This window comes from Talpa europaea, assembly GCF_964194135.1.
Source record: "Talpa europaea genome assembly, chromosome: 11".
In the NCBI taxonomy this organism is placed as follows: Eukaryota; Metazoa; Chordata; class Mammalia; order Eulipotyphla; family Talpidae; genus Talpa; species Talpa europaea.
This window is the reverse complement of record NC_140078.1, coordinates 2,446,281-2,515,249: the sequence shown is the minus strand read 5'-3', so window position 1 is coordinate 2,515,249 and position 68,969 is coordinate 2,446,281. Positions and strand designations below refer to the sequence as shown.

The following is a 68,969-nucleotide window of genomic DNA, read 5'->3' as shown; positions in this document are numbered from 1 at the left end:
GGCTCCTGAGCTGGGAGGGGGGTGTCAGGGGCCTGGCAGAGGCAGGTTCCGGCCTCCGTCACAGTCCTTAGGGGGTCTGCCTTTTTAGCATGTGTCCTGGGGTCTGAGACCCACACTTGAGAAGTTCTGGGCCCAGAGCTTCTGTAGCCTCACACTAAGGAATGTTTTCAGGGTGCTGGGACCCTGGTGGGGCTCACGCGGTGGGGGCACAGAGGACACCCGGACGGCGTGCTGGACGCCCCGTGGTGGGTGCTTCGTGTGGAGCTCCGCCTGCTCCTCGGCCTTGGCGTGGGGCCTGTGCCCAGCCTCCCACCTCCGGGCCCTGGGTGAGGCCCTCCCCAGCTCCCGTGAGGTCCAGTGGGGGCCAGAGAGGGTGGTCAGAGGGCCTCCCTGGGGTGGGCTCCAGGGGAGGCAGGGGCAGCTGCAGACACAGGGAATGGCCTTGAGCGTTGGAGGCGCGGTAGGCGGCTAGGACAGGATGGTGGCGCGGGGGCCTGGCCACCACCTCTCACCCCCACAGCATGGGCTTGCTCTGGCTTCAGCCTCTTGCCCACGGCCGCTCTGTCTCCTCAAAGCCAGGTAAAGGTGCCCCCTCCTCCAAGCAGCCTCCCCTGACCACCCCCCAGTCCCAGCTCTCCAGCTCACAGCCGCTTCTTTCTCCTGGAATCTCACTCCGTGAGGCCGGGCCTGTGGGTCACTCAGCGCCGTGTGTGGGTCTAGAGCACACCTCAGACACGGGGGGCACACCTCAGACACCCTCACAGCTCGGGGGGCCAAAGTGGGATTTGAATCCAGGTCTGACTCTCTTCAAGGGGCACCTGTTCACATGAGGCAGAGCCCAGAGCAGGGGGCCGGGGAGTGGGCACTGCAGCCCCTGAACCAGGTCCTGGGGGCCCCCAGCCTGCTGGCCAACACAGCAGTGGTTGCTTGCAGGGGTATTTGCTGTGGAAATTGCTGGGGTGCTGCCTGGAAGGTCAGAGACTGGTGAGGGTGATGGTGTAGGAGCTATCTGAATGGGGCACCCTTGGGCAGTGGGCCAGGTGTGCCCCAGATTCCCCCCGAAATGTTTGCTGCTGGACCCCTGGGCTCCGCAGTGCCCGTCCTCTGCCCCCAGCCCTACCCAGACTGGGTGCCTCCAGCCCTGCGCGCTCCCAGGGGGCTTCCCTCCCGGCCCGCCCCGAGAGAGTGCATTCTCGGGGCTCAAACACCATCAAGCCCCCCAGTGCGAGGACGAAGCGTGGTCACGGTCCTCGGCCGTCTCCGCCCCCTGACTCAGCACTTTGTTATTCCAGAGACGGTGCCCTTACCCTTGCCGTGGCCGCGGCCGCGTGTCCTCCTCTGGACAGGCCATGCCGGTCACGTGGCAGGTGGCCTGTGTCTGCTGGGCGCGTCCTGCGTGACGTCTGCCCCCGTGGCGGGCATCTGACTCTTCCTCGTCATGGCTGAGTGATACTCCGCAGCCTGGACACACACGTCTGTTGGTCTGTCTGCCAGTCAGTGGGCACCGGGTTGTTTCTGCTCTGGGGCTGTTGTGACCAGGGCCCCGTCCCCTAGTTCCGCACCTCGTAGAGCTGTTCAGACCCGGCCACCTCCCGTCCCTTCATGCGGGATGGCGCACCTGGGAGGGCGTCGGCTCTTGAACCCGGCAGAGGTGCAGTGTCCTATGATTCCTCGTCAGCGACCCGGGCCGGGTGTAAATCCGCGTTGGAGTCTTTTGCACCCGGCGTCACCGTCCGCCTGGGCGGTGCTGTGTCCACTCAGACGGTCTCCCAAGGCGCGGAGGGAGGCGTGGGCTGTGGGGGCCTCCTTGTGGCCCGACTGCCCTCCGACACGCCGTGCTCGTCTCTGCACCTGCTGAGGGCCCGGGAGTGCCCTCCTGCGGCTTTCCCAGCAGCGTCTCCATGGAGTGGGGCAGGCAGGGGTCCTGGGCCGGTCTTAGAGGTGGAGGGGGATGTCGGGGTTCCAGGGCGTCTCCGTCCTGTGCAGCCCGCTCAGGCACAAGGGCAGGGGTGACACGATGCCCGTGGCCATGGGGTCAACCCCAAGCAGCCTGCTTGGGCCACGGCTCCGGCTGGAACCTGTGCGCTGTGGGGCCCAGAGAGGAGGGTGAGCTGCTAGCGCAAGGCTGCCCCGCAGCTGGTGGGCAGAGCAGGTACGTGCCGATGCCGTCTTCCTGAGCCTCAGTTTCCCTGTCTGGGATGGGTCTCCACAGCAGCGCGTGGGGTTGACCAGTGGAGGGTTCCTGGCGCCCAGGCTGACGCCTCCGTGTCGCTGTGGGGCTCGGGCTGGCTGCTCCCCTCCACACTCAGCGCTCCTGTCGGAAGCTGGGCTCACGCCTCAGGGGGTCGCTCAGACCCTGGGCACGTGGGCTGGCCTAAGGCCACATTGTCGTCCCCTCCCCGCCGCCATCTCAGTGCTGCTACCTGTCCCATCGTCCACTGTCACTCGCGGAGTTCCTGGCACCCCCGTGCTGTGGCTGGGGCCGCAGTCAAGGCCAGCAAGGAAGTCATGGCGTGTCCCCTGTTGGTTGGCGGGTGTTAGACTGGCAGGGCCAGCTTCAGCACCTGTCACCGGGGCTGTGGCTCAGGGACCCCTGCTCAGACGGGCCCAGGAGCTTGATTTCATGCTCTGCACCTTCTGCCTTACAATTCTTGTTTAACCATGGGCCCCCCGGGTGCCAGGGAGAATGAGACATTTAAGTGCTGGCGGGAAAGCAGGAGCCCGTGGTAGCTGGGCAGGGCACGGGCAGGGAGCGGGACCCGCCGGGGCACAGGTCCTGTGGCCGGAGCCCGTGCAGAGTGTGCCGGGAACCCCGCTTCTGTCGAGCCGATCTACGGCGGGAAGGGCAGGCCCGTGGGCACCACCCAGCGCACTGGGCTCCTCTGCTCCACCCCGGGCCTGCTCTGGTTCCCCAGCTCTGTTCTCTCTGACCCACCCTCTCTGCTTCGCCCCACAGGCTGACTCCCCACTACATCTACCCACAAGCCATCGTGCAGCCCAGCGTGGTGATCCCGGCCACCCCAGTCCCGTCACTGTCCTCGCCTTACATTGAGTACCCGCCGGCCAACCCGGCCTACGCCCAGTACCCGCCGGCCGCCTACGAGCCGTACCCGTACGCCGCCTCGCCCGCCAGCGCCGCCAGCTTCGTGGGCTACGGCTACCCGGCCGCCCTGCCCCAGGCCCTGCCCGCCGCGGCCCCCACGGGCGCCACCCTCGTGCAGTACCAGCCTCCTCAGCTGCAGCCCGACAGGATGCAGTGAGGCGTGGCCGCCGGGTGCAGGGCCCGGAGAGCCTCTCGCTCTAGGACTCGCCGCGTGGAGGGGCTGGGAGCCCGCGAGCCCCACAGCCGCGCCCCGCCGCCTCCACCACCAGCCTGCTCGGCGCCGTCCCCGCCCTGTCCCGGCCGCCCGGCAGAGGCTCTTGCAGCCCCCGACGCCCCCCGGTCCCGAGGTGCCTTAACTCCCCAGAACCCAGAGAGCGAGGAGGGGCCCTCGTTGCTGCCCGCGGCCGCGGGGCGCCCTCCGGCCCCCAGGCTCCCGGCACGGGGGCTGCCGGCCACCGCCCGGCCGTTTTCTTATCGTTAATGTTTTGCTACGAACACGATTTCAGAATTTCAGTCTATTTTTCCAGTGGAGACCCCCGCCGCCCCGAATCCAAAGCCTACTCTCGACTTCGAGAGACTCCCCTCTGCCGATGCCTGCGCCCCGGCCCCGGGCGCGGGGCGTGTTTCCAGGCGACAGGAGCCCCCAGCCCGGCGGGGCCGCGGGAGGGTGGGGTCAGAGTGCAGGATCGCGAGACCCCGCGTGCCCTCCTGCCCTTCCCCCCGCCGTGAGCACCCCAGCTGAGGGACCCGCCCTCCGCCTTTGGGGGCTCAGTGGAGGGGGCAGGCGAGGGGTCGGACAGGCCTCCGTGGGGCTCCCGGCGGGGCAGCAAGGGAGTGGGGGGCGGGCCCGGAGCGCTCGGGGAGCTGGGGGCTTCTTGCGGACCTACCTCAGGGAAACGGGAGGTCTCGGGGCCGACCGCCCGCACGCGCCTCGCCTCTCGCCGGCGCTCGGTGCCGAGTCAAGGCCCAGGAAACAAAGGTAGCTAATATTATAATAATATTTTTATTAGAAGGTTCTGATTATAAAAATAAAACTTGTTTTCTTTAAAGCGGTGGCTCTGTCTTTCTCTGCACGGGGGAATCCGCGCCCCTCGGCGGTCGTGGGGAGTCCCGCCCGGGCCAGGGCCCCGCTGTCACCCGCCCTCCTAGCTCCAGAGCTGGGGTTTGGATCCCCCCTCGTCGGGTGCCTAGAGAACCCGGTGACAGGGCAGACACGGCCCCCCTACCCCCCCACTGAGGCGGGAAGGACCGGGGCCCCACTCCTGCGTACTCGCCCAGCCCGGCAAGCACCGGGGTTTGCGGCTCCCCCACCGCCCTGTGGTCTAGGGGGCAGTGTGCTGAGAGAAAGGAGGACGCTCTGGAGGCTGCTGAGGCACAGCAGCAGGTGCCTGTGCCGGCCACCCTGGGGTGCTGCCGCCGGGTGGGCCCAGGTCTGCGTTGGCGGGGTCCCCGTCTGCGGCCGAGGGGTCCCAACCTCGGGTCTCCCCAGCCCCTTCCAGAACTCCGCTGGAGTCGGAGCTGGAGAGGGCATCGTCGCTCCTCCAGCTGCTCCTTCATTCCCTGCTTCCAAGAAGCGGGCCCCGGGTGCCTGGCAGGACCCGGGGTGGCCAGATCGAGCTGACAGACCAGGTTGGTAATCTGGTGGGGAGACGCAGCAAACACGCAAACAGGCGCTGCTCAGCGCTGAAGGAACCAGCCCGCGCAGGGGCCCTGGGGCAGCTGCGTGGAGCAAGGCCAGTGTGACTGGGGGCGCCTGGGAGGGAGTGCTAGGAGTTCAGGGCGGTGGTGGATGGGGTGAGGCGCCCGTGGAGTCCAGTCCTCGTGCACTCGCCCGACGGGCAGGCTGAGCACGGCCTGATTGTGAGGGTGAGGAGACCCTGACCCCGGAGGAGGGCGATGCGGCCCCAGGGGGATGCGGCCTTGCGAGATGGCAGGTACAGAGTTACACCCCTGCCCCCCTTTGGGCAGTCCGGGCCCTCCAGCCCAAGGGAAGGGTCGGTTCCGGGGTCAAGTCAGGTGAGATGGTGCCAGCACATTCTCCTGTCTTCCCAGGAAGCCCCGTCTGCCTTCGCCCGCCAGCTGGGTCTAGTTTGCAAACACTGGAGAGTCAGGGAGGCCAGTGTGAGGCTCCTGGCTCAGGAGACATTTGCTGCAGCCGATAAGGACTTGGGGGACCAGGCGGGGTGTGGGCGCTGCCAGGGTTATCTGGAGGCCGGCGTGTTTCCTGTCCCTATCAGCCAGTGGCAGCCTCTGGGACAGGCTGGGAGGCCTCAAAAACATCCTTGTGGGTCCCCGGACTGAGGCTCAGAACAGCAGCAGACCCAGGACCAGAGAACTTCTGAAGTGGCCGCCCTGAGCAGAGAGCAGGAGGCCGGGGACGGCATGCTGGCCTCTGCACAGACGCCCTGCCAGCGAGGGCACAGCGACCACCTGCCACCAGGGCAGTGCTGCCTGGCCAGGCGCGTGCCCAGATGGGGACTCTGAGAAGCAGGGCCCACTGCCCAGGCCCTGGGGGACAGCTGCCTGGAGGTGAAGGGCATGGCCTGATGTGGGCAGTCCTGCCCACCCCCCTGCAGGCCGCCCCCACTCCCCACCTCCCCGTGAAGGGGAACAAGGTGGCACCCGCATGCTGTCCCTTCACTGTGTCCTTATGGGGGGCGGGGCTACCCCAGTTCCTTCCTCCCCTGCCTGGGTCTCCTTTCTGACCCTGGTCCTTCTGCATCTTGCTCCCACACACCCAGGGAGTCAGGCACACGTGCACACACACATGTTTGTGCACACACACGTGAGCAGACCTCACACACACGCACAGATACACCATCAGCACGGGCCGGGCTGGTGGTGGTGCTGGGAGGTGAGATGGGGCCGGGCAGTTCCTGCAGAGAAGAAAGGAGGGGCGGGGCAGGTGGGCAGGAGGGTGGGGGTGCGTGACAGGGCCAGGCCCCCTGCCCCAGAAAGCTGCCACCTGCTGCTCCAGGCTTTTCCTTCTGGCTGTGGAGCTCGGTCAGCACCAGACTGAGCACCGGGAGCACCCCGGCTCCCTCTCCCTCGGGGAGACATAGGGGGCGAGTGTTCCCCAGTGGGATGGTGCTCCTGTTGCCTCGGTGATGCGGGGTCCCTACCCTTTGCGTCCTTGCCCCACGTTCCTGCTCCAGGCCCAGCTTCCTGGCATCACCTTCCAGGCTGCCTGCTGGTGGGGCTCCCAGCAGAGTCTGCTTGAGGGGCAGTGTGGGCCCCCCACAGGCCTGGCTGCCCCTGAAATCCCTGCAGGCACAGCCGATTTGCCTCCTCTGGGCATGGGGATGGGCAGTGAAGGCCCTCAGCGCGCAGCATCGTGCCTGGCAGCCAGGGTCCTCCGAGCTGCTGCCGTCTGAGCTGCCGGGAAGAGCCTGGGCACGGGCCGAGGCCGCGGGACCTGCAGGGATCGTGGCTGCCGTGCGTGGGGAAGCCCATCGGGAGGGGCTCTGGCAGCCCAGCTGCCTCCCTCACTCAAGCCTCTTTCCCATCCCACCTTCCAGGTGAGCAAACTGAGGCCTGAGAGGCAGGAAGGGCACTTCTGAGGCCACCCCAACGGGGATCTCAGCGTGGGGGAGTGTGGGGGCCACACAATGTCACCTCTGTGTCTCTGCCCACACCTGGGAGGCAGCTGGGGGCTCACCTAGCCACGGCCCTCGCTGAGCCTCAGCTCTTCCTCGCAGGGGTGAGTTTGATTCCCTCGCAGGGGTGAGGCTGATTCCCGGGTGGCACACGCAGGTCCTGCCTCCCCAGTGTCCACCCCTTTCCTCGGGTAACAGCCCCTGGATGTCCGTTGGGGAGCTGCCCTGCCCACCCTCGGGTCCCCCGGTTCTCCTGCTCCAGCAGTCAGCATGTCCACTCCACTGACTGTTCAGGGGGAGGCACGAGACCCAGTTGGGGCGAGGAGAGTCAGCTCTGGATCTGCTGGGACGCGGGGGCGCGGAAGCGGCCAAGGAAGCCATGCTGAGGACAGATAAACCCGGGCTGCTGGGGGTGGGGGGTGATTTGTGCTTGTGGAGAGAAGCAGCCAGCGCAAGGGAAAAGAGCTGAGACAGGGCCTGGGTGATGTAATCGGGGGCCCCTTGATCCAGCTTTGCCCGAAGCTAGCCTGGGACTTCGTCTCGAGAGCTGGTCCATTTCCCCTTCTGCTTGAGCTGGTTTAACTTGCATCCAAGACTCTGGACATCCACGAACTCCAGGGCCTGCGTTCCCTAGAATTATACCGAGTGTCCGTACATCAGAAAATTCAAAATAACAGTAGTTCTTGGCTCGTGGCAAGTTATTTTTTCCACATGAAATAAGCCCAAAGTGGGCGGCCCGGGGGCTGCTAGCTCCGGGCATGGGGAGCGCAGGCCCCTTCCAGCTTCCCATGGCGCCATCTTAGCGCGTGGCTTGTGTCGAGACCGGCTCGTGGGACAACATGGCTGCTGGAGCCCGCGGCCCCCCACCCGTCACCCAGGAGGCGGGCTGGGTCTGCTGCCTGCGCGCCCCTCACACACCGGATGCGGAGGCCCCCGGGCTCCCGACTCGGCGTCAGGGGTGGGCCTGGCGCGTCTCCCCCGTGGGCACGCTAAGGCCCGGGGAGCGGCCATCGCAGGGCCTGACGCCCAAAGTGCTCTGGGCTGGCTGTTCGGGGGTGGACGGGCCTGGGGCCGGGGCGCCTCCAGAGGGACAGGCGATGGGCGCGTGTGCGGGGCCGTCCTCCTCAGGAGCCCTTCCGGAAGGCCTGGTGGACGGCCCATCTCACAGGGGGTGGCTGAGCCGTGCGGTGGCCTGTTTGGAAGTGACTGACCCCGGCTCGACTCTGTTGTTGCCCCCGGCCATGTTGGTGTCCAGGAGCTGGAGGCGAAGGGCCTTGGCCAGGCTCTCCGGCCCGCACGCCTCCTCTGGGCAGGTGACCGGCCCGGCTGCCGTGGGGCCCGGTGCAGCTCAGCCCCCCGCTCTGCCGCTCCCGCACCACCGCCCGTCCTGGCCGAGTTGTGGCTCACTCCCGCAAGCGAGGTGACCGCTGCCCTGGGCGGAAGGAGGTGACCGGGGGGAGCGCTCGCCCAGGCCTGGTGCAGAGTGAGCGCCTGGAGCGCCTGGTCCCACTGCAGCTGGAAAGGGCCACCAACTGGTGGAAGGTGGGGGTGAGGACACCCCATTCCTGCGGAACCCGCCTGCCTGTGGCCTCTCGGGGTCCCGCCTGTGCAGCAAGGTCCCTGAGTCTCCAGTGAGACGAGAAGCCCCTCCCTGCTCCCTGGCACTGAGGCTGCTGCCCCTGCCCGCGTCGGGGCTCCTCTCTCCCTGGCTCGACACCTGCGGGAGGCCACTGCACCCACTTCACGACCCAAAAGCCAAGCCTGACATCAGGGAGCAGAGTCAGGATTTGGCCAGAGAACCCCGAATCTGGAGGCTGCCTGTTGCCCTGCTCTGGTCACCCCCACCCAGGGCTCCTCCCTATCCTCACCCCAAAGCCAGACAGGCATGCCCCCCTTGTCCCTGCCCTAGCTGCTGAGTCACACTGTTTGTCCCCAGAAATGTAAACACGAAACTGGGAGCCCCCGGGCCCTGGGTTGGGGACCATCCAGATACAGCGAGAAAAACAAGGCTGCTGCCGGGGCCGGTGTCTGCGTGGGCTGGGCACCTGGCCCTCCAGATACCTCCCGGCTCCTGTGGGGGCCGATAAGTGCCCGGCTGTGCTTATCAGCCCTGCCCCCCAGCCTCGTGCCCACGCCGGGGCACAGCAGCCTGGAGATCGGTGATGGGGCGACACCCCCTCCAGAGCCCGGCCCATCAGCCGGCTGGACCGATGCATCAGGCCAGGTGACTCGTGGGCCTCCCGCGGGACCCTGACCCCGGGGCAGGGGCACCTACAGATCCTTAGAGAGAAAGCCACTGTCTCGATTACAAAGGTGACGCTGTGGAGGTGGTGGCGGTGGGGGGAGCCCCGAGTAAAGGAGCTTGTTAAGATAATCCACGGCGTGTATGGAGGGGGGAGCGGCAGGGGAGGCTGGAAGGCGGCTCTGCTCTTCTCGAAACGCGGCTCTGTGCTGTGCGCCGCGGGGCCGAGCGGACGGAGGGCGAAGCCTGCGGCGGGGCTGCTGTCCCGCGCGCCCACGGCCGGCAGGGCGGAGCCGTGTCTGCTCCAGCAGCGTGCCGGCTGCCCGCTGAGGCCCGGGCTGGGCGGGGTCCAGCCGTCCTCGCCCCGCCTGGTCCCGCGTCCCCGTGACTGTTCATCTGTCGGGAAGGCCGCTCGAGGCCTGCTGCTCCCGGCATGGAGGCCTCTGGGGCTTGCCCTGGAACTTACCCCCCGGCCGCGTGAACTGGCCTGCCCCCCTCAGATGCCACCCTCCCCATGCCCGTGGCCGGCCGCCTCTTGGCTCCAAAGGCACCAGGTCTCTTGGCTCACGCGTCACCTGCTGCCCCCACCCCGAGATGCCATCCTGGGCCCCTTCTGCGCTGCTTCCCCGCCCGGCCTGACCCCGCTCGCTCGCCCTGGCTGCGCAGCTGTCTCCCTTGTTCTCGCTTCCTCAAGGGTCCCAGGGCCTGAGCATCACAGTGGGGGGGCTGCCTCCAGCCCCTCCCATCCCTCCTGCTTCTCCCCCTCCCCTGGCCTGCTGCCCCCTCCTCTTCCTGGGGCAGCCTGGGTTCTCCCGGCTGCATCCTCCCGACAACCCTGCCTGGTGCTGGGCTCCCCGACCCCTGCTCACCATGCCCGGGAGGCAGCACACCCAGGCAGCGGAGCTCTCTGGGCCAAGGGGAGAGGTGCGCCCCACGAGGCTGGAGCTGCCCTGGGGAGGGCAGGAGTGGGGGCCGGCCTGGGTGTAAGTGGATGAGAGGCGGGGGCTGCCCCCCACCTGAGTCTCTGGGAGAGAGAGGCACCCAGGAGGTGTGGAGCGGGGACCCCACTCCTCCTGGGACGTCCTCACCCCCTCCCAGGGCCTCGGAATTGGCTTTTGACCATATTTGCCTCAGAGCCCCGTGGTCCCCGATGGGGCTGCAGTATAAATATCGGCTTATTTACTCTGCTCCAGCCGAGCCTGCTTCTGGGCATGCCAGCTTCCCGGTCAGCCGGGGCACAAGTCTGGAATCCCCGCCCTGGGGCAGGAGACTGTGGGGCTTGGCTGGTGGGAATTTTTGGAGGTTCTGGGTCACCTTTGCTGGGGGTGTCTCAGGCTCCTCTGCCCAGGTCACCCTGCACCGTGCTCACCTCCAGAAGGCCAAGCAAGGGAAACTCTCTGTGAGGTCCGGCCCCTTCCCTGTGCCCAGAGTCCCCCTGAGGAATCAGCCCTTCCCTACGCCTGTCCTGGGTCTCAGGTGGGTCTGGATCCAGCTCTGTCCCCATGGGCAGGGTAGGCACGTGACCCAGACCTGGCCACTGACAGTCTTGCCTGCTCCTGCCTTAGTGATTGGGTCGGGAGTGAGGACGTGGCCCAGTTACAGCCAAGAAGATACAGTGGGCCTGATGCTGGGGGCAGAGAGGGAGAGGCAAGGGCCTTTTCAGCTGGGGGAGGGGGGTGGGAGCATGAAGCTGCCAGGATGACCCCATGGAAGGTGAGCATGAGTCTGGTTTAGAAGGCAGCAGAGCAGAGGAAGCAGAAAAAACAAATCCTGATGGCATGTTTTAAGTGCTGGATCCAGCCATTCCTGAAGCTAGATCTGTGGGAACCAGTCAATTATCTTCCCATTAAACCAATGTATTTGTTTTCTATCACGTTAGTACCAACTCTTCACACACTTAGAGTCTTGAAACAATTCTCTTCTATTATGTCAGTTCTGTAGGTCAGATAATGGAGCACGATCCAGCTGGCTCTTGAGCTCAGGGGTTCAAGGTGGGAATGCAGGTGTTGGCCAGGCTGTGTATCTTACTGGAACCTCTGAGAAAGAATCCACTCATTCAGGTTGCAGATTCAGGCTCTCGTGGCTGCAGGACTGCGGTCCTCATGCCTGGCAGGCTGTCAGTGGGGGCTCCTCGAGGCTGCCCACATTTCTTCTCGTGTTTTCCATGTGGCCTCTCCAGCAATAGTGGGTCAATTCCTCTCCCTCTTCAAATCCCCCCATTTTTCCCTTCTGTTGCCCCTTTTTTGGCCAGCTGTTTCTATGCTTTTAAGGGCTCATCATTAAATTGAACCCACCTGAATAATCCTAGATAATCTCCCTATATATAAGGTTCGTGTTTTTAATCACATCTGCAAATTACCTCCTGCGTGTGACTCAGAGTATTTTTGAGGTCTGGGCATCAGCACGTAGGTGCCTTGGAAGGATCATTATTCTGCTCACCATAGCAGTCTGACTTGGGTTTTCTGTCATTTACGAAGGATTTGCCCCTAAGCGACAGCCCATTGAGCCCCAAGGAGTCTGTTCCTCTGCAAATACTGAGCTTCTCCTCTGTGCTGGTCACTGGGGTGCAGCAGGGAAAGAGAGGAAGCTGAGAGGCTGGTGCCCTCACGGTAACTCCAGTTTAGAAACACAAGTCTCAGAATCACCAGGTGATGAACTCGTGAAGGACAGTGGGGAAGAGCCACGCGGGTTCAGGTGAGAGGTGGGGCCAGCAAAAGCCTCGCTAGAGAGGTCGTACCAGCAGGCAACAGTGGGGCGAGCTTCCAGAGGAAGCCACAGCACGTGCAAAGGCCCTGGGGTTGGACCCACTGGGCCAGATTGGAAACTGCAGGGAGGCAGGAGGGCAGGGGTGTGGTGGGGAGAGGGGGTGGAGGTTAGTGGGGTGGGTAGGAGTCCAGGTTGGGACAAATGCATTAACCTCCACGCCCACGTCCTGCTTGGCTTTGGAAGAGCAGCTTCCTGGGAGTTGGGAGCAAGGGGCTGACTGGGAGCACCCCGGCATCTCCTCCCCTCTCCATAGTGCTCCGCCCCCAACACACTTGCTTCTGTCGTCAGGAGCCCACGGCCTTCACGACTTCCTTTCTAACTTCCGCCTCGCCTCCCAGCAGAGCGTCTGACTCCTCCCTGAGGCCTCCACCTGCCACCCTGCGGGCGGCCTCTACCGCTTCCTCTCTGGCGGAGGGGACACGCCCTGTTCTTCGGTGGAGGCAGGTGGCCATGATGGTTGGCTCCGTGAGAAGGGAGATGGACAGACAGTCCCACCAAGCAGGGAGCCCCGTGGTCCCTGCCTCCTTTGCACCCCAGTCTAGTAGATTCCCCAGCTGCCGGCAGCTGCAGCCCAGCTACTGAGAGCGATAGCACCTGGTGCAGGGAACCGCCCATCTGCACTTCACTGCTCTGTGCCACATCGTGGGGCTTCAAGTGGAAAGTCCTGCCCACCCCGTCCCCTGCTCGCTTCTCTTCTCCTGAGGTGTCCTGCGCCTGCAGCTTCGGCACTGCATCTTGCCAATGTCTGTTTTCTCCCAAATCCAGCTCTGCCAGGCGCCCGCCTCTCTGCCTGAAATACACCTGAAGGCCCCTCACTGCGCCCACATGGAGCTCCATGTGGCAGCGTGGTCTGTGGTGTGCGGTGGACGCTGCTGTCCACATCCTGGGTTGAGGTGTTTCCAGTCTTTTGCTGTTCAGGCCACAGGTTTGAATCCCCTCAAACCAAGGTATACCTGCTGGGCACCTGGCGGGGTCTCCCACAAGCACCTACTATGTGCAGGCGCCACCTTGGTCCTCACTCAGCCCTGCCAGGAGGGCAGAACTATTGGGGTCCCCACGTTCTTGTTTCATGTCCCAAGTTCATGGCTATTTCTGGAGTGCGGGACGGGGCTTGCACAGGCTGCACCCCAGGGGTCACATTGGCACCTTCCCTGTTCTTTTCCTGCTCTGCTCTCCCTCCCTCGTGCCAGCCCCTCCATCTCTGGAGAAGCTGCCCCCCTCAGACCCTGCGAGCAGCAGGGGTGTCCCAGGAGGGGGCCCCATGCAGCAGCGCCAGCCCCTCCCTCCCTTCCAAGTGCTAAAAAGCTTCATTCTTTGCCCACTTACTTACTGAACCAAATACAGGCCCCAGTGGAGAAGACAGAACTCACAGGAGTCAGACAAATGACTCCTTGCCAGTCTGATGAGCGCCATGGTGATGCCTGAGTCCTCGGGGCCGCTGCCTCGGGGCCTTTGCACAGACCGCAGCCTTCTCCCCTGTCCCCCTCGGTGTCCACCGGCTCACCGCTGATCTCCCTCCGCTCAGAACCGCAGCCCCTCCCCGAACGCTCCCTCCCCGCCCTCTGTTATTCCCCACACGGAGCCTGGCACTTTGCACAACCCACACTTGCCTTGGGTTCCGCTTGTTGCCATGCAGCTGTAATTAGTCTGTCAGTGGCCTGTGCTGCCCATGGGTGCGTGTCCAGAAGAGCCAGCATTTTTGTCTGACCTGTCCCCTAATCTGTCCTCAGAGAGGGGCCTCACACACTGAGGCTGCTCCCTAATATTCGAATGAATGAATGAATGGCCTAATACAGACGGGCCGACTCAGCTACTTGGGGGCCAGGGAGGAGGAGGTCAGGGGAGGTTTTCCTGCCCTGGGGACCCAGGTTTTACAGGACTTGAAGGTTATGCAGTCTGGGCACTGCATTTAAGTACAAGGATTGACAGGACAGCTACATGCACAGAATTGGGGTGAGAGCCCTGAAGAAAGGGGTGATGACCCGGAGAGGCACTGCAGGCAGAGGGACAGCCCCAGGTGGCAGAGAGCGGGACACAGCCGTGGACGTCTTCGTGGCTGCAGCTCTGCTGTGGACCTGGACACCCAGGGGGTGCCAGCCAGGGAAGGACATGGTGTAACACGGGGGGTGGGAGGGACCCTGCTTTCTGCGGGATCCCAGGGAGGAAGCCGAGAGCTGACCTCTGGGTTCCAGCGGGGCCAGGCCCCTGCCAGCCGACACTTTCCTGCTCCTTCTTGGGCCAGGCGGGAGGCAGCCCCAGCCCCAGCCCTCCCCAGGGGCTGCTGGGAATGTGTCTCCTTTGCCTTGGGGTCCCTGTTCAACCCTCTCCCACCCTGTCCCTGGGGGAGGCACCCTCTGCCCTCCCTCCCTTGGCTCTGCTCAGAATAAAAGTCCCAGGGCCCAGGCTGGGGAACAGGGACCTGGCCTGAGGCCACTGCCAGGCATTTGCATCACAAATGAGGCTCCCTGGGGCGCTTGGACTCCAGCCAACCAGCCTGGTGCTGCCCTTGGTGACTTGAGGACATAAGCCAGCGTCCTGGCTGTGCACTTTGCCCCGCCCCGCGGCCTGACCCCCCCAGGGAGGATGCTGCCCCCAGCCAGCTTGGAGCCTGCCCGTGCCCACCGGCTGGGGAATCACGCTCCTGTGGCCGATAGACTCAGCGCTGGTCTGGGGGTCTCCTCAGTCAGGGAGCTCAGCACTCGACATGCTCTCGCGCTTCCCTCAAGAGCCCACTTCAGAGAGGGGAAAACCGAGGCACAGAGAAGGTGAGCGCCAGGCACGAGGCGGCTCAGCTCATCCTTGCAGGCCAGGGCTTGAACCTGGGCCATTCTACTCTGGACACTGCCCTTGAACCTGGAGGAGCCCGGAAAGGACATTTGTGCTCACCCTCCTGGGTGGGCAACCTCACCTTTTGTTATAGGACAGGGACCTCGGGACCACCCTGTTACACTTTCTCCCTGCAGGCTTGGGGGTGCGACACAAACGCTTCTGGAGCAAACAATAGAAGGAATCAGCACCTAAATGTGGTCAGCCGCATCCTGGATTTCCACTGCAGGCTCCCACCACGGCAGGGTGGGGTCATGTCCAGCTCAGGGCCCCCAGTGCCAAGGGTGTCGTCTGGCCCCCAGGGAAGGGGCTGGAAAGTTCTATGAGGTTCAGTCCGGACTTACCACAAGCCCTGAGCTAGCTGGGGCTGTGAGCCCGGCCTGGGGCATCCAGGATGCCCTGCAAGTGAGCCTGGCACAGAGGAGGCCTCTGGTTTCCCATTTCTTTCCAGCACCACGCCTGGGGGTCTTTCCCGCCCCAGGGCCTTTGCTTCGCTGCTGTCCTGCCTGGGCTCCCAGCAGGGGCTCTTCTAGGAGGCCCCCCGGGGCTGATTGGGGCTTCAGATCTTCTCTGTCCCCACCTACACCCAAGTCGGGGGCACCTTGCCTTGCTTTGTGCTTGTTTTCTCTGTCTCCTTTGGAAGAACGAGGGAGGTAGAGGAAGGAGCCCAGAGCACAAAATAGAAAGAGGAGACAGGGAGACGACAGAGACGCAAAAATAGAAGCAGACGTGAGATAAGCGGAGGCAGAGGCACCAGTGGAAACTGAAAGAGAAACAGAACCGGAGTCACAAGCACAGAGATGGAGACCGAGAGAAGGGACAGGGAGGTGAACACGAAGGAATGTTCTGGAAGGACCTGGGGGCCGGCTGCACAGCTCTGTGTGCATCCTTTAAGGGTGGGTTTTATGGGATGGGAGCGACCTCCGCAAACACGAGCAACGCCAAACCAACCACGGCCACAGACCACCGTTTCCAGTCTCCTGCCTGACGCCCTTCAAGCTCCCTGTGGAAACAGGGAAAGAGGAATCCCGCCCCCAAAGTGGCCATTCTAGGGAGCCGGGAGTCTAAGGCCACGTGGGTCCTGAGCAGAAAGAGGATGTTGGGGGACCGGAGAAATCAGAATGAAGTCTGTTGTCGCGTTGGGATAACGATGTCTTTGGTCATGTAAGATGTTACTGCGAGGCAAAGCTGGGTGAAAGGGGCCTGGGAAGGCAGCTATCTGTGTACCTTTCCCCAAGTCTAAAATTGTTACAAAATAAGAAGTTAAAACCAACAAACAGAGGAGAGAGAACGCTGAGGGCAGCCCTGGGCAGAGGGGCTGCCTGCAGGCCCAGCAAAAGCCCCAGCCAAGCTCCAGGCCCTGTGAAGCCCTGGCGGGGGGCTGGGCAGTTTGCTGGTCCAGCTAGTCTCTGCCTCTTGCTGCCAAAGAGGCTGCTGCTGCCCCGGGAAGGGTGACACTTCCAGCTGAGTTGCTCCCATGCCTGAGGCTGCAGACACTCGTGGTTCACTGAAGGGGCTCCCAGTGTCACCCCTGTACCCTGCAAGTATGCCCCTCTCCATGCCCGCCAGCAGACGCCTGCAGGGCAGGCAGGAAGGATAGGAGGGGGAAGGATCCAGAACTTGGCTTCCCTGTGAAAAGAGCAAAACGTCGACCCCACACCAGAGCTGGGGTCACTTCCTGTGGGCCCCAGAGCAGGACCTGCAGACCTGCTGTCTGTGCCCCTGGCCAGCCTCTGGGCTCCGGGAGGAACGTGCTGGACCCCAGCCCCGTGCCAGGCACAAAGCAGGTGCCTGTGCGTTCCCGAGGCCCTTGGCACAGGACACCAGTGAGAGGACAGAGTTTTCTGACCACGGCTTTCAAGCTTTTTAAAAGCATTAAAATCTACTTTTTAACAACGAAAAGACAGAAAACCTCAAAGAATCACTTGCATGAATCCTAAATCCATATCCCAGAATTAAACAGGACCCGAGACAGGATTTTTCATTTGTTGCTAACCTTTTTTTTTTCCTTTAAGAAGTAAAGTGTTACAGATAGAGCTAAGCAGGTGGTGACACCCCCCTAGCCCCACCCCAGCAGCCTCAGAGGGAGGGGATCCCAGCCCCCCCACGTGTCTGTGCAAAGCCAAGGTGCAAACCGCTCAGCGTGTCAGCCTGGCCCCGAGGTGCTTTCCACGCTGCAGCCCAGGAGGGCTGTTCCACCCTCCCCCCTACACCCCCCCCCACGTCCTGCGCCTCACGCCGCCGTCAGCACAGGTGCTGAGAGGGTTCGCCAGGTCTCGGCTCTCCCGTCTCCACCCTGAGCTTCTTACATCCCCCCCTTATGTCCTTGCACCCTTTGCCCGGCTTTCCCTGCAGCCTCCTCTCCCCAGAAGCCTCACTAGCTTTGATGAGCATTTCCCTCCTCGAGGGGCCTCTCTCGTCGCCAGCGTCTGTCCTCGTTGCTCCCGAGTCCTTCCCTCCAGTCGCTCCCTCCAGTCCTTCCCGCGGCCTCTGCCTGGGGGCCGAGCAGGGCTCCGGGGTGTGGACAGACCCTCCTGTGCACCCACCCCTGCTTGCGAGCGCGAGACTGGGCCGTGGCCTCCGTGGTGAGGGCCGCCGCAGCGCGCCCCACGGAGCAGAGAGGACTTGGGGTTGACGGCTCGTGTTTCTGGACGGATGCCCGGGAGTGGGGCCGCTGGGTCCTGCAGTGTTTCCGTTTACAGGTTTTTTTTTTTTTTTTTTTTAAGATTTATTTATTTATGCTACAAGAGCTGGGGTGTAAACCAGAGGTGGGAGAGACAGAGTGGGGAGCACAACAGGCAGATCCACGGAAACACACTGCTGAGGGGAGCAGCACAGGAGAGGTCTGCCGCGCCATGTGGGTTGCTTCCTGGCCAGGGATTGAACTCGTGCTGCAGAGGCTGCCAGTGGCTTGGTAGCGCTGTCTTCAATCCCTGCACCACCAGGGACGCCCCCCGATTTAGAGTTTTTTAAGGCAAATCCAGATCTTTTTCCAAAACCACCAGTTCACATCCCCCCCTCCGCTGTGAAAGGGCTCCTCCTTCTCGGCAACCTCGTCTTGTTAACTGTTGAACAAGAGCCCCCGCTTTTATTGTACGTGGCCAATCTCACAACATGGTCCCCCCTCCTATACCCCCCCCATGCCCTGTGTCAGGCTCTGTCCCAGGCTGCCAACGTGCGCCCACAGTCCTTGACATCACCCCATTCTGCAGATGGGGAAACTGAGGCTCAGTGGACTCCGACTTGGGCGGCCTCGTCCTGTCCCCTGGGCAGAATACCCACTTTGAAAACTGAATCTGGTTCAATCTGGTTCTTTCCTTTAAAACTACGGGCACGGGCCATGGGCGGCGACAAAGCCTCTTCTGAGCCCGCAGTCAGGAGGCAGACGCGTCCACATCCACGCCGCCTCTCCGCGGCTGAATTCATCTTGCTGCATTTCCTCTCCCGTGCTGGGACCGTCTCAGCCCCCTGGGCTGTAAAAACCTGAGGTTTAATCAGAGCGGCCACTTCCTCTTGCCCGAGAAGCCCCGGCCCCTCTCAACCAGCCTCCTATATTTAGATCCCGCCCGGGCCTGCGAGCTGGGGCTGGCGGGGTGGGGCCGGGCCTGCGGCGGCTTCCGCCCCAAGGAGGGGTTTCCAGCCTGTGTCCCAAGAGGCCCAGGAGCCCGTGGGGCGAGCAGGGGGTGCACGAGGCCAGGGCTTCCCCCGCAGCCTTTCCCATGCCTGCAGCCATGTGGGTGGGCAAGATCCACTTCCAGAACCCAAGAGAACACGACCCAAGTCACTGGCTGCTTGGTGAGTGCCACCCACCCAAGCGCCCCCCCGCGTCGGCCGCTGTTCTGGACTCTGGGTCCAGCGCGGACCAGGCTGGACAGGGCCCCTGCCCCACAAGGCCGAGCCAGAAACCACCTTGTCCACTAACAACACAACAGGGCAATGGAGGAAAGGCACAGAGGAGGCGTGGGAGGGAGGGTGGGCTCCGGGGGAGAGGGCAGGGGAGCCTCTAGGAGGAGGTGACCATGAGCAGAGGCTGGAATCATGGGGCCCCCATGAAAGGCCTGGGGGCGCAGAGGCTGGAATCACGGGGCCGTGGAAGGCCTGGGGGCGCAGAGGCTGGAATCACGGGGCCGTGGAAGGCCTGGGGGCGCAGAGGCTGGAATCATGGGGGCCCGTGGAAGGCCTGGGGGCGCAGAGGCTGGAATCACGGGGCCGTGGAAGGCCTGGGGGCGCAGAGGCTGGAATCACGGGCCCGTGGAAGGCCTGGGGGCGCAGAGGCTGGAATCATGGGGGCCAGTGGAAGGCCTGGGGGCGCAGAGGCTGGAATCATGGGAGCGGGCACTAGGGGGTGAGAGACATGCACACAGGAGGGTGGTGAGTTTTCTTTTTTTTCTTTCAAGTCAATGACCGTTTCCTGAGGGTTTGTATTTGCTATTTACACACGTAGTTTTGTGTTCTTACGTCACTGTTCACGGCTGTGCGAGGACTGGTTTCTCCCTCGGACTCGGTTCTCCCGGCACCGCGAATGGCCCCACGTCCCTGTGCGCTTCCCTCCCGTGAGACCCCCCCCCCCCCCGCAGGCTGCTCCGGGCTGTGGTCAGCGGCTGTCATGTCTTTTTCTTGACCCTTCGTGTGATTTCTCTAATTCTGCACGTAAGTGAGCCCGGCCGATATTTGCCTTTCTCCCTCTGACTGACCTCGGCAGCGTAGCCCCAGGGTGAAGGATCTTCCTGTCGAGAACCGAGAACCGGGACAGGGACCAGGTGGAGATGCAGCAGGGGCGGCGCCGTACCCCCCGCAGGCCTTCCGGAGCCCCGGGTAAGCGCAGAGACTTCAAGAACACTGGCTGGGGAGTCCAGAGACAGGTTCTCACTGCTCCTGGGTCTGAGCGGCCGGCTGAGCTGACGTGGAAAACCCCTCTTGGGGACCCCAGTTTCCTCTCTGTCACAGTAGGGGCAACAGTATCTTCTGTCCCCTGTGCTGGGTTGGTGAGATGCTGGGTGTGGGGCCCAGGACAGTTAGGAGGGACTTACCGGCCTGAGCACTTAGGATGATCCCTGGGAGCTGCAAGGTGGGTACAGGTGATGTCCAGGAGCCAAGCCAGGGTCCAGCCTTGGGCATCTCTAAGAGTGATGACCAGTGTCCCCAGGACTGCTCCAGGCCTGTCTTCAGCATTGACCCCATGTGGCGGCAAGATGCCAGGGTAGCAGCAGGGAAGTCTGGCCGAGCTGGGTTAAGGGTGACCTTAGAGAGAAAGGTGAGGGCTCGCGGGGCGTTCTGGGTCATGCGGCATGCGCCAGGGCTGGGCGAGGGGGAGCAAAGAGCTATGGTCTTCCCTGTATCATAACTTGGTGGACTGGTTTAGTCTCACTTTGGCAGAAAACTTCCTAGTACCCAGCGGCTCTGGGAGAGTGGGGGTGGAGGGCGGCTGGGGCAGCCTGTGGTGCTGGAGGGCCTGTCACTCTGTCTTTGCTCCTCTGGTCCCTCCGTCCTTCCTCCCCCAGGCTCGCAGCCTGTCTTCCTGGATTTCTCAGCTGGGGAAGCTCTGAAGACGCAGGCGGAGGGAAGGCAGCGGTGGGCGGTGCAGGCGGCGGTGGTCAACAGCAAAGTTTGCCTCACTTGCCCGCGTACCTTCTCCTAGAAGCCCTGGGTTTCCAGGATAGAGCTGGAGAGCAACTTCATGAACGTGAGTTAAGAAAAAAGAGCTGCTTTGAATGAAACCATGAAGCAAATGACCGATCAGATGGAGAAGACAGCGGTGGCCCCTGAAGAGCTGACGTTTGGCACCTGCAGATGAGGGCCCTCCTTGGCGCCTGGCAAGATGGCTCAGTGGCCTGGGTCTCACCCACCCCTCCCCTGCCGACCCGGCCTCAGTCCCTCGTAGCGGGGTGGCTGATTCCAGTTTCTGGGAACTTCCTCTGCTCTGCCTCCCTCCCTCCTGCCGAGTCAAGCCAGGAAGCATCCTTCCTGGTCCAGCACGAGCCCTGGCACAGCCTCCTCGGTCGGAGGGCATCCTGGGAGGAGTGCCAGCCCCGTGACTTCTCCTCCTTCACTGGCCCGCGCACCGCTTCTCCCCTGGCTGCTGTCAGCATCACTGAGGCTCTCCCAAGATGCCCAGCTGCACAGCCCTCCCCCCGTTCCAGGGGCAACACTGGCAGGGATGGGGTGCCCTGGCGCGTTGGAAGTGGGATCTTCCAGTGAGCAGCTGAGTGGAGCTTGGCCCGGAGCTCCCTTTTTCAGATGGGGTCACTGAGGCCCAGAAGACGCTCAGTCACAGAGCCTGTGACTCCAAAGAGGCCGGGCGCCTGCGTCTCCCCCTGGGGCGAAACCTCCCGCCTGGCTGTCCCCGGCCCGCTCCCGCGCGCCCTACCCTGGCCTGCTGCCCACCCGCTCTTTGTTCTCCGTTGCTGGTGCTGGAGCGCCTGGCGCTGCTTTGGCGCCGGCGGGAGGCTGAGGCGGGCCCTGCGCAGGTTGCTATTTGCTTTGCTCTCTACAGCCCCTTTCTGACCTGGGCGGAGGTGGGTGTGGGGCCAGGTGTGCAGGTGTAGAGGATTTGTCAAGGAAGAGCTACCTGTCCACTCCCCAAGTTCCTGGTGCAGCCTGGAGTCCTGGTGGGGCCACCTGGAGCTGAGGGGTTTCCCAGAAGCAGGACTTCCCATGCCAGAGCCCAGTAAGCCCCACGCCCACTGCAGGAGACCTGGGCGGGGCAGTGGTGGGGATAACAGGTGGAGGGGGATGGGACCTGCCACCCCGAGGCTACTGTCCTGCTGCCAGCAGGCCTCTGTACCAGGCCGGCCTTGACCTCAGGCAGAGGGAGTGGGAGCCCTGCCCGCCTGTGCTGACTGCGGGGTCTAGCCACTGCTCTCCCGGAGCCCCGGGGTCCTCGTTTGTACAATGGGGGAAGGATTCCACTCCCCAATCAGGACGCTGGGGCATCAAATTGTTAGGGGGGGAAAGTCTGTCCCAAAGCTAATTCCATACAGGCTTTGTGGACTCCACCCCCACCCCAGGCCCAAGCCAAAGACACTGGGAACTCCACATCCCATCCCCACCCAAGGGAAGGTGGCTGGGACCTGAGGGTGGGGTTCAGCAGCCAGGTGGATATAAAAGGCAGACACGTGGGCTTTGGGGATCCCCCATTTTGGCTCTCCGCCAGCTCGCAGCGTCCGGCCAGCTCTGAGAGTGACTTTGGGTTTCCAGGTCGTCGGATCGGGTAGGACACATTAAAGACTTTATTTCCCTATTTTCTCCCTGAGTTGTCCATTTTCCTTATTTCTTTTTCTCTTGTAAATAAACCTTTAATGAACCTTTTGTGTGTGTCTGTAGTGGAGTATTCATAAGTCCCTTTTAAGCGCGCGGGTGAGGACCCACAGCCAGGAACCCGTTTAATATCGGGGTTGCTCTATAACAAGATGAGAAAATGAACACACAGCACAGCGCCGAGTCCGGGCTCGCGACACAGACAGTGCGGGGACCATGTGACTAGTTCTCCACTTAAAACCCAGCTCCTGCCTTTCTCAGAATGAACCCCAGGCCCCAGGGACCTTTGACGCTCCCGTGCCCTGCCCCACTACCTGCAAATCCTGCTCCCCTCTGCTCTGGTCAAGCTGACCTTCTGGCTGGACTAGACCTGCCCAGGCCCCCTCCTGCCTCAGGACCTTTGCACATGCGGTGTCCTCTGCTTGGAGCCCCACCGTGTCCTTCACAGGGTTGGCTCCTCCTCATCTTTGGCCTTAGCTTAAGGGTGGCCTTGCTGCCCCAAGCCCCGGCGTGTTGCGTGTTAAGCTTTAAGTGGTTAAGTAGTGAGTGAATGAACATCTGCCTGTGGAGGCCCCACTGGGCTGGAGGGGGAGCCAGAAAATGCCTTTCCTTCTCTGAGCCCAGGGTGAGAGGAGCCGCTAGTTCCTTGGGGCTTTCTGGCATGAATGAAGTGGCAAAGATGGACAACCCTTGCACCCCCCGCCGAGCAGACTCGGACGGCTGCGATGTGGCCACGTGCGCTTGCCCGCGCCCGCCCACGCACAGGGCTGGGAAGCAAGGCCGGGGTGGTCCTGCCTGGTCACCCCCACGGGGCAGGTGCCAAGCCCAGGTCTTCTCCGGGCGGGGTTGCCCTGCATCCACCCTCCTCCCTCCTGCCGGGGTTGCGGCTGCCAGTGGTCCTAAGGCAGCAGCTGAAGCGTTACATGCCCTGGGCCCCTGGGGTACCCCCTTCCCCGGGCCCCTCCCCGCCCGGACTTCAGCACATTGTCAAGGCTGTCAAACAATTTCCCTGCCAGGTTTTTGCAAGAATCTGAGGCCTCACTGCCCGATGCCAAACACCCTCTTAAGACAATACCTCCGGGGCCTGCGGGCCCGTCCCGTCCCCAGCCGCCGCCTCTCCTCGGCCATATATAGGCAAAAGCCGGGGAATCCCTCTCTCATCACAGGCTGAGAGTGGAGGGGGCTGACACAGCCTCCTCCTGACCCCCATTTCTTGGGCCTCCCAATCTGCCACCCTCTGGCCCGGGGCGGTGGGAGGCGGCCAGGTGGGCAGGAGCCAGCTGCCCGTCCGGCGGGAGCGCCTGCTCAGGGCCTCCAGTGTCCCACCAGCCCAAGCCCGGGTGCCGGCTGGTGCAGGCTCTGACCAAATAAGGCCTGGCAGCAGGGCTTCTGCACAGGCTCGAGCTCAGGCAGGAGGCCGGGTGACAGCGGCCTGCCGGGCCACTGCTTCCTTCTCCTGGGCGGCCCTGCAAGACCCATCCCGCAGCTCTGAGGGCAGCCTCTCTGAGCACCCCTGTGGGAGGGGAGCCTCCATGGGAACCTTCAGGAAACGCTGTAAGAACCTCACAAGAAGGCGCAGTGGGGAGAGGCCCTTGGCACCCCAAACTTGGCCCTAGGGGCACTGTGCCCCCTCACCGCAGTGCATGCACACCAGCCCCCATGCCCAGGGAGGGTTTGCTGATGGGCGTTATCTGTGGTCACTGGACAGCCCCTTCCCAGTGCGGTGGGGTCAAGGGCAAGGCTGGCAAGGAGCTGGGTGAGAGGGCTGGGGCTCTGCAGCGAACTTGTCCTTTCAATCAATGAATCAGTAAAGACTTCAGGTCTAGACTGCACGCCAGAGACCTTGCTGGATCCTGAGAAACCAGCAGAACAAATGAGCTGAGGCAATTCCGTAGCTAGGAAGGTATTTTGTTTTGCAATTGCAGAAACCAGGGCTCAGAGAGGTTGTGTGAGTTACCAAAGGCCACACAGCTTTGGCCCGCAAGGATGCAGACTGGAGAGGAGATGGGCGGATGGGGTGTCTCCGGCGGCTGTCTCAGATTTTGGGGCCTGGCTTTCCATCCGTGCCTCTCCGAAGGGGGTTTGCCCCAGAAACACAGGCTCAGCCAAGTTCTTTGGACCCGGCCCAGGAATCTCTTGTTATTCTTCTCTGAAGATGGTGCCCCCACCTTGGGGGTGGAGATACCTCCCCAGCAGGGACCTGGCATCTCTGGCAGCCAGGGGAGGATATTTTTAAAACTCCCAGCTGGTTTTTATCGAGGCTGCTGATATGTACGCGCAGAAGCTTTGGGTGTGTTGTGCCAACATGCGGCGCAAACTGAACACAGGGGCAGGGGTGATGTTCACCAACAGGGAGGTGGCGGGGCTGCGGCCTGTGCTCTGTCCCTTCAGAGTCTGGTGAGAGCAGGGGGCGAGAGGGCCAGACCTGGCTGGGGCTCCTTGGGCGGGAGGATATGGGTATCGGGCATGTTCTCAAGAAGCTGCGGGTCGGAGCTGGGGGCCGAGTAGGACTCCAGCAGCTTTCTGCTGATATGCTCAGTTTTCCTCTTCTGGGAGGTGGCAAGACAGACAGCTTGAGAGCACAGATTTTGGAGTCCAGCAATCCTCAGTGTGAGCTCTGCCTGCCTTTAAGAGCTCTATGATGGCAGGGATGGCTGTAAGCTATGGCTGCGTAACAAATCAGCCCAGTTGCTTGGTTGCTTGAAACAATGCAATTCTGTGGGTTAATCTGAGCCCTCAGCTGGGTGGTCCTTCTGGTCTGTGGGGGACACATGTCTGTGCTTGGTGCTGGGGCCACTGGAGGCTCTCTCTGGGGAGCAGCGGACTCTCGTCCAGGTGGTGTGGACAACTGGCTAATATGTCCAATTCTCTGGCTCCTTCTCTTGATGGAGACAGAGTCTAAGAGAGCACAGAGCTAGTTGGAGGCCTGACTTGATTTGCCAAAACATCCTCCCACATTCTATTGGCAAAAGCAAGTTGTGGGAACAGCCCTGCTTCAGGAGACGGGGAGCTAGACATGACGTTTTGATGGGCGCAGCTGCACCGTCACTTGAAGGGTTTCAAATACAAAGAGGGATGGAGAATTTGAGCCTTCCTGCACCCCCCAATCAAATTAAAGGCACACTGGCAGCACCTATGTGGCTCCCCAGCTTCAGTTTGTAACATTGGGAGTGTGTGAACAATGTGGTTATGTGGGAGCTAAGTGGGGTGATGTATGGGCAGAGCAGCTCCCCGTGATGCTGGGCGACTCCTCCCTCAGAAGGGCTACTTCCTGCCCCCACCCCTCCAGATCTAAGACACACGCCAGCTGCTTTGTACAACCCCTGTCCAAAAGGAGAACCTGCCGTTGCAAGAAGCCCATCAGGGCCAGGAGCCTTATTGATAAATATTCCCCCCAACTCCTGGCTCCAGTGGCAGGCACAGAGAGTTCCCAGCTCAGCCTGACCGCGTTCACACAGACATTCTCTGAGGCCCCGGCAGGCCCCAGCTGGGTTTGAAGACTCACTTCCTCCCAGCTCAGCCTCCAGGTTCCTGTGTGACCCTGCACTGGGTTCTTTACTTCTCTGGGCCTCAGTCTTTCCACAGCAAGGCGGAGGGTGGCGGGCAGCATCTGTTGAGTGTTCTGACGTGCCCCTACCAAGGATTCTCAGCAGACTGGCAGAGGGGAAACAGGTTCGGAGAGGCGAAAAGCCAGCCAAGTTCACCAGCCAATAACCAGAGGCCGCAGGGTCTGGCCTGACCCCAGGCCTGACCCCAGGTCTGTCTGACCACGGAGCCGGCCCTCCTGGCTCCTTTGCTACCAGCTCCTGCCAACTTCGCCGTCACATGGGGGAATGCCGTTAGAGCCCCGCCTCCCAGGTGAGTGAGGAAACCGAGACCCAGGATGGCATGGGGTCCCCCAGAGCCTCCCCTCCAGCCACACTGGGCTCCTGCCTTCCCTGTGTTCACCCCCCTGCCTCAGGGTGCGTCCACATTCTGTTCCTTCCCCTCGCCCGCTTGGCTGGGTTGGTGCCTCCTTCCTGTGGGTCTCGTTGCTTCTTCAGGGAGGCTCCCCTCTCCCCCACTAGACTCTCCTCTTAGGGGCTCCCTGGCCTTGCTTTCTGTAGCCACTGTCCCCACAAATGTCGTGGTCTAAATCAGCGCCCAGGTATTGGTTCATGGTTTCCGTGGGTCAGAGGTGCCGGCGGCTGTGGCACCTGCTTCCTCAACAACCTGGGCTGCCCTTGTTGTGATCGGAGGGCGGAAAGCCAGGCCCAGGCCAGGCCCCAGAATCTCTGCTTTGGAATCTCTGGGGTGGGTGCGGGCAGCTCTGGAGAGGTCTCTTGGAGGTGCAAGCCGCCTGTGCAGCATCAGGGAGCCTGACCTCACGCAGAGGGCGGGAGGGGGGGAGGCCCCTCGGCTGACTGCAAAACCAAGGCCCAGCGGCGGTTGATGGCTCTTGACCTCCTCTCCTACAGGCCCCGATCTCGGGCTTCTTGATGCCACCCAGACAGCCAGCACCAGGCAGCAGCCCTGCACCGTCAAGTGGGGACAGTCACCTCTCCCCAGGGACACGCTGGCTGCGGAGAGGCGGGGAGTCTTGGGGGCCGGCAGAGGGAGAGCAGGCCCTCAAGGGGCACTGCATTGAACCCTCTGCTTGGGGGTCACCCCAGGGTGCCCGGGCCTAAGTTGCACTTGGCCTCAGTCAGTGCGTTGGCACGCTGCCTGGGAGCCTTCTCTGGGTGGGGGTGGGGAGGTGGGTTCTGAGCACAGCTGCTGAGGTCTGGGCACTCGCCTCTGGGGGCAGGTGACGAAACGCGGGGCGGCCAGGGTGAGATAAGGCAACAGGCGTGCAACGCGCTGTCGACACTGAGTTTCCCCGACACTTCCGTCGTGCCTGGCACTTGGGCACCAGGCTGAGGAGGGAGGAGGCGGGCACGCGGGGCCCGGGTGGACGCCAGCGGGTGCACCTTGACCACCTGTGAGACCTTCCAGACCCCCTCTCTGTCCTGGCGAGAGGCTGGGCCCCTTGGCAGTGCCCCCGCCTCTGATGTGTTTCTCCTGCCGGGAAGGGCCCAGAGGTGAGCTGGCAGGTGCCTGTGCCCCCAGGAGACCCGAGCCCGTGGCGCCCCCTGGCCCCCATGCCCTCCTCACAGCACCGCCTCTGCCCAACCCCCACCTCCCCCCCCCAGAGGGTTGCTTTTCTTTGGCCTCTTTGGCTCTTTACTGGGGCCTGAGCATGAGTTTCTGTTTCCTGCTGGCAGGGGCGGGGAGACCTGGGGATCATCAGGCAGGAAACGGAAAACAAGCAAACCTCCCAGGCAAACCCCCATAGGTGAAGCATCGGTCTGACTCAGGATGTCATCAGGCCAGCGGTCTGCCTGCCCCTGCGCTGGCTTGGCCACACCCTACTCGGGGCCACATACCCCACAGCCCCAGACAGGCCAGGGAGTGGAAGAGTGGCTGACCACCCCTCTCCAGGGCTCTGTGCGCTTGTTTCTGGAGTCACGCAGCCGACGCCTGCACTTGCTGGGGTCCATTCTGAGCCAGGGCGGGTGGACATTCATTTAACCCCCGACGGCTGGGGGAGCCCGGCACTCTGCTGGCGCCCCTGGGGAGCTAAGGAGCTCTAGGCGGGGAGGGGTCCGTCAGCACCTGCCCTCTGCCCGTGGGGCTGGCGCTGGCCTGGGACCACGGGCCTGACCTCCCGGTGCCTCTGGGGAGGAAGCCAGCTGAACTGGGCACCCCAAGAGGTGACGTCGCAGCCCCCGCCAAAGACCACAGGCAGCACTAGAGCTGCTGGAGAGGAGCCGGAACTCTGGAAACCACACTCTTATCTGCTCCCCACAATGCTGCAGCTCGGTGGCTCTCAAGGTCATAAAGTGGGGTGCTACTTCATCGGCTTGCTTGTTCAGTCATTCACTCACCGGCTCGCTCTCTAGGCTGTGTTAATGGAGGCTTCGCACGGGTCCGGGCGCCCACTTCCAGCGCCGGGCACCCAGGAGACCAGCGTGGAGGCCAGGGCCCAGGCGTGCGAGGGCGCCCGTCAGTTTGCAAGGCCGATGGAGTCACAGGCCTAACTCTTTATTGAAAAGAAATGAAATCACTCTGCGTGTTCTGGGGTTTGTCAGTTCAACCCTCCCGCCCCGGCAGGTGGCTCCTGGCTCTGGGGGTGAGTCTGCGCGGCCCAGATTCCGCGGGCCTTGCATTCCAGCCTGCGTGTCGTGAACCAAGCCCCCTGGGCCTGCACTGAGCCCCACAGCTACGGCCTCCACCCAGCGGTGCCTGTGTCATGGGGACACCAGACAGGCTGGCGCTGGTCTCCAGCGCAGCAGATGGTGGGTGCCAGGGCTCCTGGAGGAGCTGGGACAAGCACAGCAGCAACAGCAGCCTCAGCCCAGCAGCCACGGGCTCACCGGGCTGGGCCCTCTTGTGACCTCCCCTGACCTCCTGGCCACTCCGCGGGCCAGTGCTCTCTTAGATCCCTTTTGCAGAAGAGGAAACCAAGATCAGTGGGCGGTCAGATGGGCATGGTGTCCCTGCGGTGGCGCCTGAGTGTTCCTCACTCGCAGCCCCTGAAGGAGGGAAGTGGCAGGCCCAGCTCTGGCCCGTCCGCCCCGCCCTGGCCAGCACGTGCTCCCAAGCTCTGCTGGGAAGCCGGCATGGTTCACTGGTGCTGCAGGACAAACAGCCCCAAGTGTGGCGAATTAGACAGCACACATCTGTCCCCGCAGGTGTCCGTGGCCAGGAGGCGGCCTGATTACCTGGGCGCTCTGCTCAGCGTCTCGCCAGGCTGCGGCCAAGGTGGGCGGGCTGTGTTCTCATCTGGAGGCTCAGCAGGGAAAGCCCCATCTCCACACTCCCTCGAGCTGACGGACGGAGGGCCCGGGGCTGGCACTGCTGTCGTCTTCCCGAGGCCACTCTCAGGCTCTGACCCCGGCAGCCCCTCCTGCTTTCACTCTCGGACAGCGGAAGGCCCAGTTGACTTAAAACTCACCTAGTCAGGTCAGAGCCACCCAGGATCATCTCCAAGTCCACTTCTCTGTAACTGGCTTTTAGGGTGCTGGTCCAGCACATTCAGAGTCCTGCCCACATTCCAGAGAGGGGGAATTGCAGGGTGCCTGTTCCAGGGAGCAGGATTCTCCTCCCACAGGGGTGCTGGTTCTTCTGTGCTTTGAGGGAAGGCAAGAACATTCCCTGGGTGGACTCCTGGCCAAACTGCCTTAGAAAGAAAAATCGGTGAGAGGCACAGGCCCCTGTCCAAGGCCTGGCTCTGGCCAGCTTCGGGGTTTCTGCGCATCCCAGGACTGAGTGTGGGAGCCAAGTGTGGACGCTGCTCCCAAGCACCGAGTCCTGCAGCCAGAGCCAGACGGCGCGTTGCTCAGGGCCCCACGCGTGACACAGGGTCTGACGCACCTGCCCTGGGAAAAACAGTTGTTTACACTATGTGTCGTCATTTTACAACCTTGCTTCGTTTTTCACAACATAGGCTGTCTCCCTCAGGTGTGGGCACCATCGCTTTCCCAGCACCGGGGCCCCTGTGGTCCTCACAGAAGAGACGCCTCGTGTTTCTTTCTCCGTCTGGCTCGTTCACGTAGCGTCATCCCGCCCAGCTCCATCCATGTTGCCCCAATGGCATGGGTTTCTCTTTTTTGATCACCGAGTAGGATCCCACTGCGTGTCTATACCCCATCTTCTTGGTCCGCTCCTCTGTTCCGGGGCACTGAGGGGGTGTCATCTCTCGGCTGTTGTACAAATGAGGGACGCTTCGCAAGTGGACGCGTCTTCCTCGCACAGGGCCACCCTCTGCATCGTCCCACTAGTAGTAAATGTGCTGCTGAAGCCGACACAGGAAAAGCAATTTTTAAGTACCTGGAATGGTTGGGTCGGACTTCAGGCACAGCTGGATCCAGAGGCTCAAATGTGACCCTTGCGTTCCCGCCACCTCCGGCTCTGTCTTGCCCTCGAGTCAGCCCTGACCCTCCTCTTCCAAGAGCGAGTCAGATTCTTTCTTCCCAACAGGTTCACAGAATTTGTTAAGAGGGATCGACTCGGGCCTGTTTCCCAGTGGGTTGCTGAGGCCTGTAGGGCAGCATGAACTGTGGCCAGGACCGGGTCACACGTCCATCCACAGCCTTCAGGAGTGGGGCTGTCCCTACCCGGCCACAAGGATGTCATCGGGCAGGGGGTCCTATAAGGAAATCCCAAGAGCTGCTTCTAGGTGTGGGAGTGTATAGGGGAAGCAGGGGGTGGTGCAAAAAAAAAAAAAAAAAAAAAACCCAAACTGGGGTGATATAAACACCCTCCCTGCTCACCACCGGGAAGACAACAACAGCTAGGGGACCTCTGCAGTCAGTGTGCATGGCGGGGGTGGGGGTCCTTCTGGAGGTGCTGGGAGGGGTAAAGGGGGTGCAGTCATTTCTGGGGAGAGGGGGATTCCCAAGCCTGGGAAGGGCAGGGGTCTGGGCAGGAGACTAAGAGACTGTCTCCCTGGCACCTGCGGTCTCTGGGGTCCCAGCTGGAGCCACATCTCCCCATCCCCCCGCCCCCCCCCTGCCCAGCCAGAGAGTGCAGATCTGCCCCCTTCAGGGGCAAGGCGGCTCCAACAAAGAGCACCGCTGGGCATCCGGCATGGCCTGGCCAGCTGGCGCTGGGAATGTCCCATCTGGGGCAGAGGGCAGCCTGCCCAGCAGAACTTGCGAGACCCGGTGCCGGATGAAAACGCAGCTCAGAAACTATTGAGAACGTGAGGCAGGGCTTTAAAGCCCATTTCGTTTGACTTAGAAGAACAAAGTCAAGTGTTGCCTCCTCCTGTATCCAGGCAGCCCCTGCCTTCACTGGGGTGCGGTGGGAGCATCACGGCCTGTGCCAGGAGGAGGGAGGTGGACTTGGGGACCAAAGATGGAGGAACCTGAGTGATGGGCACCTGCCTCTGCCTTGGATCAGCTGTGACCTCGGTTGGGGGGGGGGTTCCTTGTGGACTCCCCTGGGGGTTATGGGTCGTGACAGGGCACAGAGGTCCCGGGACCTTGCCACGTTGGAGCAGCGTGGGGGTGCTGGTGGCTGGGTTCCGGAGCTGGCCCCATGTCTGCTGAGGTGTGGGGCCTGGCGAGCCTGGGGTGGGGGTGCTGGGATGGTGTCTGGCAACCCCTGGCCCCCAGAGCCCGTGCACCCTGAGTGGGCCGGGCCTCCCACAGCAGCCACCTGGGCCGCCGCTGCTCGGGGGTGGGGTGAGGAGTTACTCCTCCGCCCGTGCGCCCACTCGATTCCACCGCCCAGTGTGTGGGGATCCCCAGGCAGGAGCCTTCCCCGGTGCGAACCCCGAGGTCTGCAGGCTTTGGGACGCCCTCCCGGCTGCCACTGGCCAGAGCCCCCCGGCAGGTCCTGGGCAGGCCCCCTGTGGGCAGGACGCCGTTTCCTCACCGTGCTGTCCCCAGCCGGCTGCCTGGGCCCGCACAGCCCCTCTCCGAGGCTGCCGGGGACCGACTCTCCCCAGAGCCCCGCCCCCCCGTCCTCCCACTGCCCCTCCAGAGCGCGGCGTGGGCCACTCTGACGCACTCTGCCAACAGGGAGCCTCAGCCGCGCGGGGCCGGGCCGCCCCGAAGCGCCTGTGACAGGCCTCCTGAGAGTGTCCGCAGGCAGAGCGGCCCCGAGGGAGGCTGGCGCCGGGGCGGGTGGCCTGGGCAGTGACTCTGGGGGACTCCACGCTCGGCCCATGCTCTGCTGTCTGCAAATTCTCAGTGCTTTTGGGAGCGGGTCCGGGATGTCCCTTTTGCTCTGGACCCTGCCGCAGGCCCTGACGCCCGGCGGCCCCCGCGCTGTGGACGTGTTTCTGGCAAACACTCGGCCTGCCTGCCGCCTGGGGGGCGGTATCCCTCGGGGTGGGGGCTCAGGGCCCCCCTCCCTGCTGCCTTCAGACCCACCTCGGAGCTTTGCCCCCTCCTGCTCCGCCAGCTGCCCCTGCCATCTCGGCCCTCCTGGGCCAACGCCCAAGGAGCCCAAGCCGGGAGGGAGCCGGCCCCTCTCCTGGGGCATCCCCTTCAGCTGCACGACACCCCGGGAGATGGGAAAGACCGTGAGTTCCATTTACAGAAGGGACATTGAGGCGGGGGACAGATGGAGCCACTTGCCCGCAGCGGCTGGCATGACTGAGCCTGTCCTGAGCCAGGAGCAGGGCCCAGGGTGTCCCCCAAGGTCAGAGGAGGGAAGGGCGGGTCCTGGTCCACGTGACCCCACCTCGTCCCTTCCCCAGGGCTTGCTCTGCTGGAGATGCTGTAGGTCCCCAAAGCTTTTGAGGTTCATGGCTGTATCACTGGCTGGAGTCCCCCGGGTCATAGTGGGGACCACGAGTAGTCGGCACCAGGAGACCGCCTGGGTCACTGCATGCATCACCCCCAGGCCTCGCCTGGGCTGGCCCGGAGCCCCTGGGGACGTGAGGGACTAACCTTGCCAGGGTTCCCAGGCCTCACTCCGAGGGAGCTTTTTAAAGCCACTTCCTGGACTGGAAAGGAAGATGCCAAGTGCGTGCCTGGTGACGCGTGAGACCCAAGGGCCCCGGGCCTTGCCGTGGGACGAGTCGAGTGTGGCCCGGGAGACCTCACTGGGCACTCGAGGCCAGCGGGTTGGGGAGGCCCAGCGTCCTGTGCTTGTAGCTAGTGACCAGGTGTGCCATGTTGGGGGGTGGGGGGAGGCAGAGTCAGAGGGAGAGAAAGGGACAGGTATAGAGACAGAGAAAGAGGGGACAGGAGGGAGGGAAAGTTGGGGGGAGGGAGAGAGGCACCCCGGGGGGGGGGGTGTCTGTGTGGGGACGGTGGCGGCTCTAGATTTGCCATCAGGGTTCAAGGCTGAAATTCCAGCTCCCTCAGCACTGGCTGTGACTCAGGGCCTCAGTTTCCCTGCCTGGAAGCAGGGGCCCATGACAGTTCTCTCCAGGGGAGGGTGGTGTGAGGAAGCAGAGGGTCTGGTGCCCTGTGGGGCTCAGACCTTGTGGGTTTGATGTTGACACAGGACCAAGTGGGGGTTCTCTCGAAGGAGGCAGTTAAGGACAATTATCTGGCACTGGGGGATTCATTAAAGGAGCGCCCGACAGTGAGCAACACCACGCGCGCTTGGACCTGCGGGGCCTGGACTGGGCAGCGGGCCTGGGAGGCGCTTGCTCTGTGGCTGAGCGGCCGTCCGCGCGGGTCAGCTCCCGGGCTCCCAGCTCCCGCCGCCTCGGCCGTCCGTGGGCTTGGGGGAGACTTGCAAAGACAGCGCAGAGTTGCCAGGGGCCCCGACTCCCCGAGGTCCCCGAGTCACCTCCCTGCCCTAGCGGGGCTGTTTGTCCAGACCGGGAAACAGGCTCGGGACGGATCTCCTCAGGCTGACGACCAGGTTACCCCTGATGAGCCCAAGTAAGTGCAAAAGATGGCATGAGGAGGTCGCGCTTGTCACAGCCAGGCTGCCCCACGCCGCCCAGGTCCCCCCGAACGTGCTCAGGACACAAACCCCAGCTCGAAGGCTGCCGCCTCTCACGGGGCCCGCGCTAACTCCAGTGTGGCCCGCCGGGAGCTCAGGTTGTCATCCCTCAGCAGGCGCCCAGGAGACCCCCCTCTGCCGCCCGCCTGGGGTGGATGCGTCCCTCGTGCCCGGAGCTGTGACACCCGGTGCCAGCGCCGCAGGTTTTGAGGAAGCTCCTCGGGCAGCCCCAATCCCTCTTGCCCAATTTCCTGGCTGAAATCTGACCTCAGGCCCCTGCGGGCCTCTCCCTCCAAGCCTGACTTCCTGAGGCTGTGAGCCCCAGAGAGGTGACTGCAGGTTCTGGAGGGCTGGCGGGCTCAGCCATGTTGTCCTACGGGGTCATTTCTTCAGATCCCAGGAGCCCCAAGTGCGGGGCTTCCCTTGGGGGAGTATGCAGCTCCCACCAGCAGAGAAACTGGAGGGTGCAGGAGAATCTTTAGCATCTTTTGAGGATAATTCAGCGACCAGTGAGTCCTGGTGGGAGAGGCTGGGGGAGGAAAGCATTTGTTCTGGACCTGGGCGGCTGAGGCCCTGCACAGCGGGCACCAGCTGTTGCCCAGCAAGACTGTTCCCCACCTCTCCGAGCCTCGCTCTGCTCCTTGCCAGCCTGGGTGACCACACGGGGTGGCTGGAGGTAGAGGTGATAGCACTGGCCTCCTGGGGGACACTGCGCGTTGGTGCCCAGGCTAAGGGCTGTGCACCAGCTTCCACTACCAGGCTGCTTCCTGGAGCCGCTGGGGGCAAACCTGGGGGAAAATCCCCCAGGCCAGGCTCGGCCTCTCCTAGAGGAGTCTGGCTTTCCAATGAGGGAGTGGACCGGCTGGCAGCCCTGTGCCCATTCCGCCGCCGGCCTTGGCCCGCCAGCGGCCCTTTGGTCCTGCCACTCAGTGTACCAGGAACTGTGCTTTCTAAGGTTGTCATAACTAGGGGGCTCCTGGCATCTTGCAGATGGTAGAGAGCAGGGATGTGCCCCATGCTCCCCCCACCCCATGCAGGGCAGCCCCACAGTCAAGAATCATCCAGCCCTGAGAACCTGGCCAGGGAGCTAATCGAAGCTTTTTCTGGCTCCAAAGCAGGACGCTGAGGTTTAACCCCTGGCAGTTCCAGCGCCTGTACCTAGGGGTCTGTTGTGGGGAGGCGCTCACAGCACAGAGCCTCTGCTATACCCCAGTGCTGGGTTCACATCGGCTTGGCTGGCACACAGTAGGCCTGGCCAACACACAGTAGGCATTCAATAAATGCTGCTATGGATTTAATTGTGGTCTAAACTGTCATTGAGCATCCAAGAAGTACATGGTGGTCGTCACCCACGAAGTTCAAGACGCTGTGGGGTCCCACTGTCTGTCCCCCTGACCCAGTCCTCATGCTGGCTCGCAGGGTCCTCGCTTCCTGGCCCACACTCCAGGTCTCAGTGCCCAGCAGCTGCCCAGGTGGGTCTGCAGAGCCTGGGCTCATGGCCTAGGCAGCACCCCGAGATGGTCCATCTGGGGAGCTGATATGCTGTCTGTAAACCTCCACCCAGTGGCCACAGGATATGGGGTGAGGGAACCCACCTTCGGGGCCTGGGTGATTATGGACAAACTTATGCTAAAAAGTGATTCTTTGTTTATCTGAAATTCAAATTTAACTGGCTCCAGTGTTTTACCTGCATCCCAACTTCCTGGATCTCCTGCCTCTCCTCCCTGCCCCTCCTGCTTTGTTATTGTATGTAAAGGTTTTATTGAGGTGTAACATATACATACAGAAAAGGGCGTGGGTGCAGGAATTGTTACCACCTGTGAACACCCTGGCTGGGCAGCACCCAGATCTAGAAAGAGAACATGACCCCAGAAACTCCAGGGTCCCCCCAATGGTGACCTCGGCCATCCCACAGGCGTGTCCACAATGCCTCTTGGTCTGGCTTCTCTCTTTCCACGCTGTGGAGACGCACCCTGGTCCACTGGGTGCCTCATCTCTTCTGTGATCTAGAATATTCCATGTTCTGATGTGAAACCTTTGGTTTCTCCATCCCTGCTGTGGGTATTTGGATTGTTTCTGGCTTGCGATGGCTATAAATAAAGCTGCTGAGAACATTCTAGCGCATTACTGTCTTAAGGTTCATCCTGGTGCTCAACACCCCAGGAACCAGACCAGGCACCTCACGGTCACACGGGCCCTTTCCTTTCCCAGCTGCGAGGCGTCCCCGGGGCGGCCAGTCTGGTGCTCCCTGGGGGTGGAGGGGGCCAGGAGCAGGGCTCCTCCTGGGACAGCGCCCATGTGGGATTGACTTGGGGGCACAGACTTGGATTTGCATGCATCTGACTGGGGCCCGGCAACTGCCATGCAAATACCAGGGAACTGGGCTCTCAGGACCTGGGAGGGGCATAGCAGAGGGTGGGGGGCAGGGGCCTGTGGGCCACGGGGAGGCCGCTGGGCTCCCACCTGCACCGAGGTCCTACTGGTAGCCCCCCTCACCCCAGTACTGTCCAGACGCTCTCCAGACAGTAGCAGGGGAGCGTTCCTGGGGCTTCTTGAGGGCCTCCTGCCCCCCATGCTGGTGAAAGAGGATGAGAAAGGATCTCGGCTCCAGCAGGACCTGGCCCAGGGCCCCTCAACCTTTGCTCCCGGAGTCTTATGAAAATAGCCTGCTTCTAGCTACTCCGGGTGGTGGAAGGCCTCGGGGAGACGCTGCTCTGAGGAGGAAGAGGGAACCCAGAACAGCTCCCGGGGGAAGACCCAGCTGCAGACTGTATTTTCCAGCAAATGGGACCGTCTCTAAAAATGGCAAATTAGCAGCCACTGTGTACAGCGATGGGTGTTCCATGGAAATGCGGCCCCTCTCCCTCTTGCCTGCATCCAGGACCCTGGTCGCTGGGGTGGCCTGCCTGGCTCAGAGGCACTAGAGCCTGTGGCCCTGGGGTGATGTGACCGCTTGGGGGTCTGGTTGCTGGAGGCCGGTCGGCAAGCCCCTGGGTGGGAAGAGCAGCCGGAGACTCCCAAGAGAAAGCAGAGGTGCCGGGCGAGGCGTGCGTCACGCCATCTCCATCTCTGTCAAAAAGAATGTTAAGAGCAAACTCAAGGCCACCTTCACACCTACAGGGGGCGCTGTATCCCCACCCCGGCAGCACAGCTTGTTCTCTTGCAGGCTGGGCTGAGGGCGGCCCCTGCCCCAGGAAGAGCCTGGGTCTGGTCTTGGGGTCAGAGCCTCCAGACGCCGGCCGCTGTCTTCCTGAGGGACACGCTGGCAGTGGGCACTTCCCAGGGGTTCTGAGCTCTGCACACCCGCGCAGAGGCCTTGGTGTCCACACCTGGATCCCCGGGCTTCTTTCTCCTACCAGTGAGCCTCGGTCTCCCCAGCCGTAGCTGGGGATGGAGACCTGCTCACGGGTGGTTGTGGGGGAGATGGGGACCTGCATAAGGGCGGCTGTAGGGACCGAGGGGCTGCCCTGAAGGACCAGCTGACCCCAGGCCACGAGCTGCCTTGGGCCGCGCACTCGCCACCTTTCTCGCCTCGCCTTCCTCCTTTGCCCTCTGCCCTCATCCCTGCTCTCCAGCCAAGCAGCGTGACCGTGACCGTTGGCAGGCCTCACTTCAAGGTCAAGGAGCCGCATCAGGGCCTGGCTGAGTGTGAGGAACAGCAGCTCAGGGGGTGTGATCTCAGGGTGGGGGCCAGGGCTGAGGAGCCCAGGACCCTCCCCCCACAACATCTGCCAGACTAGCCCTACCTTGGCCTGACTAGAAACATCTTTGCATATGCAAAGGAGCCACTGGGCCTCCCTGAACCCTGAGGGGCGTCCAGGCCACCTGCTCTGGGAGGGGAGGCTGCAGCCCGGGGAGGTGGGGGGCTCTTCCAAAGGGCTGTTAGGGACCCCAGTCAAGGGCGGGGAAGGAGCCGCAAGGCTCTGGAGTGGTGGAAAAAGATGGGGCGGGACGGTTTTCCCCCTCCCTCCTCCCTCTGTTCCTGCCCTGCCCCTCCACTCTGACTCCGGGGCAACCGCAAGCTGGCCAGGTGCCCAGTGGGGCTTTGGAGCGGGTGGCATTCAGTGCTCCTGACCCGGAGTCTGACCTGCAGGTGGGGCAGAGCAGGTGACAGGGCTAACATTTCTGGGCTGACCTCACTCTCCATTTCCTCAACAAATGAGTCAGAGGCACGAGGCGCTGGGGCCCGGCCGCACTCCGGGCTTTCCTCTAGCTCCCAGGAGAGGCTCCCCTGGCCAGGGGCATTTGTCCAGGACCCTGATGCCAGTGGGCAGCAGCCCGCACCCCAGGAGCCTGCCTTCTGAGGGGCAGGCCTTGGGCCAGGCAGGTGCCCCCACACCAAGCAGCCCGCGGAGGTGGGATCATGAAGACTCTGGCTTGGGAGTGCTGAAGTGGAAACTTGGGCCTGCAGGGTAGGTCTTGGGAGCCACCCAAACCCCACCAACAGCTAGTGTCCTTCTCGGGTGGGTGAGGTCTGCCCAGAGGGAGGGCTCACAGGAGGTGGTGAAGGGGGAGGAGCATCTCATGGAGGGAGGCGGACCTGGCCGACCCAGCTCTTCTTTCAAAAGGCCACTCCAGGTGGAGGAACACCAGGATTTACCCCAGAGAATATTGGACAGGACCAGATGGGGGTCCATTCCCTTTCCCTGTACCTACCTTAACCCTCAAGTTCCAGCCCGGCTTGGAATCTCACTAGCTGAACCTGGCCTAGCTGCTCAGGCCACCGGGCCGCTTCATCTGGAGCTGTGTGGCTTTTCCATAAGCTCAGGGAGCCAGGGTGCTCTGTGAGGTGAGCCTCATGTCATTTCCACCCCAGGACCTTTGCACATGCTGTTTCTTTCCCTGGCATCCTGCTTTTGCGTGGTGCAACTCTCTTTTCGTTCAAATCTCAAACCTCTAGATAAACATGAAATTCTGCCTCCCCAAGCCTCCATCCTTGATTTACATTCTCCCACAGCACAGCACCAGCCATCTGGCCTGCCAGGCACTTGGCTTATTTTGTTACAGTGCTTCTGCCTTTAGACTGTAGCTCTAGCCAGGGAGCAAGGAGCCCACACTGAAAATACTCTCTGTCCCAGCGCTTAGAGTGCTCCTTTAACTCGGTAAATGCTTGCTTTATGGTTCAGTCAAGACATTTGATAAATGGCGTGCTGCTTGTGCATTGCTAGGAATGGGAGCACAGTTTGATCCAAGGTAATTGCTCCAGGTGCAGCTTGGACCCAAGATTTTAGAAAGTTCCCTAGGAAATTCTAATGCCCTGGCAAAGTTCAGAATCACCATGTTCAGGATCTTTGGAAACAGGAAGGATATTAACTCTCTTTTTAGCATATGGATTTATTTTTATTTTTACTTTAGCAAGTGTCACAAACCAAACTTCTCCTGGGGGGGGGGGGCAGGCCAGCCATGTAATTGGCAGAACTGAGAGTAAAGCAATAGGGAATGGTGGGGATTGCGGTAAACTTGGGACCCATGGCCCAACCTAAAGGCCCAGCCACATGCCACATTGAGTGCAGTGATTATTAATGTCCTAGGAGGCAGACCTGGTGGGTGAGCTTCAAATGGGTTGAGAGAAACAGGAAATATGAAATTAACCAGTTCAAAAACACCAGCTACTAATTCAGATTGAAGAAGCGGGGGGGGGGGGGGGGCAGTCACGCCATTGGTGGTAGGCAGCCTGGGACGGCCAGTTTGAAATCTTGCCTTCATGTCCAGGGCCTTTTTCTTCACTATGGAGGGAGACACTAACTTCCTCTTCTTAAGTGGTGTCAGCGCATCTGCTGTGGAAGGTCGAATAATGGCCCCAAAGGTGTCCCTATCGTAACCCCCTGGAAGAGGTCACCTCACAGGACAAGGGCGATGAAGTTTGAAAAGCAGCTGCTTGAGGATGATCCTGGGTTATTAGGGGGGCAGGTTGTCACATGGGTCCTTTAACTGTGGAAGCGGGAGGCAGGACAGTGTCCAGCCAGCAGGAAGATGAGACTGGCCTTTTTTGCCTTTGCAGACAGAAGCAGAGGCCACTAGCTAAGGGTCGTGGGCAGCCTTTAGAAGCTGGAGAGCACAGGATGATGGATCCTTCCCAGGACCTCCCTAAGGAGCAGGGCCCTGCCGATAGCTCTGCGGCTTCAGCTGGGGCTGGAGCCACGTGACCACGGCCATCTTTGCTCTGAGGCCTAGAGCCGGTAGGTGCCCACATCAGCAGCCAGCCCTGATGGTGGCTGGGACAGGTGTGTGCTTTGGGGTTGGGGGCGGGGCGCGGGTTGGAGCACCTGGGTTTCAGGCGCGCCCTGCTCAGGCTGGAATCCAGCCTCCACCCTGAGCGGTGAAGGATGAAGGATGAGGATGAAGCAAAGGGAGAAGCAATATCAGACCGCAGCGCAGCACTGTTTCCCACCTCGGGCGCCAGGACCACCAAGTGGGGCCGTATTTGGTTCTGTAGTGACGTGTCTCTTTTTTTTTTAAAGATTCATTTTATTTATTTATGCATACCAGAGCTGGGGTGCAGGCCAGAGATATGAGGTGAGATGATTCACCAGAGAGAGTGGGGAGCGGAACAGGCAGATCCACTGAAATCCACTGCTGAGGGGAGCAGCGGGGAGACAGGAGAGGTCTGCTGCGCCATGTGGGCAGCTCCCTGGCTGGGGATCGAACTCGTGCTGCAGTGGCTTGGATAGTTGCATAGTGCTGTGCTTAACCCCTTGCGCCACCAGGGAGGCCTGTTGAGCCTCTTTTCTTATCTATAAAATGGAAATATGAGCAGGTAGGGGCGCCTGCACACCTCCCTCCCGGGACTGTTGCAAGGACTCGATGCGGGTAATGTTACAGCTGTGTGCACAGTACTTGGCACAGAACAAATACTTCCGCATGTTTATCTTAACAATCCCAGGATTATTTATTATCATTTAGGAGGTTATCTATCTATCTAGCTACATCATTATGATTTATGACAAATGATATTGGTTTTCCATTTACTGTAGTGTTATAAAGTTTTGTTTTAAAATAGAAGCATCTGATTTCTTTTTAAAGATTTGTTTATTTATTTATGCAGACAAGAACTGGGGTGTATGCCAGAGGTGTGGGGGGTGAGAGGATTCACCAGAGACAGAGTGGGGACAGAACAGGCAGATCTACTGAAATCCACTGCTGAGGGGAGCATCGGGGAGACAGGAGAGGTCTGCTGCGCCCTGTGGGTCACTCCCTGGCCGGTGATCAAACTTAGGCCATGATATGCTGAGACTTAACCCCCAGGCAACCAGGGAGGCCCAGAAGTATCTGATTTTTAAGAGTGAGTGGAAAATAAATAAAATATCAGTGCTGATAGTACCCAGACATGGTCCAAATCCTGGGTGGTACTGAAGAGGGGGTAATGTGACCAGGGCGGGAGGGGCCTCAGACACCAGGCAGTCTGGGCAGGGTAGGGTGGGCCGGGCCGAGGGAGAAGAGGCTCTGTGGGGGAGGCCAAGGTGCTTTGTGGAGGACCCCTGCTTCCTCACCTTGCCTGCTCTGAGTGTGCAGACTCACCCCAGGCCCAGCCGGGTATTTTTAGCACACAGGCGTCCTGCACTGCTGTGCACACTCTGACCAAATTTAGAAATCTCAGAGGTCTCAGCAGTCCATACCCCTGGTAGCAGAGAGGAGTGAACAGGCCCCAGCCACCATTCTAGCTAAAGCAGAAGGGGGAGTGCAGGCAGAGAGAAAGAGCCGGGCAGAATCACGGTCTGGCCACGGTCTCCTACAAGAGCAAAGCACCCCAGCCCATGCTGTGTCTAAGGCTGCATGGCCCTGAGGCCACAGAGAGGCCAGGCCACAATATGGTGGGCGGGGGGCTTGGGAGGGGGTGAAGGCTGGGGCAGGAGCAGTTCCACTCCTGTCAAAGCTTTACATTAAATGTTTGACTTCAGTGTCCTGAAATTTGAAAACCTTGATCACCCAACATTTAAAAATTTCACAATGGAAAAGCCTCAAACTGAATACCAGATGGGATTTCCACTAAGCAAGGGCGTGTGCAGCTGTGTGGGGCGGGCCACAATGTATGTGACCACAGATGCCCTCCCTCCCGCTCCCCTCTTCCCCAAGGTCACCCAGATGTTCCTGGGACCTGCTCCAGGCCTGCTCCTGGGGGCGGAGTCCACGCCAGCCCAGCGAGGGGCGTGGCCAGGGCCAACAAATCACGGCTCCACGAGCCCTGGTTCTTCTGGGCTAGGTCTGGCTGCTGGCAGGGCCTTGCTGTGAACTGTCCACCACCCCCTGCTCAGGCGTCTGTCATACAAACTGGCTATTCAGTGGAAACGCTGCATGACGATGCACCTGTGCGTCCCCAGACGTCCTGGCAGATCCAGCCTGGAAGATGGACAAGCGGTACACAGAGCCCTCACCCCGCCCCCCAAGGCGGCTGAAAAGGAGGCAGGGTCTGCTCTGCTGTTACGTAAGAGGAGACTAGAAGCATCTTCAGCAACACAACACAATTTTCTCTCCCTCGGTTCCCCCAGTATCTAGCAAGGGCATTCAGCTAATATGTGTTGATTGACTTGAGGAAATCAGGCTTTGCCCAAGGTCACCGGGTAGGGTGACCTGAGCTCAGCTTGTGTTCCTCCAGACCCACCTTACTTATCTTGCAATCAGTTCTTGCGCAGTGCTCCCCGCTGGGGCAGCTGTGCAGGAGTGCCCTGCAGCCTGCAGCGGAGTTTGCCCTCCTGGTGGCCCAGGGTTAAGGGCACTGTTTTGAGCACACATTTTGACAGCTTGCAGCTTTGCAAGATGGTTTTAGCAAGGGCACGGGCAGACCACTTGATGACATGGACTTCCAAGTTCAGGAAAGGATGCCTTTCAAAAATACAGAAAGCAAAAATTAAAATGATGACTAGACGTAGCCACAATTATAAAGTCCTCGCCACTTTTCTCTAAGTCATCGAAAAGAATAAATGGACAGAAAATCAGTAGGCTTTGAGAATGGGGAGTTTATAACATCAAATGCTTATGACAGAAAATAAGAAAGGTCTAAAGGGAAGTATCGAAGCTTCTACTTTTAAGAAATTAGAAAAAGAACTGCAAATACCAACTGAAGGAATGAAATTATAAAGAGCAGAAATCAATGAAATTATAATCAGAAATTGAGAGGCTTAATGAAGCCAAAAGTTGGATATTTGAAAAGATCAACAAATTTGATAAGCTTTTTGCCAGAATGACTGTGACAAAAAAAAGACAAAAATGAGCAGAGTTAGGAGTGAGAGCAGAAACGCTTCCCTGGATGCTACAGATGTGAAATGGATATAAAGGAACATTACTAACAACTTTAGGCCTCAGTCTCTGACTTATGCCCAAATATGCACAAATCTGAACAACATGACTTATCAAACCCACTCAAGAAGGAGTGGAAACCTGATTACTCTCACGGCTATCGCAGAAACGCATTCACAGTTAAAATCTTCCTAATCCAGAAAACACCAGACTGGCTGACTTCGCTGGCAAATGCAACCAATTCAAGGAAGAAATAACCCTAATTCCATGCAAACTCTTGAGAAGATCGAGGAGGAGGTAACACTTGGCAACTGATTTTTATGAGGCTAGCAATACCCCAACACCAAAGATAGTACAAGGAAATAAAACTACGGGGCCTGGTGGTGCAAGGAGTTAAGACGCAACCTATGAAGCTGTCCGCAGTCACTGCAGCATGAGTTTGATCCCCGGCCAGAGAACTACCTACAGGGCAAAGCAGACCTCTCCTGTCTCCCCGCTGCTCCCCTCAGCAGTGGATTTCAGTGGATCTGCCTGTTCTGTTCCCCACTCTGTCTCTGGTGAATCCTCTCACCCCCCACACCTCTGGCCTGTATCCCAGTTCTTATATGCATAAAAAATCTTAAAAAAAAAAAGAAAACTACAAACCAGAATCGCCTGTGAGAGTAAATGAAAGGCTCCTCAAGAAAGTATTATAAAATAACATAAAATAATATTATAACATAAATTTATATAATATAAATTAAATATTCAGTATATTATATATTATATATAATTATATATTAATTACATAAATCATATAAATTTATACAATATAAATGAAATATTCAGTACAAACATTTAATATAATATAAATTCATAGACTATAAATTATTTAACATATTATATAATATATATTAACTTATAACATAAAATTATATAACATAAGATTATTCAAATCCAGCAATATATGAAAAGGCCAATGAGATTTATCTTGGAACCACAAGGCTGGTCCAACACCGGAAGATGAGTCAGCATAATTCACCATCGCCACGGAGGACAGAAAAAGCACGTGATCATCTTAAGGTGAAAAAGTATCTGACAGATTTTGACATCCGTTTATGATGAATTCTCAGCAAACAAGTCAAAGAAAGAAAATCCAGTGTAAGGCAGCGACACAAAACCTGCAGCTCACATCACTCTTAGAGGCAAAAGACTCGATTCTCTTCCCCTAAGTGGGGAGCGAGGTGGAGATGCCCTTGCGTGGCGCCGCGGCGTTACCCCGGCGTCCAGGCCAGCGCAGCGTGGAAAGGACCTAAAACTGGACAGGCTGGAGAGGGAACTCAGGTGTCTCTGCAGATGGCCTGATTGTCTATACAGAGAACACGGAGGACTCTATGAGCAAACCACCAGAATTCACAACACGGGAGTCGGGCAGGGCTGTGGGATAAAGGCAGACATACACAGCAATCCTAGCAGCAATGAACCACGGGAAACTGAAATTTGACAAATAGTGCAATGGACGATAGCACCCCCCAAAAGCCCAGGGAATGCTTTGGTATAAATGCAACACCTGTGTAAGATCTGTAGCCTGAAAACCACAAAGCAATGAAGGAAGACATCTAAGAAGGCCTGGGTAGTGGGAGACAGACAGCGTGTGTGTGGACTGGAGGATGCAATGTTGGTAAAATGATCAATTCTTCTCAGCCTACAGCTTCCCTCCTCCCAACCCCAGCAACCGTTTTTGTACAAATCAACAAGTATTTGAAAACTTACAAGCAAAAACAAGAGATAAAAGGATAATCAAACCAATTTGGAAAAGAGCAATGTTGGCGCTGTGGTCTGAAGTGCCATTTTGTTATTAGGGCAGGGAGAGGGGGCCCCCCAGAACCCCCAAACCTGCCCACTCTAAATAGGTTCTTCCAGACGCTGCATCAAGACAGAACATATTCCAGTGTGTGAGCCCTTCGGTGGCAAGGGACTGTAACACAATTAGTGTGCAATGCAGAAAAGGGGAAGAATAGTTTCCAAATAAGCACCCAAAGTCACCCCTCCCCTTGTGGTAAATGTCCAGGCGGACAGGGCTGGCCCAAAGCAGGACTATGAAGGCTCAAATGCCTCCCCACCGCCCCCAAATCTAAGTCACCTTCTGGGGGGACCCACAGGAAAGGGGCAGAAGGAGCCAGTCTGGGACAGAAGGAGCAAAATCAAGACAAAAGCTGCCATGGTCACCTCCCCCCGGGTCTCTCACCCACGTCTGTTCCAACCAGTCCAGGACCAGGATGCCGGCGCAGCTTCTTCACGGTCTCTCTGCTCCCTGTGCCTCCTCCAGGGCTCCTCTGGCTCCATCCTCTGCCTCCTTCTCCATCTCCTCTCCAGCTTCTCCTCCCTGCTCAGCTCCACCCTCCCTTGGGTGGGGCAGGGGACCTGGCACCTCCCCTTTCCCTGGGGGCCTCCCCATTTCAATTTCCCCAGGGGAGGCTCACTCTGAAGCTACAAGAGTCAAGATGGTGCGGATGGCGCTGAGCTCGGGGCAGGGCTGCCAGTGTGGCCAGTTCACCCCCAACGCCACTGCCAGGCACAGAGGGAAGCTCTTGATTACACGGCGTGGGGCCAGCCCCCCCAACTTTCGAACTCGCGCCTCGAAGGTTGACTTGAAATGAATCACACACTAAACGCACAACACAAAGGGATCAAACCTGCAGAAGGAAACCTGGGAAAAAGCTTAGTGACCTGGAGTCACGCAAAGGCGTCTTCAAGAGACACGCAAAAGTGAGTCAGCCAAAAAGGGGTCAGTTAGACTTCAGCAAAGGTGTTTCAAGTCTGCTGTTTGGAAAACACTCAAAGAACGAGAAGACAATACGGTGGGCAAACACCTGCCGGTGGTGCCTGATGTGAACTTGTGTCTGGTTTGATAAGCATCTTCCACCCAGTTTGATAAAGGGTGAAAAGATCTGACCACATTCATGAAGGAAGATAGTCAGAGGGCAAACGAGCTCACGATTTTCAAACTCACTAATTCTTATCAAAATGCAAATGCAAACCACAGCGGCTAACCCCACGCAGGCGCCTTGGGGAAGCCCCCGCTGCTCAGGCCACGGCTGGTGGCCTGGACCTGGCTCCAAGGCCATCCTCCTTCGGCCTTTAGTTTGGGTGCCTCAGAAGGACTCGACGTGTCGGATCTAAGGTGGGTCACACATCTGGGAGCACATTGCCTTGGGGATCAGATTCTAAAATCCAGGCCCACAGATAGAAACGGAGTGAGGCCAGTGACCATGGTCATTATGAGGGAGGAGGCTCAGCTTCAAGGTGGTGCTGGTGACCTGTGGGGTCCAGGGCTGGTCCTGGGACACCAGTGCCAGGCTCGCCGACAAGTGTCCATTTAAAGTGGACATTGGGGCCTCCCTGGTGGCACAGGGGTTAAAGACACAGTGCTATCAAGCTATCGCCAGCTTCTGTGGCACGAGTTCCATCCTGCCCAGGGAGCTACCCACCGGGCACAGCAGACCTCTCCTGTCCCCCCGCTGCTCCCCTCAGCAGTGGGTTTCAGTGGATCCGCCTGTTCTGCTCCCCACTCTGTCTCTGGTGACTCCTCTCACCCCTGCACCTCAGGCCTGCACCCCAGCTCTTGTGTGCATAAATAAATCTTTAAAGTGGATATTGACTCTCCCAGGAGGCAGTTGTGTTTATTTTAGTCTTTTCCTCTTTTTTAATTAGCACTTTGTGTCACTCCATCACCATGACACCCTCCCGCAGCTGATCATTCAATTAGCTGCTGAGACAAATGCGGGCCAAGGTGGGAGCACCTGCAGGAGTCACAGGTGGGTCCTGGGCGCAGAGACAGTCTGTCTGTGCCGCCATTTCTTACCTTACGACAGTCCAGTCAGGTTCCCTCCACAGACACACGCCTTTGCAGCTGCACCTACATGGCAGCTGAAGCACGGCCAACAGCAAGGTGTGTACACCTGCCATGCCCAGGCGGTCGGCGGTGGGTGGTCATCCATTCAACCCTCACCTGGAGCTGGAGGGAAGGCAAACACAACCACTGTCCACACATGAGGATGCCGAGCTGGACTAGGGACCAATGGCCACATCCCTAAAGGGGTCATTTTACCCCCTAACCTGCCCCAGCTTGGAAACACACAGTGTTTATAACGTGGATGACCAGGAGTCACCCCTGTGGGGCACCCCTGTGGCTGCCTACAAAGGCACGTAAATCCTAGACCAGGAGGGAACCTGGCTGTGCCTGTGGAATAAAACTCTTTCTGTTTATACACTGTTTTATGGACACCGTGGATGTTTTCATCCTGTCGAAACCCCTGAGGCCCTTGTGAATCATTTTGTCAGGATTCCCAGAAAACTTCAATGCTGCAAACATGTCACTTATTTTTAGGGGGAAAAGCTGTTTGTAGGGTTCAAAATGCAGGACGGTTTTGTCACCCTCAGACAAGTCCTTGCTCAAGGGTGCAGGTGGCTCTGAACTGAGACTCTTCCTCGAAAGAGGTAAAACTCAGCTCTCTCTTGGTACGGGGGGGGGGGGGGGGGGAGAGGCCCAGCAGTCCCTCCCCGCCTGGCCCGCCCCGTCCGGGGTCCCTTTATTGATGAGACAGATCAGCCTAAGCTGGCAACCTGCTAGCTCCGCCTCAGCATCAGCCTGTCACCAGCGACCTTTGCACCCAGCACTGCAGTGAGACTCGGCCCCGCACAGTGACAGGCACTTGCTGCTCCCACTCATCGACCCGTGAGGAAACTCTCACCAGGACAACTATTTGCAGCCTTTGGGTCTGGTTCCCTGGGATGCGTGCGGCCCGGTGGCGCAGGGAAGAGTTTACTGTCCTGCAGTTTTTTCTCAACGAGAGCCGCGTCTCCGCTCCCACCTAACGGGGATCGTCTGCAACTGCTCAGAAAATGAGCTCGTGCGTCTCACGCTTGTGTAAAAGTGGACGGCAAGTAAGAGTCGTGGCTGTGGCTGGGAGACGGGCGCCCCACTTGCCAGCAGTCGCACCGCCCGGCCTCCGCCAGCCGCACAGCAGAGCCCTCGGCCAGGTCTGGGCTGGTCACAAATCACCCTGGCAGAGCAAGATGTGGTCAAATGATGCTGTCATTTAACACCCTCCCCAAACAGGGAAGCTCGATTGAATTATTTCCTGCTGGGTCTGAAAGCTATTTTAAGCTGCAGCATTTCCAAGGGAGCGCCCTCACCTGGCACCCCAGACTCCTTACTTAGCAACCTCGGGCGCCAGAAGAGAATTTAATACAACAAATTGCCAAGGTTGTGTTCCACCCCGTTCTGACTGCAGCCTCCCATAGCGGATGGTGTCCCCTGCAAGAGCCGAGAGGAGGGAAGGGCCGCCCTCTTGTGGGGAATGCTGTCCTTGCTCCATGCCTGGGAAGTTTCTCCTTTTGGGGGGTGCTCAGTAGGCGTCTGTCGTAAATTTCACCGTGCCAGGCGTCTCCTCCGGGATTCACACACGCACAACCCTGCAAACTGGGTATGGCTGTTGATGAATTTTAAGTGGTTTGTATTTACAAACCTATTTCTTCTCTTTTCAAATTGAAAAAGTTTAATGGTAGTAAAATTTACTGCAAACCGACCATCTTCACCTGCCCCCTTTCAAACGCATGGCTCAGTGGGATTCAGGGTAATCCCGTGCTGTGCAACCAGGCTCTAGAACTTGCGCAACTTGTACAAATTTTTACCCGTGCCCATTAAACCCTGGCTCCTAATCCCCGCCCCTCTGCCCCTGGGGAACCCCGTCACGGTCCGACTCCGTGAACAGGGCACCCCAGGGACCTCCTCTAAGCGGGGTCACACGGTATCTGTCTCCTGGGGACAGGTTTACCTCACTTGGTGCCACGTGCTCTAGATTCCTCTGTTTGGACACGGAGCTGAGCCAGCATTTCCTTCCTTTTCAAGGCTGAGTAGTATTCCAGTGTGGGCACCCTGCTGTGCGGTGCTAGACCCACCCAGGGATGGACATCTGGGCAGCGTCCAGCTCGGGGCTACTGTGAGCCGTGCCGCTATGGACGTGGGTGTGCAAGGACCTTTCGTTTGGACTCGCGTTCAAACTGCGGGCTCCTAGGGGGACTGTGGTTTTAATCTTTGGAAAGAGCTGCCACACTGCTTCCTGCAGTGCTGCCCCGGTCACGTGCCCAGGGTCCAGGCACAGCCCACACTCACACACGACCAAGCAGCCATTTCAAATCATTTCATTTTATTGAATTGTGCAAAAACATCTTTAAACAGCAAATAAGAAACTATTATAAAGACTCGAAACAGTCACAGCAGTAGCAGCCACCAGACACAGAATGTAAATCTTCTTACGTGAATTCAATTAATTGCTGGAATCAAGATGGTGGGAAATTAATCCATGTGATCACTTTCTACGGGGCTTTTGGAGTTGAAATATTTTAAACAATGGATTAGTATCTTAAGAATCAATTCATTTAACTGGACAAGGGGAATTCCTTCACAAAGTAATAAACACGTATCAGCTCATCACAAGGTTCACCTAAATATCTTATCACTGTGACTGGTCAATTATGCCGCAATAAAACTGAATAGAGAATTTGAACTAAAGACCTGACAGTGGTTTTAAAATATGGGGAGAAAAGTTCACAGCAAAAGCAGTTGCTGAGTTCAGAGAAGGAAACTATGACTTGTGGTAAAAACGGATACTGGTGGATTTTAAGGACCAAAAAGGTGTTTCACAAGCTTGAAGGTGGAGAAATCGCCTCAATGGGCAAAAGAGGAATAATTACTAATTGCAGGGGGTTATGAAAAGGAACAAATTCTTCACAAGTGGTTTCTCATCAGAATTTTGTTTCTCCTCTCACTGTTGATTATTTGAAAAAAATACAAAGGAGATTTACCAAAATAAAAGGGCCGGGAACTGCTACACCAATCAGCAGGAAGGGGACGTAGTGGGATGGGGGTGGGGTCAGAGAGCGCAAAACCTGCAAGTGAACCCCACTCTGGCACCAAAGTAAAATAGGTTAGTCACTATTTTCCAGTCTAATCGAGAGATCGTAATTTTCTACTAAGATAGTTTTATAAACCTTAGATCTCTTTTGTTGAATTTTGAACTAATTAAAAATACTATGGTAGCTTTAATGTTAGGAAAATTCATTTGAATAGAAAAGGGTATAAAATTAGTCTTTTATGTTTAAAATCCTAATATGGGAAATATGCTGGATATGTCTGACTCAAAATAACATTTTCCAGCCTTGAGTGTGTGCACTCAAGTGTAGACCCTGTCTACACTGCTGGAGGAGTAACTACCACCCCAGAATCACCGCTCGCTCACTGCGGGCTACTTGCCAGTGTCGAGGGAGTGAATCACGGGTCTGGGGGATCACCCTCGAAGCAAGCCATGGCCCTTGTATAAAACACCTGCAGTGTTTTTCAAAACATCTATGCAAAACAGGCGAACCCCTCCAGGTACCCTCCCCAACGCTGCAAAACCACGAACTGAATCGTTATCAAGTAGAGGCCGGAGCGGCACCGCACGGGAGCCGCCTTCCCTCACTTGTCCATCGCGTGGAACAGCAGCTCGCAGCTCAGGTCTCCCGGGGCCTTGTCTCCGGCGGCGGGTTCCCCAAAGTAGACGGGAGCCGAACGAGCGGGGTACGGCTCTTCCTTGCTGGAGGGGGCCTCTGCAGCGGCAGCGTCTGGGGGAAAGTGCCAGGTCAGCCAAGTCACCCTCAGGCCCGGAGACAAGAACCCCCAAAGTGCAGCCAGGCGGGACCAACGGCCGGGCCGTGCGTTCCCAAAACAAGGTCTTTGCACGGGGCCAGGGCCGCCAGGGCCGCCGGAGCCCCAGCCTCTGCTCGCGGCTCTGAGTCAGGCTTTCTCCACCTCAGCTCTACATTTAGGGCCCGACATGCCTGCAGGGGGTTGGTCCTGGCTGTGGGGTGGTTAATGAGCACTTCCCTGGCCTCCACCCAGCAGCATGGGCCGAGAAACATCCCCAGATGGGCCTCCTGTGCCGGGGCAGAGTCAGCCTGGCGCGAGGAGAGCCTGTGGGCCCATCTAGTGCCGAGAGGCCCCCGTGTCTCCTGCCGCTGCGGTCGGTCCTTGCCCTGCAGCCCGTCCACAGCGCCTCCACGGGGCCAGGCCGTGCCTGGCAGGGCGAGAACCTCTGGGCACAGGGCGTCGGCACCGCTGCCCCGCCACGGGGCGGGCAGGGGGTCAGGTGTGCGCACGGATGTGGCTGTGGGCTCGGCCGAACCCCTGCAGAGAGCAGGCTGGCTGTGGATGAGGAGACCAGGCGGGGTGCTGTGGTCACTGAGGGGCAGCCAGAGTGGCCAGGAGACGTGCCGGGAACAGGGGCGAGTCAGGGAGGCGCGGCTGGCACCGTGCAGGGACAGGGCGAGCCTCCCGAGACCTGGCGCTGTTGGGTGGGAGGCCAGGCAGGGGCGCGGAGGGGCGGGCGGAGAGGATGCACTGGGGAACAGTGGTGGGTGGGGAGTCACGCAGGGGGTTCTGTGTCTCTCCAAACATTTGGGGACTTTCCAAGCTGGTGGGGAGGTCAGGCTGAGGAGGGGAAGTCGGCGCTGGAGAGGGAGGGAGGGAGGGAGCACGGAGCCACCACAGAGCCTCAGCCCAGAGGCGGGGCAGCTCTTCCCAGGACATGCGTGCCCGCCCCCTCCCCCGCCTGAGAAAACTCTGGGAAACGGCACTTTATGACAGCGCGGGTACAAGGACGCCTCCGGTCCGGCCTGGACGCAGGACCTGCACGCAGGATGCTCCCGCCCGCTCACCTCGCCCTCGGCCCACCTGCGCCCTGGCCTCGCGGAGGGGCCGGGCAGCTGGGGACGGCGGGGCTGCAGCCAGGAGTGGACGACACAGTGCTCACAGGAGTCTGCAGAGACCACCTGCTTCCCCACCTGCCACCCTCCTGCGCACAGGGGAGGAAGGCCCACAGCACAGGGGCCCTCGCAGGACAAGAGCCTGGGGGAGCAGGGAGCAGAGGGCTCGCTTTGTCACCAGGACCCACGCAGTGGGGGGTGTGGGCCCCAGCAGAGGGCTCAGGTCCACCTTCCCACTTCCCTCACTGCAGTTCTGGGGGCAGAGCCACTCCGCAATCCACCGAGCAAAATGAAGTTGAAACCGCCCAAAGCCACAGCCAAAACCAGCACCGGACGGGGCTACAATCCCCTCCTGGGTCCGGTGTGTCTCCCCCACAGCAGTGCTCGGCGCCGGGGACGATCAGTCACCAGAAGACCCGGCTGGCAGCACAGGCCACGCGTGGGGGCAGGTACCGTATTTCGCCGCGGTGCCTCTCGGGGGGACCGGCTTGCTCTTCCGCGCGCTCTGTCCTCGTCCGGAAGGAGCAGGCTTCTCCTGCCGCGGCCCACACTTCTTGGCGTGTCTCAGCATGTTGTTCTGCGGGAGGAAGGCACAGAGCGCACGCGTGTGAGCACCGCGGACGCGCCGTCACGGGGCAGACGGCGCAGCAGAGGCCGCGCAGGAAGGGGCCGTCCTGTGCGTCAGGTCTGGCCCAAAGCGAGCTTGCTTTAGAGGTCTCCCTAGGACGCACGTCAAGAGGACATTTGTTTTTCCAGAACGCTCTCCAAAGCGAGGCCTGGTGCTACCTGGAATTCACGGTATCACTGATTTTGTGGAAAACAAGAACCCGCCACGGCGATTTCATGGCCTGCCAGCTTTTCTCTGGAACCCACCCTGGATGCGGTTAACCATCTGCCAGCAGCTCAGGGCAGTCGGGCATCCCCCGCCAGGGCTCTGTGGGAACCAAACTGAGGTGAACACCTAGGACTGGGGCCACAAGGCTGTACTTAGCTGGTGAGAACCTGCCAGACTGTCGTCCCCAGGGCTGTGCCCTGCCCCCAGCAGGGGAGGGGAGCCCTGGGATCCCCCACCCTCTCCGGCCTCGAGCTGCCAGCCAGGCTGGACGTGTGTGGCTTTTCTACTTGCATTTCCCCGACGGTGCCCACAAGGGCACCCTTTCCACACTCATCTGCCCCCCATCTCCTCTTGGGTGAGGCGTCGCCAGGGCCTGCTGCCCACCTCAGGGGTGGCCTGTTTCCTTGGGCCTGAGTTTGAAGAGCTCCCTGTGGGCTCTGCACCCCAGCCTTAAGCAGAAGGGACAGCCACATGCATTTCCTCCAGGCCGGTGACCTCTTTCATTCCCCTGACGCCTTCTGCAGAGCGCAAGTTTTTCACCTCCATGCAGCCCATCATACTGTTTCTTTGCTGGGTTGTGTCTTGGGTTTACTGGAAAGGGCTTCCACCCCCGCGTGCACTGGCCTTGCTGTTGCTCCAGTTGCCTTCTCTCCCCACTGAGCTCCCCGAACCTCTTCTCGTACTTGCTGTACGTCCTGCTCTGGCACCCCGCCCCCGCCCCGGGGTTCTGAGGCTGGCAGGTCTGTCAGGCTCTGCCTCCACCTTCAGGGAGCCGTCAGTCTCCCCCTCCCTGGGGCACAGGGGCTCTGACAAGGCCCTTTAGGATAGCGAGTGTCCCTGGACTCATTCGGACACCCCCACTCCCCTGGGGAAACCCCTAGACTTTCCAGCTCCGACAGCTCCAGTCTGCTGTCTGTCTCCGAGTCTGCCTGCTGTCGGCATGTCACGTAAATGGAATCACGTCGTCTGCGGCCTCTTCCAAGGGTCCACCCGCGGGAGCACATACACTGTCCCTTCTCACGGCCGAGCGACGTTCTGCCGTCTGGACGAAGCGTGTTGTACTTGTCCCTGAGCAGAGGGACGCCTGGGTGGTTTCCTCCCGGGGCCACGGTGAGTAATTCTGCTGCGAGCGTGTGTGTTCAGTCTTCGTGAGGCCACGTTTGCATTCTTCTTTGGAGAAGCCCAGAAGCGGGCTCTGGGTTATACGGCAGCTCTAAATTTAACTTTCTGAGGAGCTGTCAGACTCTTCCAAGATGGCTTCAGGATCCGAAAATGTCCCAGCACTGCACAAGGGCTCCGGTTTCTCCACATCTCCTTGGTCTGTCTCAGATTCCGGACGGCCTAAAGGCAGGCCCAGGGGGTTTGCATTTCCCTAGTGACTGATGATGCCAGCCCGGCTTCACGGCCCACTGGCTGCGTGCAAGGGCGGGCGTGTTAGCCATCTACAGAGCTGTTTTTATTGACGAAGTACCTTTGTTTTACATGCTTATTAATTTTCACAGCACAGGATTTCTCCCCTCAGGTGTGGTCACCGCAGCTCTCCCACCATAGTTCATGATGCCCTGTCCCCCTGTCCCCCCGGAGGCCTCAGCTCTACGGCCAGCTCTCAGGGGCTGGTTTTAGAGTTTATCTCTGTCTGACCCTTTGCTTGGATTCTCTTTATTCCACATGGAAGATTCCAGACAGAAGTGACCCCACCAGTGTTTCTCTTTCTCCTTGTGGCTCACTTCACGTAGCTCTACCCATGTTGCCGCAAACGGCATGAGAAGTCTGCTCAGACCCGCCTGTTGTGGGCCTGTCTTGTTCCTGCTGAGGTGTAAGCCTCCTTTACATTCCAGGTGCAAGTCCAACTGGGCTTTCTTGAAGGGAAACAAATTTTGACACTCCCAACTTCCTGCTGAGGGGACCCACCCCTTCTTCTCTGCTATCTTGTCTCTCATACGAAAGGGCAGTGTCTTCACAGTGCAAACTCTCCATGCAGCTTTAACTTGCTTTGAATGAACTTTCTGCACCATTTTTGTCTGAAATTCTGAGCTAACAGCTTCAGCATTGTAGAATTACCCCACACCACCACCCAGGAAAGCAGACAACTCTCCTGTCTTCTTTAAAAGATGAAAGATAAGGGGCCTCCCTGGTGGAAGCTGTCCACAGCCACTGTAGCACAAGTTCGATCCCCAGCCAGGGAGCTACCCACAGGGAACAGCAGACCTCTCCGGTCTCCCTGCTGCTCCCCTCAGCAGTGTATCTCAGTTGATCTGCCTGTTCTGCTCTCCACTCTCTCTGTGAATCCTCTCACGCCCCCACACCTCTGGCCTGCACCCCAGTTCTTGTATGCATAAATAAATAAATCTTTAAAAAAGAAAATAAAGAACCGCTACAAACCATTTCAGAGTCTGCGCTGTGCCATACTGAAGTCTTGTGCCTGGGGACAGTTTTTAAATGTTTACTAAAAGCAAGACTCCTTTGTCTGTAGATTTTGGGAGTTTGAAAAAATCCTAAAACTACAGGCAAGACTGTGTTGGCAGAATCGTCTTCTTTACAGAAGGGGAGGCCGCGCTTTTAAGATTTTTTCAAGAATTTTGTGACTCCAAAAACCTAGCAGCACCACTTTCCTGAGGCTGACAGACGCTACCTCAAGTCCTGGCCAGTGTCCACCAGCAGCGTAAGCCCTGAGTGTGAGGCTGCACCGGGGGTACGGGGGCCCCGCCAAGGAGCGTCTGTGGTGGAGGCAGCTTACCCAGCGGGAGAAGCCTTTGCCGCACGTGGGACATTCATAGACAGGCGGGATGAAGTCTGCATCGTGGTACTTCTTGAAGTGCACGTTCAGAAGCTGCTTCTGCCGGAAACACTTGTTGCAGGCCAGGCAGACGAAGGGCTTCTCCCCGGTGTGGGTGCGGACGTGGATAGTCATGTGGCGCTCCTGGGCGGGAGGGAAGAGACGCCTGTTTAAAGGACTTTCTCAGCATCAGACGTTATTGACTGGACGACACCTTCTTCTTTCTCAAAGATGAGTGTGCTATCAACACAAACCCGCAGCCCATACCCTGCACGGTGGGTCGGTGGAGGGATAAAGATGAAATAGGGGCCTCCCTGGGGGCGCAAGGAGTTAAGGTGCAGCACTATGAAGCTATCTGCAGCCTCTGCAGCTCGAGTTCGAGCCAGTGGCCCACATGGCGCAGCAGACCTCTCCTGTCTCTCCGCTGCCCCCTCAGCGGTGTATTTCAGTGGATCCGCCTGTTCTGTTCCCCACTCTGTCTCTGGTGAATCCTCTCGCTCCCCGCGACCTCTAGCCTGTACCCCAGCTCTTGTATGCATAAATCAATCTTGAAAAAAAAGAAATAAAATAAATGGTACTTAAAGACCAATAAAAAATCGACTCTGCCGAACTCCACCAAAAAATAAATAAAACCCACAGCAAACCCATTCTCAACACGGCACCACCACATGGAGGAAGAGTCTGCCCGTTGGTGAAATGCCGTCTACACGGCCAGCAAGCGACTCAGTTCTCAGACCGACTCCCAGCTGATCTTCCCAAAATGCTTGTGTTTGGAGACTGACTTCTAAAATTATTAGCAGTGACCGGACTTCACAAACAGCAAACTGCAAACCTAAAAAGCCTAACGTTAGTGTAACCTTGCCAGGTTCTTGGGGTTGGAGGCTGCCGCCCCCGCCAAACCTTTTCTCCTTATACTTCCTGAGGGTATCGAAACACGTCTTAATGCTGATTTCAAGGCATGGCGGGTGAAGTTATTCTTCTTTGCAAAGAAATAACCAGAACTTGCAACTAAAATCTACATGGGTCAATAATTTGGAGAACTAGGACAAAAACATGCACCCACTGAGCGAACATGGTTATGTATTCGAAGCTGTGCCTCTCTGAGCTGAGCACACAGCCCCCAACCGTTCCCTCAGGAACCCCCACCTGGCCCCACTGCTGTGAGTCAAGTTCCAGCCGGCTCTCCAGACCCCCAGGGCCCCAGCCGTGCTCTGGCCTCATCTCCAGCCTCAGGTACCTTCCTCTGTTCTCTGCTCCCCCACACTTGGGGCTTGACCCGCCCTGGAACCTCCCACCCACTTCTTAACCACCTTGAGCACACAGCTCCTAACTTTAATAAACTTGCGCCTGGGGCTGCAGCAGCATATGTTAATGCTCCAAATCTCCTGGAAACACTCACGCGCCTTTATTCAAAGCACGCATGACTTGGAGCCACACTTGAAACATCGTGAGCCTGTGTTTCTGCCTTTGGTATGAGCACCAAAGACCCACACGGGTCAGCTCCTGGGCTTTCAGCCTGAGGCCCTGTTAATGTTCTCAGACCGGGGACTCCAGGGAGCTTTTGTTTAGGTGGGTGATAGCTACTCGCACTGACTGCACCGAAATCAAAACTGAGAAATTCAATATGAAAATGTGAAATTCAGTATGAAAATGCTTATCGATTCACTTAAAAATAACAGCAAACAGCTCAAGTTAACCTATTTCTGTAAACATGCATTTTCAAAACAGAATAAACAACACCTGGCTGAGCAGGAAAGGTTGCCCATTGCTACAGGCTGTACTAATCGGAATAGACTCACTACAAAGGGGGCTCTTGTGGATCTAAAATTCTAATTTCATGGCCACTCTGTATTTTTATTTGAGAAAGTCCACAACTTGGTTCAAAGAACACAGCTGGACTCTCATCTCTGCTTCATGCTGTTCTGGTTGAAATACCTGAAACAAATCCAGCTCCCAGAGATGTGGTTAGAAAAGGGAGCAGGATTTCAACAGCTTTTTCAAATAACTGGAGACCCCCCTCTCTGGCACTACACTGAAACTCAACAAGTGATCATTTCTTAAAAGTTGATTAAAATGCAGTCTTGAAACCACATCAGTGACCCCTGGCTATACCAACACCTGGACAGCTTTTACCCGACGTGATTTTGTATAACAATGGATTGGAAAATACCTCTTTATGGAGTCATGGGCGCGTCTAAGTACTGGCACATTTAATTATACAAAATTAAATGGCTTTCGCAAAATCACACCCATCTCACCAAAAAAAACCTGGAAGTGTTAGCAAGCTGTTATGCTCGCATTGGTAGATGTGGCCTCCCGAGATCCTAATTCTAATTTCCTCTTGGAAGCTGAAATCGTACCCTAGGCAATAAGCTTCCCTCGAAGGAGACTTCTGGGAAGACCCCTCACCCCGGAGAGGAGGAGCAGCTTGTCACTTGCTCTTTCAAGTAAAAAGGGGGGGTTCGTGTAAGTGTGGCTATTTGAGCTGGTAACTCAGGCCCCGGGGCTTTCCTGCAGAACCACTGCCTCCACAGAGGATGGGGGTTCAATGCCGACTCCCCTACTAGTCCCACGGGATCCTAAGAGGACGAGCACTCGGGCCAGGGGTGATGAGACCCAGCGCCTTTCACTGCTTTGCCAAGGACGTTCTCAAGCAGAACTGTCGTCTGCTGCCTGGGCCTGAAGGGCAGGACAGGGAGGTGATGAGTCCTGCTTGGACGCCTCTGCTGCCCATGCGTCGCCAATTCCGATGTCCACCCAGCATAGGGGAGGACGTGCTGGCCTTAAGGGGCCGGCAGTTTTGACCTTCTGGCTCTGACTGGTCCCTTTGCCACGGGCCTCACGCTGCCGCCTTCTCTGACAGCCTCTTTGGTTAGGCCGACGCTGCCAACGCCCTGGGGCCCCAGCCCCACCGCGTGCCCCGGGCCCGAGCAGATACCTGCTTGCAGGCGTAGCTACAGTGCTCGCACTTGAACCGCTTCTCGTTCTTGTGCGTTTTCTGGTGCTGGAGGAGCGGGTAGCGCTCGTGGAAGATGGCGGCGCAGTAGCGGCACTTCATGCCCGCGGCGCTGTAGGTGTGCAGGTTGCGCAGGTGGACGCCTGCAAGGGCCGTGGAGCATGATGCATGGGAGAGGGCGCCGGCCCGGCCTGCCCATCCGCCCAGCGCAGGGAGGCTCTCCTGGTGGGGCCTGGGCAGCCTGGGTCGCAGCACAGGGCCTGGGTGCCGCCGCCCAGACACCTGGGACCTCTGCTCCCCTGCGGTGACCACCCAAGTACCCCAGATGTGACCAGACGTCTGGGGGGGCCATCCCCACGCAAGAAACGCCGCCCCGGACATGTCACCAGCAGATGCATCCCCACAACACCCGGGCCGCTGGGCCCGCCGGCTGATTCCTACACAGCTTTGGAGCCATCAGGCTGCGGGTCAGGTGGCTTCATGCGACACAGGGACCCTTTGTATGTAGCTTCAGGAGTCAAGACGACCCTGTTTTCTCCTGCCTCGTGACTGACGCGCTCAGGGGTTTCTGTCCCCCGTTCCAGGCCCACCGCTGCCACCACCCACAACTGCGGGGTGTCCCCCAGAGACGCTCCAGGGCGCCTCCTCGCCCCACGGGGCCTCGGCACCAGGACCAGTCCCGTGGGAGGCGTGAGGTCTGGCTGCGTTTCCTGAAGTGAGTCCCTCGGGGCCCCGAGACTTTCCAGGGTCAGCAGGACTAAGGAAAGTTTGTGAGCGTCACAGGAGAGAAGTGAACGCCAGGACCCCCCGCCAGGCCACCCAGACACCAGGCACGGGGCTCCGGGGTAGGTTGCTCCACCTCATCATCTGCAACCTCAAGTTCAAGAAACAGCAACCACAGGCCTCAGGAACCAGAAGGCCCAGGCTGCCCCTCCGGGCCAGGCCAGCGCTTCCGCCAGGACGCCAGCAGAGGGCGCCCCAAGACCTCGGAAGAATCCGCCTGGCAGGCGGCACTCACGCAGGTCGCTCTTCCTGGCGATGATGGTGGCGCAGTGCGGGCACTGGTACTTGGGCACATTCTCGCTGTGCTTCTGCAGGACGTGGATCTTCATGGTGCCACTCTGGGTGAAGCGTGCGTGGCAGACCTGGCACTCGTAGGGCTTCTCGCCTGGGGACAGGACTGTGTCTAGTGGCCACTCCCCAGGCCCAGGCCCCGGCCCCTCACAGGAACAGGCCTGAAAGCCTGCCTTCCTCAGGCCCCTCTGCAGCCCCTGACCCCACCTTTAACCTCTGCTTCCAGAAGGTTCCTAAATCTAGCCCAATGGTGGGAACGCCCGGCCGTGGGGATGTTGCACAGGGGCGCTGCGTGGGCTCAGGGCAGGCACCCTGGTCCCACCTTTGGTGTCAAGGCCCGAGAAGCAGGGCCAGTGTGTGTGTCAATCAACAAACTGTGGGAGCAGCAGCCCCGGTGCCAGGCTCGGCCTTAGGGGTGAACCAAGGAGCTGACCCTCAAAACACCCAACACCCCAGATGCAGGTACTGCTGGGGTCGGAGTCCGGGGGCTCCCCTCATGCTGAAGCCAAGCACAGTGCACTCTTGAGGCCCACGTCCAGCATGGAGACTGTGCCTATCCGAACTTGCACCCAGGGGCCTCCCCCGAGCCCTGGACATCAGCCTGGACCCACGTGGCCTGGCCCGGCCCTCACCTGAGTGTGTCCTCATGTGGCGCTTCAGCTTGTAGGTGTCCTTGCTGGCGTAGCTGCACAGGCTGCACTGGAAGGGGCGCTCGCCCGTGTGGGAGCGGATGTGGCGCTTGAGCTTGCTGGCCTGCGGGGCAGAGACGCACTGAGCACGGACAGGCTGGACACCCGGCCTCAGGGGAGGGCGTGAGATGGGGTGCGCGGCGTTCCCACACACGAGAACGTGAAGTCTTTCCTTGTGATATTCTGTTGGGGAAGTTTCTTTGACTTGAGGGGTGGGGTATAAGGGTCCTCTGGGGACCCCCACCTCACTTTACCAAGGGAAATGAACCCCAATGGCTCAACGCCAACAGCAAGTTTATTTTCATTTCAAAGGTGACAGACGTACGCCCCATGGCGCCCAAGTTGAGGTCACCTGCAGGAACACAGGCCGGGTTGTTTATACTGCGAAAAAGTGGGGCCTGGAAACACAGCCTGGGGCCCCTGGCAGGCACCCCACTGGGGGCCCCAAGTGGCCACGTGTGTGCTGACACGTCAGCGGCTTCTTCCCAAGAAGTAACTTCTAAATAAGAACTGAGGTTTCTGAGGTTAAGAGGGAGGTGCTGGAGTGGGAAAAGGCAAAGCATCGCACAGCACTGCATTTATAGCCCAGATCCGCCAGAGAAGCGCCTTCTGGAGGCAAGCGACTTAAAGGCCTAAAAACGGAAATAACCGTCATAAAAATGAAAGTGTTAACAGGAGCCCCCGAGCACGTTGCCAGCACCTGTGCACTCGGTTCAAGGTGGACACGGTTTACACAGGTGAACCCCTCCAGCTCCTGTGCCCAACAGTGAGACGTCATAAAAAGAGAGTGAAATGTATTCGATTTTCACACCTCAATTTTTTTCTGGGGTGCCTTATGTTTTCACTCCAAAAAAGTAAAAGTAATTTCTACATGGAAGAAAATAGGTTCTTATTTCATTCATTACAACCCCAGGTAATCAGTAAAAAGGCGAACAACATCTGACCACCCCCATGGCCAGCCTCTGCCTGACTGTCCTGTCACCTTCTAGAAGTTTTCCTCTTCCAAGTCGCCTCTGCAGGCCTTATCACCTGCAGCACTGGCTCGCTTGGGCTGCAGAGCAAGAGACCCACACCCACCTTGGGTGTCCTAGCAAGGCCGCTCTCTACCTGCACCCCGAAAAATGACAAACAGGCCTGAGCCTGAAGAATGTTCCAGAACAAGGCTCACAATGGAAAACAAGATCCAAATGGAAACATTTAGGAGTTTTAGAAGAAGAGTGGATTGTCTTTTAAGTGCCTTAGAAAACAAAGCAAAAAGGATTTTTAAAAATCACAGCATGAGCTCGTTGGTAAGAGGAGAGGCTGGAACAGGCTGTGGGTGGGAGGCAGAATGTGGGTGGTGGGGGGGGCATGAGAGCCTCCAGGGGTGGCATCACCTGCACTGTGGCTCCCCCACATTCCTGCTAGCACGTGTCTAACAGGATGGGGGAAGTGGATGCTCCCCGCAAAGGAGACCAGCGTGGCACCAAGAAACTGCAGAACCGGGGGCCTTGGTGGGGCAGAGGGGCACGTGCTGAGGCTGCTGCAGACTCTGAGCCAGGCCAGGGCCCTGGTGGGTCTGTGAAGTCGGCTCTGACAGCCGCTGGACATCAGGAAAAAGTCCCCGTCCCAGGGGGCCCCTCCTTGGGAATCTTCATCATACGATAGTCCCAACCTTTAACTCAGACGAGACGTCATTCTCCAAGATAGCAACAGCAGAAAAATTCCTCGGAGCCAGTGCCACCCTGGCTGAGATGCCCCGGCCCTGAGACCTGGTGTCTGCAGCCAACTTCGGCTGCGCCCTCTCGCTCCGCACCCTCGCGACTGTCCTTTCCTGCTGGACGCGCATGAGGACCTCGGAGCCCAGCGGAGGGTGGGTCTTGCACGCCAGCCACAGAGGGCAGCACTGGGTGGTAAAGGCAGCCTGTGTGAGCAGGTAGCGGGTGGCCATGGCCAGGAGTGACCTGACACATGGCCAGGAGTGACCTGACACGTCCCCAGGTTCTCAGTGCCCGAGGGTCAAGTGGGCCCTCGGGCCCCCTTCTGTGTGTGACCCTGCGCCCGGGGGCAGGCTCCAAGGGGGCAGAAAAGAGCTGAGCTTGACCTGTCAGCGCAGGCGCATTCTGAATTTGTGGGACCCTGTGTTCCCGAAAACCCCCGCTGGGACTTCCAGCAGACCTGGAGTCTCTCAAGCACCCCTGTCCTCTCATCTGGAAGCTGCACACCTTTACTCTCTGACTTCACGACCTGGTGCTCACAGGGAAAAAGAAATCCCAAGCCAGTTTGTAGTTCAAGTTTAGCCAACAACGAGTGTGACTCCTGCGTGGGTTCCGCGCGGACAGTCACTCTGGGGAGGCCTGGTTTGCAAGTGATTCTACTGTTACAGTTCCCGCGGGGCGCGGGGCGCGGGCACGTACCTCCACGCTGGCGTACTTGCACAAGGTGCACTTGAAGGGCTTCTCGTGGGTGTGCTTGTAGCGCCGGTGCCGCACGAGCTCCCCGCTGGTGACGAAGGCCATGCTGCAGTCGCCGCACCTGTACGGCCGGGTCCCTGCAAGCGCGGAGATCATCCCTTAAGCCCAGGCTCCCCCCAGAATCTCCCCAGAGTGTGACGTAAACTGTACACGCCCCTGAGAAAGTGAGAAAAACCCTTGCAGCGGTTCCAGCTTCGACCCGAAATCAGAGAAACAGACAAGACTCAAGTCCCAGGTGCCGCGTCATCTCACACAGGCAGAGGTGAAAATGGGAGCTGCCCTGCGGAGAGGCAGGGCCGGGCTTGGGAACGGTCTTGACACCCTGGATCCTGGATGTCCCTGAGCACGGTCCAGACCCTGGCGAGGGACAGCAGGGGGGCCGGCGTCCTGCCGGGGCCTCCCACACAGAGCCGGGCGCCCCCGCCGCTCCCACCTGTGTGGGTGTTGACGTGGTTCCGCAGGAGGGTCATGGTGCGGAAGGCCTTCAGGCACAGGTGGCACAGGTGAGGCTTCTCGCTGGTGTGGGTTTTCACGTGACGATTGAGGCTGGAAACTCTAGAAGAGGCGAAGCTGCAGACGTCGCACCGGAAGGGCTGCTTTCCTCCTGCAGGAGAGACGGGCGTGAGCGGCTGCCAGGCGCGCCTCAGATGCCAGGTTCTGCTCCAGCGCGTCGACCGTAACCTGGAACCTTCTTTTTTCTCCCTTAGCCTAACGTGGAAACCCTTCGACCAAATGTGTTATCTTTATGTTTCCACACGCAGCTGATTTAAGCCGTTAGGACAACACGCCCCTGCGAGGCATGAATGGCGCTTTCATGACTCTGAAAACCGACTCTGCGGCCACGGAGCTGACGTCCGCTCCCTGCTCGGGGAACCTGCTCACCTTCCCTCTGAGATGACATAAACATGGGGGTGCGGGGAGCCTTAATATCTCAGAATGCCCTGAGGTCAAAGCGAGCGAGAGACAAAGCCCAGACATGTTCAGCGAACTGCAAGGTGGGGTTCACAGCTGGGGTTCTGCGCCTGGGCCTCAGAGCGGCACCTTCGCGGCAGCTGACAGGCAGAGAGCCCCGCCCAGGGGAGGGAGGGGCGGACAGGGACAGGCGCGGCCACCCAGGGGCCAGACTGTCCTCTGGCCTAAGAAAGAGCAAAGGCCCCGCAGAGCTGCAAGGCGGTGAGCCCGGACAGCCTCACACCAAGTGAGGGGCGGTCACGAAGGCCACGTGTGATGTGTGCAATTCCACGCGTGGTTTGTGTGCAGACCCGCGCGTGAGCCATGCACGAGTCCACTTACATGAACTGTCCAGAAAAGCCAAGTCCAGAGAGCAAAGCACATGGGTGATTTTCAAAGGCGAGGGGAGGGAAGTGGGGATTGACTACGGGGCATGGTTTTCTTTTGGGGTGATGCGAATATTCTGGAATTAAAGCAGGGCAGAGGCTGCACAAAACCGTGACTATATTGAAACTTGAAAATGAACTAGAAATTGGGAGTTTGGGGGTACGCTCTTGATTTAAATGCACATAAAACTAACAGTAAAGGTTGCAAACTCAACCACCTACTGCAGCCAGGAGCCGCTGGCCCCCAAACCGGCTGTAGCCACCAGTGGGAAGGGCGGAGGCCCGTGAAGTGTTGTGGGCAGGCACAGAGCTGAGGCCGCCAGTCATGCCTTAAACAAAATGAGCTAGAAATTGCGGTGACAGGGGACACCCTTTACTGAAATAAGTGAAGAACTAACATATTTTCTAAAAAGACAAACAGGTAATTTCTGAAGGTCAAGGGCATCCCGTGGACCGCCAGGATGTTCTCTCAGGTGCGCGTGTGGACACAGATTTGGCAGAAGCGGCACCGATTCATGGAAACCAGGACGTGGCTTGCAGAGGCACAGCCTTCAAAGCTTTCCACTCCCGGCGCGGTTTCAGTCCCAGTGTTCACGCGGCCCCACACTCCGCTCCACATGCGACTGTGCCGGAGCCGGCAGGCGGGTACCACGGCCTTAACACTGCTCCAAGGCCTCCCTAACCGGGCGCGACCCGCCTGGCGGGGAGCCCATCACAGGCTCTCCCCACGCCGTGGAGGCGTCCACCGCAGGGCAAAGCCACCCCTGGAACTACCCCCACAGCCTCGTCCTGCCGCCTGGACGGGGCCCCCACTCTGCAAGGTGTCCGAGGCCTCCTTCCTGGCCTCACCTGAACATCCCTTCAGGAGCCCACTCCTCATGGGCCCAGCGCCCCTCACCTCCACCCAGCGGCTGCAAGCTGAAGACCAGAGTCGGGGCGCTCCCTCCCGTGCACCATGCTTTGGGGGGCATTCAGATGATGCTTTAGAAACACGTGCAAAACGTGGAACACTTTGGACTGGATTCTCAGTACAGAACGTTAGTTTAAAACGTCTCCCGTTTCCTGACAGTTTGAACATGACGAAGCGTCAACCACTTAAAACTTCGGTGACCCCCTCCTTGGCCCCGACACGGAGGGTGCCTGCCTACCCGCTGCCTTTCTCGGGTTTTTTCTCCCGCTGGATTTGTCATCGGGCGGCTGGCTGGCCGCGGGCGCGTCCTCCTGTTGCTCCACGTTGAAGTTTGAGATCGTCAGGACAATTTCGTCTCTTCCCTCATCTCCCGGCCTCACTTCCACGAGGAACAGCTGCTCCTCCACGGTCCCGGCCGGCACCCCCGCAGCCAGCGGGGCGGCCTCCTCCTGGGCCTTCTCAAGCTAACAGACACAAAAAATATTCCAGCAGCTGTGATCCCCGCAGCCCCAACCCGCCGGAACTCACTGCCGGGAGGAAACCAGAGAGAACGCGAAGAAAACCCAAGTCCCTCACGATCAAAACGCTCAAGCCAGTGCCGCCGAGCGCCGCGGGCTTGGTGCCCAAACACCTTTCCAACTCACACGCTCAGAACGCGGGGTCTCCCAGCACCCCTGGGAATTATTTTACTGTGTTTAATTTTAAGCAGCTTTAGGGAAGATACTTTTCTGTCCCCCCGCCCCACGCCACCCCCAGGTAAGGGGCGGTCACTAAAACCCGCTGTACCTTAATCAACCCGGTGCTGTCGGACAGGGGCACGTCCAGGGTGCCGTGAGGCGCAGCCACAGCCACGCTCTCCCCCAGAACCTGCAGCTGCGCCAGCTGCACGGGCCGCAGGGAGCACAGCGCCTCCGGGATGCTGACGGTGACGCACGGGAGCAGGCCCTGCTGCAGGCCCTCGTCCAGCCACAGCAGCATCGGCAGCCCCATGGCCTGTGGCACCACCACCTGCACCTCCCCGGGGGGCTGCGGGGCCAGCCAGCCCAGCTCCTCCAGCCTGGCCTCCCCAGGGGCGGGGGGCGCGGGCTGCAGGGTCAGCGAGGCCTGACCCGAGGCCTGGGTGGTCAGCACCAGCTCCTGCGGCCCGTCCAGGGCCCTGGCCTGGAGGGCGAGGTAGGAGCCCTCAGGGGGCCATGCTCCGCCACCGGGGGGTTCCTTCGCTCCGCACAGGCCGCTGTCCTCGGCCTGCGGCTCCGGCCCAGCCGCGGGCGTCAGCTCCACCGCTTTGATCTTGGTGAACTGCTCGGGAGGCTGAGGGGCCACCATCGCGCGGCCTGCGGGAGGGAGCGGCCGTCGGGGGGCACTGGGGCTCCGGGCCCCGCAGGCCCAGCAGGAGCCCCGAGCCCAGCGCTCCGGGCCTGGCAGGGGGAGGCCCCAGGGGGCTGCCCTTGGGCACAGGAGGCACCGGGTGCAAACAGGGTTCAGACTAAATCACGCGCCGGTCCGGAAGGTTCTAGAAGCAACAGACTTGGCTTGCGCGGGCTTTCGGCATCTGCACGCCCAGACCCGCAGGGGGGCGCCCGCGCGGGGCCTGCGCGGCCCCCATTTCTGGGCCTAGAACTCGGGCCCGGCCAGGCCGGGCGCAGCAGACCCGCCCAGCGGGGGGGGGGGGGGCGCCCCCAAGCAGCCTCCGGGTTCAGGGCCGGCAAGCGGCTTTGCACCCGAGGACCCCGCCCCCCGCCCGCCCCCCACACTCCTCTCGGCCCTTCCCGCCGCCCTCTCCCGGGGAGCCCCAGGGGGCCCCTCACCCGCGAGGCGAGGCCTGGGCGCCCCGTGCCCGGAGCTCCGTGGCCGCGTGCAGCAGGCGGGGTCCGCCGGGGCGGGCGGCGGCGCAGGGCTGAGGGGGCGCGGGGGCGCCTGCAGGGGGGCGGCGGCGTGCAGGGGGGGCGGCGTGCAGGGGGGGTCTGTGTGCGGGGGGGGGGACAGCGTGCACGGGGGCTGCGTGCAGGGGGGCTGCGTGCAAGGGGCGGGGGGCCACGCAGTGGTGGCAGGGGGACCCGCAGAGGCCGCTGCACTCTTTGCGGGGGGACGTAAGGCGCTGAAGGGGGGCACAGAAAATAGAGGGGGAGAAGGCTAGGGGGGGGTCTGCAGGGGGGACCCAGAGAGCTGGGGTGACGGACAAGGGGCGGAGGAAAAGGAACCTGCAGGGGCGCTGCGACCCTGGGCGGGGGAGGGGCAGCGGGCCCGGCAGGGGGTGCTGGGAGTGGGGTGGGGGAGGGGCAAGTGAGCTGCAAGGGATGCTGGGAAACGGGGGTGGGCAAAGGGTCTGCAGGGGGCGCTGAGACCCTGGGGGCGGGGGAGGGGCAGCGGCCCTGCAGGGGTGCTGGGAACCTGGGGTGGGGGGGGCAGCGGCCCTGCAGGGGTGCTGGGCACCTGGGGGGCATGTGGCTGGGAGGGGGGAAGGGCCGGGCATCTGCAGAGGGTACTAGCCCCCGGGGGGTGGGGGTCAGGGAGACCCCGCGGGCGGAGCCGGGGAGGACACGGGGTGCGGGGAGCTGGGCCGGGACCTGCACGGGGCTGTGGAGGCTGCGGGGAGCCTGGCCGGCGGTCGATGGGGGCGCGAGAGGGCGGGGGGCAGGGGGGGCAGAAGGGCTTGGCGGGAGAGCTGGGGATTGGGGGGTGGGGGGGCTTCTGAGTAACTGGGGGGTTTGAAGCGCCAGGGGAAGAAGGGGCTGGGGGGGCGAGCGCGCCCCTTGTGAAGCGCCCCAGCTCCGTGGCCCTCGCGCGGGTCCCGAGGCGCCTCCCTCGGGCAGGCGCGGGGTTTGGGCGCCGGCGGGGGCGCCCCGAGCTGTGATGCGTCCCCGCGGGCGCGGGCTGGGGCGACGCCCCCTCCCGGGCGGTGTTTGGGGCACCCGTGCGGGAATCGGCCCCCCCCCCCCCCGCCGGGTCTGGGGTCCCATGACGGGCTGTGCGCGGGGGAGACGGTACATGCTTGAGGGTCACCGGGAGGAGAGCGCCCCGGGAACAACTTCTCCATCGTGCAGATGAGATTTTCTGCCCCAACAGTGGCAGCCTAGTCGCTGCCCTGGGGGGCCTGTGGGGGGCCTGCGGGGGGCCTGCGGGGTGGGCGTGCTTGTGTTGGGAATTTGTGTTTAGAAACCTCAGCTGCAGATGACAAGTGTCATATTTAAAGGGGTGTGAGCCAGTGGGAGGGGGACAGGCAGGGGGAAACTGAGGCACTGGGGGAGGTGGGGGAGCTGCCCTGAAGGGGAGAGCCGGGGAGGTGACGGGTGAGGGGGGCAGGCGGGAGGCACCGCCAGCCTCTGACCCTTGCTCCCCAGTGGGGAGTTGCCCCGAGGACGAAATTCGCTTTATCCTCAGACCTTCCCGGGCGTCACGGAGGGAGGCCGTGTGGGAACCCCGGGAGCCTCCCATGAGGACCTGTCGCTTTGGGCCTTCAGAGCTGGACGCGGTCCAGAAGGTCCTCCTCCTCAGGAGTGTCCAGGCAGGGAAAGGGGAGGAGCCTTTGGGTGCAGCTCGTGCAGCAGGGAGGCTCCAGAGCTGGGCCTGGCCGGGGAGATGGGCACCGCCAAAAGCTTGGCCTTGATTCAGGCCGACCCTGGCCATGCCCGGGTGTGGCTTCGGGGGGCCCGGGGTGGTGTGTAAAGCCCACTGTCTCGGGACGATCCAGACTGTCCAGACCTCATTCTCAGGGCAGCGGTGTCCTCTGGCGGCGCTGCCTTGGGAGCTTCCTCTCGGCTTCCTAGACTCGCCTCCCCTGTGCTGTTGGCTCCCAGGATATTTGCGGGGTGGGTGCCTCAGGAAGAGATGCTGGGGTTCTTGCTTACCAGGAAGCTCTCATCTGTCTACCTGCCCACCCTCCCACCCTCCTGTCCTACCTACTTCCTTCCTTGGCTGTGACAAGAAAGCTCGGGGGCATCTCTGTCAGTTTTGCTGACTGCTCAATGCACAGAGACTCTGGTGCCTCTGGGGGTGTTGGCCTTCACCGCCCCTTCCCCCGCCTCTCCCGCACCCGGAGCGGGATTTGATGTCTGGCCCGGGATCCTACGTAAGTGTGCGAGGTGGCCTGCCTGTGTTGCTCTGCTGTGGTATTTACCTAAACGATTGCGTGACATCCCTGACCTCTTCATTTTAAGAACTCTTTCTGGGGCCTTCCTGGGGGTGCAAGGGGTTAAATGGCAGCACTGTGAAGCTGTCCTCAGCCTCTGCAGCACGAGGTCCATCTCCGGCCAGGGAGCTACCCACAGGGCGCAGCAGACCTCTCCTGCCTCCCCGCTGCTCCCCTCAGCAGTGGATTTCAGTGGATCTGCCTGTTCTGCTCCCCGCTCTGTCTCCGGTGACTCTTCTCACCCCCCGCACCTCTGGCCTGTACCCCAGCTCTTGTATGCATAAATAAATAAATCTTAAAAAAAGAAAAATAAGAAAGAAATCTTTGTGGAACTTTCGACTCTATCAGTTAACGCTGTCGGTATTTGTCATCAACTCGGCTATCACCCCTGTTAGGAAAGGGGTGCTCAGAGGGCCTTTCTGAAAGGCACCAGAGTTTCCAGTTCAACACAGAAGTTGCCATATCCCGACATGGGCCACAGGCTGCAGAGCCGGGGCCTGGGCACGGGGTGGGCCGGACGCGGCCGAGCTCAGTGCGTGGTCACGGGGCCCTGCACGTGCCGG

General features: G+C 59.9%; 2 protein-coding genes across 2 annotated transcripts in view; one reads left to right on the top strand and one right to left on the bottom strand.

The window, feature by feature from the left end:
- Positions 1 to 3,260, top strand: part of RBM38 (RNA binding motif protein 38) — a gene marked incomplete at both ends in the record, with an annotated part of 12,628 nt that extends 9,368 nt beyond the window's left edge. The window contains one exon of the mRNA XM_084247633.1: positions 2,957 to 3,260. Within this exon, the coding sequence (XP_084103759.1) occupies positions 2,957 to 3,260 (304 nt within the window). The remainder of the gene's footprint in view (positions 1 to 2,956) is intronic.
- A 46,701-nt stretch (positions 3,261 to 49,961) lies between these two features.
- On the bottom strand, positions 49,962 to 65,603 carry CTCFL (CCCTC-binding factor like; the record flags this gene model as incomplete). The annotated part of the gene is made up of 12 exons (XM_084246605.1): positions 49,962 to 50,107; positions 51,200 to 51,262; positions 51,701 to 51,824; positions 54,820 to 55,002; positions 57,797 to 57,957; positions 58,833 to 58,982; positions 59,521 to 59,641; positions 61,974 to 62,107; positions 62,464 to 62,634; positions 64,516 to 64,741; positions 65,064 to 65,303; positions 65,409 to 65,603. 12 exons carry the CDS (start codon positions 65,601 to 65,603, stop codon positions 49,962 to 49,964), a joined length of 1,914 nt encoding a protein of 637 aa, XP_084102731.1.
- Between the last annotated feature and the right edge of the window lie 3,366 nt (positions 65,604 to 68,969).